This window comes from Chenopodium album, chromosome 17 (genome assembly GCF_948465745.1).
Source record: "Chenopodium album chromosome 17, dcCheAlbu1.1, whole genome shotgun sequence".
Taxonomy (NCBI): Eukaryota; Viridiplantae; Streptophyta; class Magnoliopsida; order Caryophyllales; family Amaranthaceae; genus Chenopodium; species Chenopodium album.
This window is the reverse complement of record NC_137850.1, coordinates 35,666,988-35,739,076: the sequence shown is the minus strand read 5'-3', so window position 1 is coordinate 35,739,076 and position 72,089 is coordinate 35,666,988. Positions and strand designations below refer to the sequence as shown.

At 34.3% G+C, this 72,089-nt stretch overlaps 2 protein-coding genes and 1 pseudogene across 2 annotated transcripts; 2 read left to right on the top strand and 1 right to left on the bottom strand.

The window, feature by feature from the left end:
• Window positions 1–15,105: 15,105 nt before the first annotated feature.
• LOC145588878 (uncharacterized) lies at window positions 15,106–15,732 on the bottom strand. The gene has a single exon (XM_081645472.1). The coding sequence runs from the start codon at window positions 15,730–15,732 to the stop codon at window positions 15,106–15,108; it is 627 nt and encodes a 208-aa protein (XP_081501598.1).
• Window positions 15,733–22,504: 6,772 nt separating this feature from the next.
• On the top strand, window positions 22,505–49,120 carry LOC145588877 (GABA transporter 1-like; annotated as a pseudogene).
• A 13,497-nt stretch (window positions 49,121–62,617) lies between these two features.
• Window positions 62,618–67,081, top strand: LOC145587857 (GABA transporter 1-like). The gene is made up of 7 exons (XM_081644530.1): window positions 62,618–62,796; window positions 63,863–64,093; window positions 64,711–64,808; window positions 64,900–65,086; window positions 65,702–65,832; window positions 65,944–66,177; window positions 66,398–67,081. The coding sequence occupies exons 1-7, from the start codon at window positions 62,673–62,675 to the stop codon at window positions 66,776–66,778; spliced, it is 1,386 nt and encodes a 461-aa protein (XP_081500656.1). The 5' UTR covers window positions 62,618–62,672; the 3' UTR covers window positions 66,779–67,081.
• The last annotated feature ends 5,008 nt before the right edge of the window (window positions 67,082–72,089 follow it).

Below are 72,089 nucleotides of genomic sequence, written 5' to 3'. Positions count from 1 at the left end.
AAGAATCTCATGATATATTGATATTTGTACATACAATGATACAAGTAATCTAATGAACAAAATTGAGTGAAAAAAAAATGAAGAGTACCTAGGAGATGAAAACCTAAAGAAATCAAAAGGACAAAAAAAAATTACCAGTAAACCAATGAAACAAAGAGTTCTAAGTTTGTGAGCAGAAAGTGATGAGAACTTGAACTCGTACATGTAATCTAGAGCTGAGGAGCATGGTTGTGACCTTTGAATGGGGCTGATCTTTGGCTCTTTGCTGACTGTTGCCTCTCAACTCTAATTGTGTTAAGTTAAATCTTTGATGTACCTCTGTCATCCTCTCTTTGATTATAAATGACACATCAAAGCAATCTAGAGGAGTCAATCCTAAACCTAAACTTAGAATCTTCTTATCATTATCCTATGACTCCTGTCACCACCCTCATCCCTCCATTTTCATTCACAGGTTCTAGATTATCCACACAACCAACAAATTACCATTATAATGAAGCAGTCAAAGATCAAAATTGAATATAAAATTTGAAAGATGAATTCAGAAGTTTAGGTAAACTAAATAGTCGTTCACATGATCCAAATACAATAACAAAAACGGATAGTCAACAGAAAAAACTTCCACAAAATGAGCAAATAATACACAACTGATTGTACTAAACTAAACATAGCAGGCATATCAATTTTCAAAATAATTGCTTCATTTTCAAACAACTCTACGTCTACTATATGCTTTTCTGTTCAAGGTATTGCTTTTTCTATTGTCTAATTAATTAACCAATCTTGAGCAAGAAAGCAAACAATTGAGTAAACCAGGAAATATAAAAACAAAATTCAACAATTACACAATCATGTCAAAAATACCAGCATAATTAAGCAAAGAAATATTGGCAATATGAAAAAGGTCACGAATTTAACAAGGGTCTAATTATTAAACCAGTGGTCTGTGTGGTCGGGTAATTGTTTCAGCAAAAAAGCAAAGCACAGAAGGAGGGTTTAGGGTCTGATTCAACCAGTGGTTTTGCGTAATTATTATTTGCTTTATAAGAAAACAAAAATAAAAAAAGTTAAAAACAATAATTAGATGTCAGCAGGATCTTGCTAAATTATTCAATTACCATATGTACACATAAACTCCAATATCGAGCAAGCCAACACCTCTTAAGAACCACCTCTTCCTATTCCAATGTTATGAACCATGTAAATACAATTGGAAACAATTATAATAAGAAATGAAAGAAGAGTGGAGCTCAAACCATCTCTTCCCGCGTCAATGTTAATCTATGAACTGTAGACCAAAGGGATCTTAATTCAAACTCGGACTCCTGGAGCTGATCAAGTGTAGAAATTGCCTCATCCCTAGCAATCTATTCAAAATAAAGTGTCATTTTATCTATTAACAAGCATGAAAAGAAAATCTAGCATCTGAAAGATAGGTAGCTAGAGAAGTAAAATTGGACACCTTTGCCTTTATCCTAAGTGCCACAACATCTCCAGTACTGCCACCATATTTTTGTGAAGCAACTCTGAGTGCAGCCTGCATGAAGAAAGAGGTGGATGATGGCTTTATTAAGAAAAAGTAATCCAACTACCCAAGGCAATTGTTTCAAAAACTATGGTGCGTATGCTATGTGATGTAAGTCATGTAACCCAAGGTAGTTGTTTCAAAACCCTGATGTAAATAAAAAAAATAAATAAAAAATTGAACAACAAAATACTTCATCAACGTGTAAAATAACCACTCAAAACTCTCACCAATTCACTAAAAGAACTTAAATTTCACAAAAAAAAGCTCCTAACTTCAACTGCTCTTGTTTCTCAATCAATTGAATTTAAATTCCATCAATTCCCAAAAAATGTCGACAACACACAAATCACAACACAGATCAGAAATTAATCATACAAATATCCTAACATCAGATATTGCACAAAAAATTTTTCTAGAAATTAAATAAAAAAAAACAGATCGAACATCCAATGATACCTGAGTTTTTAAACCTCAAACTCGAATCAACCAAACCTTGATTCGTCTTCTTCCTTCCGGCTTCCGCCTATTTTAGAGAAAAAAATAGAGAAACTGGAGGATAAGAAAAAAAAATAAAGGCTAAAAACAGGAAAAAAAAAGAGGAGAAATGAAAAAAAAAAACAGTCAACATTCATATAAAAGGTTAAATCTAATAGAAGAGGTGAAAATTGAACCAATTAGAACAAGAAAGAGAAAGAAGACAGATATGTATCCACATCACATCAATAATTCTATTAAACTGCAGGAATGTTCTCAAATATCCAAAATAAATCCAAATATTCCTATTAAAACAGAAATTTACTTTTTTCTCTTCAAACTTACCCTTTGGTCTTCCTCTTCTTCCCCTCGATTTGATTCTTCGTCATCGGTTTTCTTCGTGTTGTTTTGGCGTACCGTCTCCTCCATTGAAGTAAATTGATGGTTTTTCAGGATTGAATTTTCCTAGAGTTGATGATAGGATATCATCCACCATGTGAGCAATCGTTTTGAGCTGCGACATTGATTAAAATAGGAAAAATTAAAGGAAATCAAAACCATAATTCTGAATAGAAAATTGCAGAAATATGGGAAATTAGGCATTGGGCAATTCTTGGGAAAAGGGAACATTTGAAGAAGAAGAAGTGTAGGGAATATTTCAAGCATTACCCCAAACTTGAACCCCACTGTGATCATACACTTAAGCATGGTGGCATCCAAAGGGAAGGAAGCTAAAGTAAAAGAGTCGCCAACAAGTTTTAGGAACTTGTAAACCGTTCACAGGGTGAAGGTTACACCCCTTAACGATCCATGAGATCGTCAACTCCAATAGGTCTGGAAACAAGATTGGAAGTTCGGGGATGAAGGTACAAATCCAATCTAAAAGAGAAAGAACCTGCCCTATAAAATAGACCTCTACTTTATTCTTCTCGTATTCATGTGCGCTTTCTGACTAACATGCAATCAATAGGTTAATCCTAAACCTGTTTATCTATGTTGGTTGAATTTAATGCACAAATAAAACTATTATTGGCGATCACTTGAATTATAATCATATTAGCCCTAAACAAGATTATTAATTATCTTATTAAGCGTGATTACAAGTACAAATTCCCTTTAAACATGCATAAAAGGCGTGATCAAGCAATAAGAATAAATAATATATCAAGCAACATGATAATCATCATCATAATAACAACAATAATCATAATAACAATAATTATAACAATAATCATAACAATTATAAAAATAATCATGTTAAAGCATAATATTAATAGCAAGATGCTAGGCATGATACTAACAAGATTAATAACAAACCCTAGCATGTCACTAAACATTAAAGATCAAAGCTTTAACCCTAACATGATATTAGGAAAGAAAATAGGAAGCACCCTAGAAATTATAATTGATATAAGCAAATTACCCTAAATATCACAGTAAGGAAAGCATCCTAACATGATACTAGGAACCAAAATAACAATCTTATCATGATTTCTATATCATAAGATCAATGAAACAATTAAAGCACTTACTTGGATGCCTCGTACCTCTTTCTAATAACAAAATACACACGTTAGTAACTTCAAGGAAAATAATAAAAAAAAAATTAAATTAAATAATGGAAATAGAGATTTGGGACTGAACCCTCAGAAATATCAAACATTTCACGTTTAGGGTGAAGGCAACTTCGAATTGGGCTAGGTGTGTCTAGATCTTGTGAATGCGGAATTTTGTTTGTGAAAAGTTGGTTTAGAAAGAGAGAGAGAGTATCAAGAAATTCTTGATGAGAGTTGGTAATTAAAAACGAAGGTTTAAGGAGGCTATTTATATCGAGAATTAGCTGGAAAAGAATCAGAGTTTCCAGAAGAATAAAACACGACGCTGTCGCCACACAAGTTTCTGTCGCCGCGCGACAGAGCCTGTCGCCGAGCGACAAGCGTGTCGCCAGGTGACAGCCTGTGGTGCGGCGATGCAGGCAGTTTTTTCACACGTTTTCATATTTTTGATAAAATTAAGCGTAAGAGGGGTAAAACTGTAATTTCATTTAAAACACCTCTTTTATTCTAAATAAAACTCAATTATCAATGCTAATCACATTAGGATTCAAAAGAACCTTCTAAAAGATTCTAGAAGACTATAATCAATCCTAATTGCATTAGGAATGATAAATCATAGGCCCTCCTCTAGATCATTGGGCCGCATATAAAGGTCAAACCGGGCCCAATTTAGTAATTTGGCCATAACTTCCTCATTATTCATCGGAATTGGGCTTATAATATATCATTGGAAAGCTCTTTCCAAGCCCAATCCAACTACACTATTATTGGACCCTTTCCATGGACCAAACTAAACTGGATTGGCTATTTTCATAAAATAGGTTTTCGAAAACAGAGAGAAAGAAGAGAAATAAAAACTAACCGCAACACTAGACTTTCCACACTTTCACTTCATTCGATTATAATTCGACGTGAAAAGTATTCATCACCGGGTTTGGTTTTGGGGAGACACAAATGGGTGTCTACAAGAAGAAAATCCATCGTTTCTCTCTCCTTGTTTCTCAGCTTTTTTCTGAGTTGAGAAAAGAGAGCGCGAAGGAAGTAGGTGAGAAAGTCGGTGAGAAATATAAGGCAGAATTGGAAAACAGCTGTCAAACATAATGCAATTGGCAAAGAAAGGGCAATTTCCGAAATCCATTAAAGGTAAGGGGTGTCTTTGTAATAACACCACAAGTTATTATTCATAAGCTCTAGTAATTTGTTTTCATTTTTATAAAGGTTAAAGATTTTTTTTCCTTTCTTATTCCTTTTATTTTGGCTTCTTCTTTTTTCCCCTCTTTTCTTCAATACTCCATTAACGTTGTTGCTGCTGCTGCCATTAATACCTCCCATTTCCAATTTTTTTTTTTTTAAAATGTCAGGAAGAAAAGGATGCTCCACGGGTTCTTGGTCTTCTTCTAGCTCGTCGAGGAGGAACATACAACATCAAGTTAAATGAAATTGTAGAAATGATGCTATTATTAGGACCGTGAAGAATGGGTCCTAATGTTGGTTCCAAATTCTATGGGTGTCTTCTTTGGTCGGTTAGTCATGTTACTATTGTTTTAATCTGTTTATTTTTTTAAAAAATTAATTTAATTTACAAAAATTTAAGTAAATTAATTTGTGTATTTGTTTATTGTGGCAATGATGCTATTATTAGGACTTGATTGCAATCGTTGTAAATCCAAAACACAAGTTAATGCATCCAAAATAATAGTAGCTAACAAGCTTAGTACATATGATTCCTTGTCACAATCCAAAATACAATTCCTTCACTTTGAATTGAAATAGCTACTGAGTCGAATTGACGATTGTCGATGCTTGACTTGGCTATGAGGCATGTATTGGAATCGAATTACGCTTCTACATATTTGAAGATGCTAAAAAAATATAGTAAGCGTATATAACTAGAAATAAACATAAAAAATTGAGCAATATCATGAATTAACTTATAGGAATATATCAACTTCCATCTTCTGCTGTGAATACACCAACTCCAGCCGAGACCTTCGTTTTCCCCCTCCCTCTACTTCTTCCCCTGCCAACACCCCCACTGCCACATGATGCACCACTGCCACCTGCCTTGCCAACTCTCCCCAGCCTATAAACCCCCTACCAACTCCCCCCTGTCCAAAAACACCTCTGCCAGCTGCCCCCCTACCACCAAATCCCCTACCTACAACCCTTATCCCAACAGAACCCCTGCCATCTCCCCCTAAGCTACTTGAACCCTTGCCAGCTGCATCCCCCCTAACAGAACCCCTGCCAGCAGAACCCCGACTAAAAGAACCCCTTCTAATATACCCCCTCCCAGCAGAACCCCGACCAGTAGCTCTACTCCTAGCCCCTGTCCCACCTAAAATCATCCAATCTCCCCTACCTAATTGTGTTGGTTGAGCTGAAACTTGATGGTGTATCTGTGAAGGCTCATGATTGACTTCAGGTGCTTCTTTCCTTGGTCTACCCCTTGGTTTCTTTGCTGGTGGTTCAGAGGGCTCTAGAACACCCTTTTGGGGACATCCTCTTTTGTTATGACCTTTTGTGTTGCACAAAGTGCATGTCATTTCCATGACATGCCTGCTTAGTGTTCCTGGTTTCTCTTTATCCTCATGTGGGTCCTTAATTTTTCTTTTCCTAGGTCTACCAGGTCCCACTTTGATTGGTGGTGGATCTACTTTCATCTCAACCCTAGGTCAATGCCTCTCTCCCTCAATTGGTGGTATACATCCAGCATATGACTTCAAATACACCTTAATTTTGAAGAAATCATCCACATAACCCTCTACCTCTTGATTAAGGAAGAAATTGAATGCCAATGCATGGCAACATGGAATACCCATCATATCTCATTTCTTACAAGTACATGACTTTAATTCCAAATTAACTATTAGCTGATCCAAGTAATACCTGAGAGGCATATTCAATAGTTCCATATTCATTCCAAATTGTTTCTAGTATACATTCAAGAAATTTAGAACATTGGAAGATGCAAGAATGATACCTAACATTGAAAATTTGTTCTGTAGAAGGAAGTACATCACACATTGCAGCTTTCTCTTTCTCCTTTTCCAAAATGGATTAAATTCTAGGGCAAAGGACACTTGTCTGCTTCTCCATCACCTTTCTCTTATTCACTAACCTATGCATTAAAGCAACTCTAATATCTTCCATCATGTAAATCAGATGCTTAAACCTATAATGTATCCATTAAAAGTTTATGCCATATTGTTAGTTATGGCATCACTTTTAATAGATGTGTCCATGAATGCTCTACAAAGTTACTTCGGGTTATGTGCCTTGAAAGTTGCTGCCGCATCAACATTTAACTTTTCCAAAGCTTCTAAAGCCTCATTGTAATCTGCCTCATTATATGCCTTGGCTATTTTCCAGAATGCAAGCTTGAACTCATCACCTTTGAAATGTTTTTGCCAATGGGCATACACATGTCTAGCACAATGTCTGTGCTCAGCGTTAGGTAAAACCTTAGCCACACCATTCAAAATAGCCTACAACAAATAACTTACTTATCAAATAACTTACTAATCAAATGATAATTTATTACAGAAACTAACTAACTAAATGATAGTAATGAATTATTGATAGCATATTAGCAATGAATATGATATGCAAGTTTTGAATTAAGAGAAGAAACAATATAATAACCTGATGCTCATCAAATATAATGGAAACACCTTTGCCATCTCCAAGATGAAAGCAAGTTTAGAGGTGTTGAAAGAACCATTCCCATGACATGTTGTTCTCAGCTTCCACAACACCTTATGTAATAGGAAACATTTGCTCATTGTCAACGCAAATGAAAGTCTTTTTGCCACGTAAAAAAGTCTTCAAGAAAGAAGCATCAACGCATCAACGCAAATGACCCTTCTACAACCTTCTCTCCACCCTTTTTGCAAACCCTCAAAGCATGTAAACAGTCTTTGGAACACTAGGTGGCTTCCTTCAGTACTCTCAATAGTCAACAAGTCAACTATTGTGCCAGGACTAGAACATTTCAGTGCTGCCATATACCTACCTAACTTGAAGTATTGGTCTTGCATACTCCCATGAAACATCCTATGAGCACAATACTTGACAATATATGCATATGTCCTAGTCACTAACACCTTGTATGCCCTTTTAATAGTTTCAATGATGTCTTTTGCAGACCAATAAGGCCTAGCCTTGAACACATCTAACATCTCCCTTGTCACCCAAGTAGTCTTCATTTGTCTGTTCTTTTTCATGTTCCTATGGAATTGATGTTGACCTTCAACCCTTTTAACTATGAATGAAGCCTTCTTTGAATGCCATGAACCATAGACTTGGAATGGACAACCACTAACACAACTTACACCAACCTCCTTCCTTCTAGCCTTGTTGCTTACTGAAATGGTGACATCTCTTCCTTGTAAGATAGCATACTTGGCCACTGCACTCTTAAACTCATCTCTGTTTGTAAATCTTTGACCTACTTTCCATTTGAAGGTTGTGAAATCTGTGTTTGCACTCACCAACAACCCTCTCCTTGACCTCCTTCCACCCTCACACTCATCACCACCCCCGGAGGTGTCTCCAAATCATCTGCATTATCATAGTACTCACTTTCATAACCATCAACCTCTGTCACATTCCTAGGCTCTTGAGTTTGTTGTTTATCAAGCCTTCCCTCGGTAGCCTCTTTTTGCAGTTGTTCAACAATATGTGTCAATCTACTAGTGCAAGTCCTCACCCTTCTCCTAGCTTCAGCTAACTCTTCATCACTATTATCAAATTCACCAGCAACATCATCACCCAAAGCAAGCTTCTCACCATGAGTATAATCTAATTCAATTTCCTCCACATAAAACGCATCAAAAACCTCATCATCTAGCTCCTCATTATCACTACCTGTTCCAATTGAGAACAATCCTTCTGACCCTCGCGCTCATATAGAGGATCATCTTCATCCTCACTAGATTGGAATAATAATTCAGTAAATTTAATGCGACTCTGAATTCTGGGATCTATCCACTCATAATCCCTCAAAAAATAATTCTCAAATGTGTTACATGGCTGTGAGCAATTAGGGTCAATTGGTTGTAATGGATTAAGGTTGGATGTTGATGTGGTATCATGAACTGATGTTTTTCTACAATATTAATGTAAGTTTGCTTCTTCTTCTGAAATAGGAATAAGAATGGGTATTTGGGCTTAGCCAGTTTGTTTGAACCTTAGGCTACTCCTTTTAGGTATCTTACAGGTGGGCTTTTTTTTAGGGTCACATTTTTTTTCTTGGATTGACTTGATACATGGTTGTAAGCAAGTGGGTCATTGTTGTCATAGTTAACATAACAATCTATGGTCTTATACTCCATAGCTAGTTTCCCCAACTCCACCAAACTAGCATCTTTGTCTATTAGCCTCAACCCTTCAAGCAAACTCTGACCCCTAAGTAGGTAGTACACAAAATTAACATCCACATAATTTCCAGCCTTGCATGCTAATTCATGAATATCCCATTTACACAACTCATCTGGGTTCACCTCAAAGGTCTTACCTTGACCACCTAAATAAACCAACTACCCTGAGTCCACAAATTTAAACTTGCCACCATGCCAAAACCTCAATGTCACACTAACGTTTTTTTTCAAGGAAAAAATAACAAGCAATAATAAACCTTTAAGCCCAAAACCAAATCAAATTGCAATTATACAATCAATCACACACTATAAAAATAAAAATTCAATCTTTAAGCAAAGCAATTATACATGCATTACAGATTACACCAACGTAATAAACCTTAGAAAATTGATAATAACGATTTCTCACAAATTAAATATGAACTAAAAATTAAACCATTAAGCAAATACAAGAACAACACACAATTCTAAACGAAAGAATGAAAAAAAAATTTGGAAAATTAAGCAAACATCACAAAAACATAATTAATTCAACAAAGAGAAAATGAAAGAATTTGTACCTGTTGAAGCAATTACTCGTATTACACGCTTCAATTACAGAAAGAAATTTGTGAACTGGAGCATTCGTCTTCCACAATTGAGGCGTTGAACAATGATGCTTGAAACAAAGAAGTGAAAAGGAAGAATCGTGTATAGGTGAGAGAAAAAGTTTTTTTTTTGGGTTTAAAAATGTTTTTAATATTTTACTAATTGTTTTTAATGCAAAAGTCAATAGCTATTACCAATTCAATGAAAAGGTTTACAGGATAAACCAGTTAAAAGTAATAAAACTTGTTTAAAAAAAACTAAGGGTACAAGATTTACTTAGTCTAGGTTTTTCAAAAGGTTAACTTATTTATAGAATACGAGGCAAAGGTTGGATTATTACGGGGAATTTTTCCTAAAAATATATTAATAAATTTAAGATTAATGGGTTCTAGTTTTTTTTTTTTTTTTTTTTTTTTTTTTTTTTTTTTTAATAAAATAAGAACTTATGTAAACATTACGGAGCACTTTGTATAATAACTATAATTGTTTGATTAATATTGAATCTAGAAAATTAGCATCCAAGGAATCAACAGCTATCCGTGTGTGATTAATGTCTTGCAAATTTAATTGTAGATTATTGTGCAATTATTTAAGAGTTACATTCTATAAATTAAGTACAAAGGTTAAAAGAGTTTTAGGATAATGAATGATGATAAGTAAGGTGACACATAGTACCCACGTGACGCCAGGTCATATGTAAGGAATAATGATACATGTCGATAGCATGTTATCCCTTTGAGTTTTAATAATATTATAGATTTTTTTAGCAAAGGTGAAAAAATAGCATTAGTTTATATGCTGAAAATAGTATGCAAAAAATCCACAACAATCGAACAAGTAAAGCCCAAAAATTTGAAACCAAATCGAGAAAGAGAAACGAGATCGAACCTGATGAATGTGACGATCGAAAAATCGTCTTCCACAAACTCAGACTCGAAAAATCGAAACGTTGAGAAGAATCGAAGCACCATCGTCAAAAGGGATGATCGTTGGTCTTAAGTTGCTGAAATTTCTCTCTCCTTGTTTCCCCTAAATACTATGACCCTTTTTCCTTCTGAGATGAAAAGACAGAGGGGGAAGAAGGTGAGGAAGTCGGTGAGAGAGCAAGGGCCAAATAAGTCGGTGAGAGAGCAAGGTCCAAATAAGTCGGTGGGAGAGCAGAAAGCATCAACAAATAGAAATAAGGGGCAGAATTGGCAATTCATTAATGTTGGGGGCAAGGCTGTAATAGCACCAAAAAGAACTATTCACAAGCTACAATATTTTCATTTTGCATTTTTATATGGGTTATAGATTTACGAAAGGTTAATGCTATATATATGCAACCCTAAGCATTTAGTATGGATTGTATATAAGTATTTAATATACTTCTTTTTTTAGTGTTAAGTTGAGAATTTATCAACAATTTACGAGTAAATCGGTGTAATAAATGTTTATTTATTGTCTTTTCTTTCCATTTCTAGCTTCTTAATTATATGCAGCCCATAAGGCTGCATATAAATAATAAAATAGAATAAAAAAATAAAAGTGTTTGGAAAAATGTTTTAATAATATTGCAATAACACTTGCATAGTTGAACTAAAAAGTGTAGTTTGATAGGTGTATTTAGGAATATTTCAATAATAGACTTTAAATTCATTAAGTTGGAAAGAGAAGAATTAATTTAAGCAGCTATATGGATAAAGATGATGTTAGTGGCCATGATTGTCTAAATCAGGATCCCATGTTAGATCAATGCAAGGGGAGAGGGGGGAGCATCAAATCGGAAAAATTGGATCGTACAATCGTAAGATCCTTCAAAATTGTTAATACGAGTATTAAAAATGTTGCTACAAATCTCAATACCCATCTTTCAGGCAATATATGCTAATTTATAATTTAACTAGTTGGTTAGTCCTTTTGCAAGTTTAGAAAAAAGATTGGTTACTTTGAGCTTATTTTTTAAGTAAAAAGTAGCAAAGAGAATTGGACCGACAATGACGGCCGCCAATTTAGTTAGTCCTATCTATTTGAAACAAATTGATTTGTACATTTTGATGAAATAAATGAGCATATATGTACCTATCTATTTAATTAATTTGTACTTTTTGAAAGGAGCATATTTGTACCTTTAGTCCTATATATTTACAAAGAACTAGTCGTTGGAGCACGCGCGATGCGCGTGCTCCCCCGACGGCTCGATAAGGGAATTTGGTCACTTTGGAGAAATGTAGTCATATATATATGTGTATGTTTAAGTTGTCCAATTATAAGTGTTGCTTGTAAGCCATGATCGTTAGTATAGTTCATTGAGAAAAGGGGAGACAAAAAATAAAGGAAAAGAGGAAAAGAAAGACATAGCATATCAGGTGTTTTGTGTGTGTGCATGAACAAATGTACTAATTTAATAATAATGCAGATTTGTGGACCAAAGACTAATTTCAGGGAACCAATGATAGCAAGGGATGAAAAATGTGCATGTATTGTTTTATAGCAAGTTAAAGGAGATAGAATCAAAAAAAGGGTAATGTCATTGCTTCTGTCTTTTCAGAAAATCAGGTAGTGTACTTCTTGTGGTGAAGGGTCACGTGGTATATTTGCGATTAGGTCTTGTCTTTGGTATTATTTGTGTATAAAATAGGTTGCCTAGTATCAGAAAAGGCAGTTTGCATTGTTAGTAATGGTATGCTTTCTATATTTAGTAGTTATAGTTCGTTATGTGCTTGCTTTACATAGATAAGTATGCATTGCTAATTTTTTTTGTATTCTTTTATTAGGCAACCGAGAATGCTGTGATGAAATGGGTTATATGCATTGATGCAGAAAATCAAACCTGTGCAGTATGTAATGTTTTGTATTTTACATTGTTTTAGCAGCCTTTTTTTTTTTGGATTTTATGTGATTAACTATCTGTGTGTGTCTGTTCAGAAAATTCCTGATAGGTTTCATCATGTCGTGGCAAATGAGCGTGGAACATTGAAGGTTTTCCGTGGTGCAGAAGGTTTGTCCTGGAATATAAGTACTGAGAAGATAACAAATGAGAATGAAGTTTGTTGCGTGTATTTAAAAGGTGGCTGGGAGAATTTCCTTTCAGATAATGATATTGTACCTGCAGATGTTGTTATAATGTATTTCAAAGGCAATGGCATATTTCATACCAGGATATTTGGATGCCATGGTCAAGAAAAAACCCATCTGTATGAAGTGGTATCACGAGCTAACCTGCTTAGAAGAAGCCTTCCACTGACCACTTTAGAGCTCGAAGCTCATCTAGCTCTAATGCAGCAGCAATGTGCTGGTCCATCATTCAAGTGTACATTTCGCACTCCATATATTACTCAAGGAACTCTAGTATGTGTAATGTTAAATCTAGCTGCTTGTTATGTTCTCTTTTGTGTGTTCATTATGTTATGAATGCCTTATAATGACTACAATTTCCTAATTGTTTGGCATTGCAGATTATTCCGGTACCGTTTGCAATAGTTCATTTTACAAATATGCTACTGTTGTTTTGCTTCGCCATAGGCTTAAACAGTGGTGTGTTGAACTTCACCTAGCTCGAGAAGGGAATGTAATTATTGGTTTCTCATTAAGGAATGATGTCATTGTGTTTTATGAAGAACAATGTATTATTAGTGGTGTAGGTGCAGTAGTAGTTTATAGAGAAGGATATCCACTGCTGTTTGAAGTTATGCTTGCACCTAATTAAATGTATTAGATAAACATGTTCTGAAAGGAAAGATTAGCAGTGGACTTGATTGTAATAGCTTGTTTAGACTTTCGGTATCAGTCTTGTTTATCAAAGAATATTGGTGTATTTTATGTTATTATGCCTTGATTTATGCTATTGGTGTAGAGTGTTCTCTGTAACTCATGTTATAAGGCCATTTATGTTTGATATAGTGCCAAATTTTAGAGCACAGATAATATGTAGCAGCTGTATTCCTTTGTGGTAGAATAGTATAAAAGTAAATATGGATATCTTTAGTAATGACTTGTTGAAAATGGCCTAACTTATTAGCATTACTATATCTAACAGTTGCTTATTAAGCTAGGGTAAAGGCTTGTCGATGAATTAAGTTCAGTTTGGAATCTTGCAGAGGATAGCTGCAGATCATCATTGTAAAGTGACTACATATTGCTGCAAGTCTTGCAATGTAAGCTACAACAGTGCTAAGAAGGAATATCAATAATTAGTAAGTTGAATTTTGGTAAAAGAATCTTATATAATATAGATTCTTCACTGTAAGGCTAGCTATAAAAAGTAAGTATTAAAATATGGACCTTTTATCTGCTTAGGATACTAATTATTAAATAGCCTTGTATACTAATACCTAAAAGGCTCATGGGTTTATATATATTCTTGTTTTTTGTTAGTATGTGAGCTGTGTATTTTCTGTCGAAAGCCTTATTCTTGTGCTCCTTTCGTATTCAAAGAACCATGGACGACTTTACAATGTCATTTACTGTTCGTGTTGAAGTAGAAAACCGAGACAAACTGGTATGGCAAAATCTAGGGTTTGTTTAATGGCATATACTTTGTTTTAAAATTTTACAGTGCTATGCATTTTTTCCCCTTTTTGCAGAAATGTATTAGTTTTGTAACTTTTGAATTGTAGGGTTGATTTGTTATATTGGTTCAAAATCTGACAAAGTGTCAAACGATTAGGAGGTTGTGTTCTGTAGCTTTAGATTCATTTGAAGTAGAGGAAGGCTAAGAGAACCTGTAGTTCTGATATTCTATAGGTTTACATGTTAGTTTTGAGTTTTCTCACATTCAAGTGACAAGTATTCTGTATTTCTTATGTATTGGAATTCTTGTTTTTTTTTTGTCTCTGTATCTGTCTATAGTATGGCAAAATGCAAGTTTTTGTGCTTTTATTGAAATAGGTGTGCTGCTGTCTTCTTAACCAGCCTTTCATATGTAACAGCGTGTCCCTGATGCGTTGGAAGGGCTGCTGAAAGATGGGCTTGTCAATATCGAACTGGTGCTAGATGGCACTGATGATTCTTGGTTTGTGACTCTGGTACATGAGGAATCTGATAATGGCTGGAAAATGTATCTCGATATAGGGTGGTCTGATTTTATGGATGAGAATGCTCTTAATGCTGGGGATGTATTAATGTTTAAGTACATTCCGACAAACACTTTTGCGGTCAGAATTATTTACCGGCCTGGACCTCCGCAGAGCGGGCTGAGAGAACAAGTTTCTGACAGCAACACAAGTAAGAAGCGTGGTCGTAAGCCAGCTATCGAGAGGATGACAGACAAAATGTTGGAGGCAAATGCTTGGCTTGATCAGCTTGCAGACGTGTGTGGTGAAGCTTCTTTCAAGTTTTTGTTTACCAAAAAATATCATGACCAGAAGATCATTGTAAGTGTGCTCGTAGAGTAATAAGCATGATTTGCGTACTCTAAGTAGTCTGCTACATGTATCTAAATGTGCTTATGTTCTTGTATTATGTAATTGGCAGAATATTCCGCTACCATTTGCAAAAACACATTTCATGGGCCTTTCTGCATCAACTGATGTAATGCTGCAGTATTTTGATGAGCAATTCAAAGTTGAGCTGAAAATTGTGATGAAGAATAGTAAGATCATTCGGTGCTATCTGACAAGAAGAATAGTAAGGCATTTTCTGAATGTTGTAGTTCACCATTGCCTAAAGCAAGCAGAAAAGCAGAATACACTAGATCTTCCCTTGCTCTGATGGTTTCTGTCAGTCTAAATTTGATGAACTTGGGCCAAAGGTATGAAGTCACAATGCTTGCATCTACTGCTTCCTTCATAGATTTCCGAGGAACTACTGGCAAAACTTGTCTAAAATCTCCTCCAAAAACAACAACCTTGCCTCCGAACAACATCTTATTCCCACAAATATCCTGTAGTAATAAATCTAGAGATTCTAGATTTTGCTTTTTAGCCATTGATGCCTCATCCCATATTATTAACGAAGTTTCCTTTAGCAGCGCTGCCAAACTACCTTGCTTTGGAACATCACATGCTAAAGAACTGTCATCACTAATTGGAATCTTGAACCGCGAATGAGCAGTTCTGCCTGAAGGAATGTTTGCTGCGGCAATTCCTGATGTAGCAGTAGGTAGAACAATCTTGTTCATTTGCCGTATCTGTGCATATAAAGAATTGTAGAGAAAAGTTTTTCCGGTGCCTCCAGGTCCATCAATGAAGAAAGCCCCGCCCTTTTGCTGCACAACGTGTTCCATTATACTTTCAAACGCAGCATTTTGCGCAGCATTTAGCTTTGATCAACAGTGCAAACATTCCTCTGGTATTGGTGCTTCAAGGGCATCTAAAATGTCCTTTGTACGCCTGAACTCATCAGTAACCTGTGAGTTTAGTTGCTCTAGACCAAAAAAGGCAAGAGACTTTCCCATAGCCTCAAGGTGTTGCTCTACTGCTCTGACAGTCAACTGTTGTACTTTCAATTTCTGATTTGGAAATCTATGACAAAAATCTTCAGCAAGAAAAGAGTAATATGTATTCCATAAACCAACAGGATCACTTGGCTGGCAAAAAATTAAGACTGTAGCAAAAAGACGTCTTAAAGCAGTAGGCAAATGAGTCTCACATGCTTTAGACAACGTTGAATTAGCTGCATCATTGTCTTCTACAAGGCCAAGCTTTAGATCAGCTTCTTGAAAAGTCGGATACAAACAACCACTGACAGTACGCAAATCTTCAAACGATTTAGGACTCCTCACATTTAACAATAGCAATCTAAGAAAGAACCGTTCTCCTTCTACAGGGAAAACAAATGCTAACCTTCCAACTGATATTCTATTCTGCACTCTCTGTTTCCATCTCTTTTCACCCTGGTGCCACGTATAATGCTCACAAAACTCACTATACAGATAGCCTAAGCCATGTTCAGAAGCATCATTCATTGCGAAGAATTCAGTTAACTGAGTCCTGGATCGTTTAGAGTCTGCAGCAACAGAATGCAGCTTTTCGTGAGGACGTAGCTGAACAGTCTGCATATGAGGTAAATGAATCTGCAAAGGCACAACCGCAGGATACATCTCAAACAGATCAAAACTGAAAATTCTCCAAGCAGCCTCACAGGGAGATACCCATCTACCTGTTTGATATTGTTCAATTTCATCTACAGTATCGCTGGTAGAGGGCACAACATTGTACGAAATCCTATCATGGCCCTTGTACATGTACTTATACAAATACTTTACTGCCTTGATTGTAGAACATACTTCAACATTCACATGACAATCGAATAGCAACGAAAGATAAGGATTATAAGGAATAACCCATTGATTGTCTAGCTGTGCATTTCTTATGGTTACCTTTTCTCCAGTGTCTCTTCTACGGTACAGAGGATAAACATCTTTATTATTAGTTGTTTCATTGCAGAAGTGCTTGGGGTACTTATGCTTGCAGCCTTTCTTAAGGCCTTCCTTGCGCATACATGGGCACTCTGGATTCAATACACCACAAGGACCATGCATCATATGTGCTAGCACTATTCTCCTCAGCGCAGGATTCGTATCAGCAGGTATCTTAGCACAAACAAATTTATCATAGTCTTCAGGAGATTTCAGCTTGTACTGCGGTTTCAAAATGATCAAAAAGTGTGCATGTGGCAAACCTCTTTTCTGGAATTCAACAACGTAAACCAGTGCAGCAACTTCCCCAAAGATTTTGTTTTCCATTATTTCTTTTTTCAGTGCAAGTAATTTTGCCCTGAAAATTCTAGCAACTACATCAGGCATGTTCTGTGCTGTCTCACCAGGAGCTAACTCAGCTTTGATTTCAGGCCAATTAGCATTACAGGTAACTGTCACAAACAGATCTGGCTTACCAAACCTGTGCACCAAAGACATAGCATTTAGATAGCGTTTCTTCATATCCCGAGGCCCACCAATATATGTTGGAGGTAAAATAACTCTACGCCCAACATTAGCACCTAGAGTTTCCCCAGAATCCAATGAATCCAAAATGCCTTTATACAAATCAGCTCGTATTTTTTCCTGATTATTACGAAAATAATCAAGTCTTGTATTCTCAATCTTCACATACATATCGACTATGTATTGTTGGAAACAGCGTCCTGCTCGCAAGAGCATGTTATTAGGCCTAATCTGCAATCTATATGCATAATACTCTCGAGCAGAAATGAACTTGTCTGCCCTAGTATTTTGTCTCTTTGCACCTGCAATTAGAATGGACGTTAGCATTAAACACAAGCATGCCAAAGCCTATGGTAAAAGGCTGTAAGCAAATATGGAGAGTATAGAATGTGTACGTGTCTCCTCCTCGTGTAAGAGTTCTGCGGCAGTATGAACAGCACAAGACATTACAGGATCTGGGATCGAGTCTGTTGACCTTCTACTTGGATGTGAAATCTTTTTTAGACCCTGACTCCAGCCACATTCTCCCCGGGGAAACAATATAGGGTACTGAAGAGGATCATAGCAACCATAGTTATGGTAAATTCGATGAGATTCATCGGTTTTCCCAGTTACTAATATATGAGGCCCCAAACTCTGGCTCGACGAAGCATTATCTGGCCAGATTACAGCTACATCATCAACAGCAGGAGCATTATAAACACGCTGATCAAGCACTGGGTTTTTATTAAGAACAATTGTTGTGTCCGCATTAATAACTCTGTCTCCAAAGCATAGGGATTCTGCTGAGATACATGCATGAGAATGCTAATCACATCCTCTCTAACTGTAGGAAAACATTTAAGCCTATTGTCCGCTTCATGCTGACCATCATAAAAATATAACTGTAGATATTTAGGATTGTTATCATCAGCTACCAAATGTGGAACAAAATGATACATCTGGCCATGTAATTTGAATACATAAATCCCTTTATAAGTGCTTGCATAGTAGTGTCCTCCAAGAGAACTATATGCAAACAAATTATTGTATAATCTAGCATATTTTCTAAAATGTATAGCAATTTCGTCTTGTGAAGTGAATAGGTAAACAAGTTCAGAAGGATACCGATTTGCAGCCATTTCTATATCTCCGTTCCCGCAGCAAAAATGCAAGGAATCAAACATAAACTTCTTTGCACCACATTTATCACAGTATATAGGCACACTAAGGGTGAAAGGCTCTGCTGGTAATGGGCGACCTATAACAGCACCAAGGATATCTGAAACAGCAAAAGATACAGCAAAACAAACGTCTAAGCTAATTAACAAATATATCAGCAAGCAATACTGCAATGCATAGGACTGCTATACTTGTATACCTTCTGTAGAGCACTGCTTAGTAGTTTTTTTTGAAGGAGCAGGCGTTTTTGAGCTTCGTCTGCTGCACAAAGGACGCAACTGCATTATTTTCCTGGCAGCCAACTTCTAATCAGAACACTAAGCTTTTTTTTGACAGCTTTAAGGTTTCTTTTGCATTTTTTTTTCAACACTGTGTACCTAACTGGCTGCAATGCAGGCAGTTCCTGCATTTGCTTTTGCCTGTTTGATGTGCGACTATGTTGAGGTCGAATGTCATCACACTGGCTGGCTGGTAAAGGCGGGCTACGTTTAAAGGACTATCAAATTTGGTTCATAAACACTATGTTCGTAGTCTTAACAATTAAAGGTTGTTAGATATAGCAACCTTGCGAACACTGATTGTGATGACCTCTGTGCAGCCTTATTAAATCTACTACACCTTTTCCGGGATAACTGAGGTATGCCATATCGACAATCTAATACACAACAGATAAAAAAAAACACGCGGTAAGAAAAGCTGCAAAAGCTTCTATGCAGCAGCTACTAAACTGCATCCAACGCTAGGCAACACAATACCCATAGCTATAACCGGGTTTCAGTCTGTAATAGCTTAACTGCAGTCTAGCTTTCCAAATGCAACTGTAATATGAATCCGTCGAAACTGCAAAACCAGAAAATCCATAACCATAGGAAGCAATAAATAGAAACCCAAGGAAACATTTTTAAGTAAAAGCAAAACAAATAACAATCACATTCACTTTCAACAAGCCATAGATGGCAGTACATTCATAGCAGGACGTTCATTACATCACAAAACAATCTGGGTCCTTAATACCACATAATCATTCTACGTAGAACATTTGCATCTAACAGACTTTTTAAACGACTAATAAGCTTCCCACACTATAAACAAAACCCATGAAGTACATACATGCCATTTAAAGGCTACATCCCAAAAGGACCTACCCCCTACTATATAACTTTAAAACTGCCTAATCAACCCTAGCACACTTGTAAACAGTCTCTAAATCTGGAACAGCAGTAACAACACGATCAGAAGCCTGCACCTCCACACCGCTCGTAGATGGTTCCCTTAAAGCAATCCTCCACTTACTTGGCACCGTCGGTGGAAGGGCAAGAACTGGTATCTGGTTTTTTGCAACAGTGGGTGTCAGACAGGCATCAGTCACCAAGGAAGTGACAGACTCAGGCAGGCCAGCACTCCTTTCCAAACAGTCAATATGGCCCTTCAAAACCAAATACTTCTCCCTTATCAGAACGCATTCTTCACTCAGCTTTGTTGCAGAACCATAATTAGCATCAACAATCTCTAAGCCGAAGACAGAAGCTACAAAAAAAAATGCTTTCTTTGCAATTCTTTGCTCAGCAATGGCAATTTCAGAACAAGGATCACTGAAAATGCATTCCATCGCAATACTATTATGAGGGCAGGTAACCATTAACCAAGACATATAACCATGGCCTTCTAACTTAGTGGTTTCAATAGCAGTGACAGTAACGCCTGTTTTCCTGACTAAGACGCCTAAAAAGTGCACAAAATCAACAGATACATGAACATCATGGAGGGTCACAGGCTCCCTTGTGATGCACTGTTCACGTATGCGACTTAAGTCATCTCTGTCCTGGACTAACTCAGCACATCGGTTTTTATATAACTTGACACACAAACGGTACATCTTAACACGTTCGTATGTGAAATCAGCAACCTGAACATTAAACCGACACATTAATCTCTTCACAGCCTTGTGAGCCGCTCTTTCACGAGACTCTTCCACTGAACCGGCATCTCCACCGTAAAAAATGAACCTCGAACGGGTGTTTGGCCTATTAACCCGCACAAAGACATTGTTCTTAGATGCATCTATAAATCCATACACTGGCACTGAAAAGTGCAACCAAGCAACAACCTTCTCCAACAGAGGCTGGAAAGGAACAAAGACCTTGTTTGATCGCCTAGCCATAACCTGTAACGACAAAACCGATGTTCAGGACAAGAAATACGAACGACACAGGGCCTGCACATTTCCAGATAGCAAGGCACCATCATGAACGCACAAAGCCCAGTAAGAAGCAGCTAAATGTCATCATTTACTTTTATTCTTTTTGATGTTCAGAGAGCCACAAGGATAGGGTCAGAATCGATCCTGGATCATGTATCATCTACTATAAGGATTAGGGATGACTCGGCATCTCGTAAACACCTCAACACATCAATGTTAACATAGTTGACTTACATCTGATATAGATTTATACAATTCTAGCTTATTAGTCTTTTTATCATCTTAGAATAATTCCCTAGCTAATTGTATATATTATATTATAGCACTTCTTAAGGTCGAATTTGCTCTAAATGACGTCTTAAGTACTCCATAAATAATTAAAATTGACTGTATTCGCATGTATATACCTAATTAACAACGCAATCAGCGGACCTGTATCTGAAAGCAACACAATACTAACCTAACAGAATGACCTGTGCTCTGAAGTATAGTTCCTAGTTCTTCTTTTTTTCAGCTAAGCAACTTTTTTATCACAATCTAACCCCTGTAAGTGTGTGAAATCATATCCTAAGTTCATTAATATTTATTTAGGTATATACGCAACCCTGCCATTTGGAGCAATATTATCCGCTCACAACCTTAATACATGAATTCTCCTTAGTTCTTTTCTTAAATATTATTATCATTACAACAATTTATGATACAATGCACCAAATTTAAGAAATAATTTAATCTAGCAACTCTAAAAAAGCTAAGCTATAAAAAATCACTCTACCCTGCACGAGCTGCTAAATGCACCAAACAATAATAGTAAAAACACATATAGGAACACAATTCCAGATAGCTAAGCGACATCATGAACGCATAAAGCCCGGTAAGAAGTATATACCAAAAAAAGTACATGCCAGAAACAAAAGAGATACCTTAACAGATCTCCTAACCCCAACAGAACAAGCAACTCTGCAACAGCAGACCCACAAGCAATGCAATCAGCAAGCCTGTAACCCGGGAAAAGCACAAATTTAAACCGGGGACAAATAAACTCCAAAAGCAGTGGAAATAGAAGCTGTTCTCTTAAAATACAATTCGGCAAACCATACAGCTAATATGCAACAGATCAATTTAGAACAAATAATCAATAAGCTCTTGGAATCTATACGCCATAATCAAAGCAGAGGCAAAATAGCTATCACCCACACAAACAATCTAGATCAAATTACGGGTAAACTGTCTCAATTTATTAATAATAATTTCATAAATTCAAAGTCCTATTTGTCAGAGATTCAAAATTTACTGAATTGAAATTATTTTTACTGAATATTATTTTTTGGGTTTTTCTAAGCTATGCCCCTAAGGTAGTCGAGTTTCTAAGATGTACCCATGTTTTTTCAAATTTCTAAGTTGAGCCTCTCAACTATGAATGGTACTGTCCTTGGGATTTCCACGTCACCTAAAGTTAAATATAAATTTAATAAAAAGATGGTAAAAGCTAAGGAAATGATAGGAGAAAGAAATTTTAGCCACCGCAACCCTAATAACGAAAATCGAAGCCACGAAATCACACTCTCAATTAACTTTTGAACAACTAATAAGGGTACATTTTAGTATTGATAAGCAGTTGAAGGGCACGACTTAAAAACTTGAAAAAGCATGGGAACACCTTAGAAACTTGACTACCTTAGGAATATAGCTTAGAAAAACTCTTATTCTTTTAAGGTGAAGTGAACAGGGCCTAAAGGTGTTTAAATTATAATTGTGACAGGATCATGGTTACATTGTAGCTACCATCTAACAACATCAACAGTTGCACCTCCATTGTTGAGTATTCCATATGCATTTTCCTTTCTAGGCTGGAGTGGTGGTCTCTTCTGCCTTTCAACAGGAGCATTGGTCACCTTTTACTCCTACACGCTCTTGTCGTTGGTCCTTGAACACCATGCTCAATTAGGCTGTCGTCAGCTTCATTTTCGGGCTATGGCTCATGATATTCTAGGTATGTTTACAACTCTATACCAGAAACTAATCACGAATCAAGTGATTCTTATAAATACGTCCTAGTAACAATGGAGCAAAATGCTAGTTATAAAACCGGAACATAATATAAAACTATTATCTTTGTTCAATTTTAGTTGTTACAATCCTAATTTAAATTTCAATATAAAAAAATATTTAATTCTAACGCAAGACATGTGCAAGCCCATAATTTGAACTTGATCTTGTAGGCCCAAGTTGGGGAAAGTATTTTGTGGGTCCAATTCAACTTGCAGTGTGCTATGGTTCAGTTGTTGCTGCTTGTCTTCTAGGTGGGCAATGTATCAAGGTTTGTTAGTTTTTCCTTAAAGAAGTGGTAAAGAATTATAAGATTATGAGAAATTAAACAACCTAATAAAAATACAAGTATACTTTTAGTGCATGTTTGGGAACGATTTGCCCAATTGGTGTTAAAAAGTAAATAAATTACTAAAATAGTGTTCACTTAAAAATATTTCTCAAATTAGTGTCCATATAGGTTCGGAAATTACAAAGCTATGAATTAAAAATTAATGGCTAATACAATCCAAATATATGCGTATACCATCGAATTCTTTATTTTTAACGCTTACGGTATCTTGACTAGAGTATGGATTATGAATACAAAGTAAAATAAATGTTTAAAATTTTCTAGCATTTTTGTTTTGGATATAACCTTGTCAAAAAAACGTATATATAACATGATGCATTATTTAATTGGATTTAAATCATCAAGGCACTGAATCACCATTCTTGAGAATAACTGCTACTCCCTCCGTATTTAAATACTTGCTCCATTTCTATTTTTGCACTATTTTTTTGACCTGCTTTGACTAATGTTTGTAATTTATACATAAGAAAAAATATAGTCTTGTGGGTATTTGTTGGAATCGTTTCGATGAATAGATTATTAATTTTCAATTGTTAGAATTTATACTTATTAATAATTAAAAATATTATTAATCTAGCATTGGCATGCGTGCCCAAGAAAAATGGAGCAAGTTAAGTATTTAAAAACAGAGGGAGTAGTTCTACAATGCAATATCAATTTGGAGATAGTATTACTTTATTACAAAATAACTCAAAACATGTCATACTAGCTAAATAAAAAAACACAATATAGTATCATTTTTTATCACCCTCAATTCCTCATTAGAATAATATATATCATTTTTTATCACACAATATATTCAATTGCAAAGTCTAATTCACCTACCTTAAGTCGAATAATTTTTCATAATTAGGTTAAATTTAACCAATTTACATTATTCCGTTAAACTTTAATCTACTTTTTATGTAAGCTCACATAAATTTCAGTTGAATTTTAATTAGAAAAGAAGAAAAACACACCTAATTATAGTGATGTCAAAGATTGACTATGCTTCCTTCCCGATAGCATCTACCATCAACGTCTATAACAATAGTAAATTTTAACCTAAGAGAACTAGTTTTGCCCGTCAAAGAAAAAAAGAGAACTAGTTTAGAGACTCTAATTTTTAATTATATTTAGACTTTTAAAACGAAGCAATATTAACTCCTAACTTTGTAATTTCCAAACCTACATGAACACTAGTTTGAGAAATATTTTTAAGTGAACACTATTTTAATAATTTATTTATTTATTAACACCAATTTGGCAAATCGTTCCATGTTTGGTATGAATATTAAAAAGGAAACAGAATGGAAACTAAGGCTAGATTTATGCCTAGTTGAGTGGATTTTTGAACAAGACTCTAGCAATAATTTGAACAAAGAGTAGTTGTTTGGTATGCACATGAATTGGAATCGCATATATTATTGAATTTAAGATATTGTTACTAATTTTATTTTTTGTTAAGTTGAAGAGAATTTACCCTTAACTTGAAAGAACATAAGTAAAATAAGTTTTAATTAGCAAAAATATTAGGTTGAACACAAATGATCTATTTTAATGAAAATAATAATTTTGTTTCAGTAAAATTATTTAAATTCAGTAAATATCAAGTGAATTAGACATGACCTAAATTTAAAACTATGGGTCTTTCTTTTTTTTTTTGTGAGTTTGCCCCATTTGGTTCACCGAGCTTAGCTCCGACTACATCTAGATCTGATCCGTGTTGCACACCTGACTTATGGTGGATGAGTTTCCCAACAAGAGTTTTTAGCATTTGGTGAGGCTCGAACTCGAGATCTCCCTTAAGGCTTAAGTAACATCAAGCTGCTTACTACGTGAGTCAACTCTTGTTGGTTAAAACTATAGATCACTTGTTAGGAATGATGAATAAAAGGAGGAGAGAAAAGCCCACTAGTATGGCCCAAGTGATGTTCGACCCTAAAATAATTGGTAGTTATAAGAGCATTAGCCCAGTTTAGCTTTAAATAACTTATAAAAGGTAAATTTAGTTGTTACATTTCTACTTCAAATTTACATTAGGAATAATATAATTCTTATCTGAATAAAGACCGTATTAATTATCTTACTTAACATATTTGATAATGTAGGCTATCTACTTATTAACAAATCCAGATGGAGAGATGAAGCTCAGAGATTTTGTTATAGTATTTGGCGGACTAATGCTAATTTTAGCTCAAATGCCGTCATTTCACTCACTAAGGCATATCAACTTAACTTCACTCATCTTGTGCCTTGCATATAGTGCTTGTACTACTGCTGCTTCCATTTACGTAGGTAAATGACTTACGGTAATACTATATGCAATTCTTAAGGTTGTATGTTCGTATACTTTGTAATACATAAGTACTAAACACAGTTTTACTTTAGTATTAAATAATTTAAAAATTTATGACAAATTCCTGTGCTGATCAATGTTAAAAATATTTGATTTGTACTTGTTAGAGCAAAAATAGAAACACGTCAACAAAACCGTACCCCGTGAAGGATAAGAGTACCTTAGGTGTATGCCAATAAAGATTAATGATCTGAGGAATGAGGAGATGGAAGGGTGGTGAATCCCTCCATCTCCCCCCCATGTGATGGGGGTTCGATTCCTCATAGCCCCCTTTCCTGTGATAGGAAGGGGGCCCCCTCCCCGTAGTTTACCGTGCAAAAAAAAAAAAAAAAAAAAAAGATTATTGATCTTTGAATTAGTGGTCTTGCTAGTCTATGAATAATTTAAGACTATCAAAGCAATATAGATTAAGGGCCTGTTCACTTCACTTTAATTTCAGTTTAGTTTAGTTCAGTTCAACTCCAATCAGTTCAATGCAGCTCCATATTTCCTTCTCTTATAAAATATTAATTTCAGCTCATTTCACTTCAATTCGGTAAATGTGAACAAACTTTAAAAGACGGAGATATTTGATCCATTTAAATTAGAATACAAATACAAGTAGGAAGTTTTGGAGAAACAAACGACCATTGAATTAGATCCAAGAAGGAAAAGTTATCTCCATGATTAAAAAAAAAAAAAAAAAAAAAAAAAAAAAAAAAAAAATGATAACTCCGAGAGATTAAAGCATACTAATGATATTGCCATCGCACACTAATCTAGGCTGCTACACCTACAATGCTAAGTTCTACTGTAAGAACTGAGAAAGGCTAAAGTATATGTAAAATGCAAGTTTGATTGCTTGTTTGATCAGATGTTCCAAATTCTTTTACTTCATTATGCTTTATAGAAGTCTTGGATTGGATGACTGTTATATGTAATGACTGTTATTTGAAAATTTTGCTTTTAATCCAATTGGCAGACTTCTTTCTTTCTTTGGGCTGTTCAACTTTATAACTGGGCGTCGTTTACTCTATGGATTATGGTCTATTCCCTATTGTTTATTTGGGTTGTATGGTCTTAATATTTGGCTTTATTGACACCAATGTCCATGGAATGGGCCTGGAGCCCTGGACCCTTTAAGTCATCAACTAAAAATTATGAGTCTAATAGTACGCAGTATTAAATATCTAACGGTGCTTTTTCTGTGTGGCTAGGATTTCGATCAAGGGTTACTTATTTTACGGTTATTTAGTCGGTTAGTGCGTTTCGCCGGGTTTACTTATTCAAGAATTATTTATTTAGAGGTTACTCAATCGGTCAAGGATAACTTATTCAGGGATTATTGAGTCGGTTAGCACGTTTTCTATGTGAGAGTAACCCCTGACCGACCGAGTAATCCCTGAATAAGTAATCCCTGGCCAGGTAACCCCTGCTTGACCAAGTAACCCTAGAATAAGTAATTCAGGTTACACGTTGTGACCAGCCACATATAAAATTGGTGAATCTCTAATGTCACATACTAGACATTTTTTTTTTTTTTGTAAATTTTTATTTTATTTATTTATTTTTTGCATTTTCCGTAAAATTAAGTGACCAATATTTGGAAATTGGAATTTAATCAATCATCAATATTTATAGCCATGATTGAAGTTCTTAAAGCTTCTAAGTTTTGTTTCTAGAACTTTGATGCTAAATGTTTGTTATTTCATGTAGGAATAAATAATAATGCATCCGAAGAATCAAAAACTGTTAGATTTCGGGAAAACTCCTCAATCTGGAGTGTGTACCATTGATCATAATATATAGAGTTACAATCCTAGTCCTAATCTCGTTAGGAATCTAGTAAGATAAGTATACAAAATATATCAAAAATATATACAAAATATCCTAGCTCTGCGACAAATATTATCGTAAACTATAATATCTATCACACCCCCGCAGTCGTAGCGGGAGGAGGTCGTACGCTAAGACTGGACCTAAATTCCAGAAATAATTCTCGTGGTAGGCCTTTAGTGAAAATGTCCGCAAACTGATATCTAGTAGGAACATGTAAAACCCGTACTTCCCCCAAAGCAACCTTTTCTCGAACAAAATGAATATCCATCTCCACATGTTTGGTGCGTTGGTGTTGTACCGGGTTTCCAGAAAGGTAGATAGCACTGACATTATCACAATAAACTATAGTAGCCTGCCGTAGAGGACAATGTAACTCAAGTAATAAATTACGAAGCCAACACGCCTCAGAGACAACATTTGCGACGCCTCGATATTCTGCTTCTGCACTCGATTTAGACAAAGTATGTTGACGCTTAGATGACCAGGACACGAGGTTGTCCCCAAGGAAACAACAATAGCCCGAAGTAGAACGCCGGGTATCGGGACAACCTCCCCAGTCAGCGTCAGTGTAAGTAATCAATCGATGAGAAACAGTAGGATATAGATGTAAGCCGTGATCAATGGTACCCTGAACATAACGCAGAATGTGTTTCAATGCCTCATAATGAGGTTCCCGTGGATCATGCATAAATAGACACACATGTTGTACCGCATAAGAAATATCTGGCCTGGTAAATGTGAGATACTGAAGAGCACCTGCTAAACTGCGATACAAAGTAGGATCCCGAAAAGGCGGTCCTTCATCTGCACTAAGTTTGGACTTAGTGTCAACTGGAGTAGCTGCAGGCTTACAAGAGGCCATACCTGCCCGCTCTAAAATCTCCTGTGCATACTTTCCCTGTGAAAGTAACATATAAGAGGGTTTGCGGGTCACAGCAATCCCCAAAAAATAACTCAAAGAACCCAAGTCAGTCATAGGGAACTCAGTTTGCAACTGAGAAATAATTCCTGTACGCAACCTGTCAGATGAGGTAGCTAAAATAATATCATCAACATATAAGAGCAAATATGCCATATCATCACCCTGCCGGAAAGTAAAAAGAGAGTTGTCACTTTTGGAAATGACAAAACCCAATTTAACGAGAAAGTTTGCAAAGCGTTGGTACCAAGCTCTGGGAGCTTGTTTCAAACCATAGAGAGCCCTGCGGAGCCGACAAACATGAGTAGGAGCCCTCCGATCAACAAAACCCGGAGGTTGATGCATGTAAACAGTTTCCTGCAAATCACCATGTAAAAAGGCATTTTTGACATCTAGTTGATGTATCGACCACTTTTTAGCCAAAGCTAAACTGAGAACAGTGCGAATAGTGGCCGGTTTTACTACCGGACTGAAAGTCTCATCACAATCCACACCAATTTCCTGTGACCTGCCATCACATACAAGACGAGCTTTGTGCCTCTCAAGCTCACCATTAGATTTGTATTTATGCTTAAAAAGCCACATACAATTAACAACATTCACCCCCGTAGGCCTAGGTACCAACTCCCATGTCCCTGTTTTAATTAAAGCACTATATTCATCATTCATCGTCGCTTTCCAATTATGGTCATTTAAAGCTTGCTTATAGGACTTTGGAAGAGGTGATTTTTGATGTGGGGGTCCCGAATTGTGAATGGTGAGGTTACAATATTTCGGGTTGGGTTTATAGATGCCCCGTTGACTACGGGTGACACGGGGTGAGGGAGGTGGTGGCCGGGTTGGTTGTAGCGGGGGAACACCACGCAAAGGTGGCGGTGAGTAGGGAGGTGGAGGTGCGACTGGGCTGCTGGCCGTGTGGGGTGATGGCAGTGGGGTCCGCGGTGTGTGTGCAGCATGGGCAGGGGTGGCGCAGCCATGCTGCGGTGTGAGTTGTGAGGGAGTACGGGTAGGTGTAGCAGTAGGGGAGTTGGGTGGATGAGTGACACTAACTGGGCTTGCTGCTGGGCCTTGTTGAGAATGGGCTTGGGGTGAATAATGGCGCAAGTAAAAGTGTGTCAGTATGGGTGAATTCTCATCAAATCCCAAGAACTCATAATCTTTTAGTGTATATTGCTCCAAGTTTTTAAAGGGGAAGGTCGACTCATCAAAAGTAACGTGGCGAGAAATGATGATTTTGCGGGTTGCAAGGTCAAGACATTTATAACCACGGTGATTAGTAGGGTATCCCAAAAAAACACAAGGAGTGGATCTAGGGGCAAGTTTATGAGGAGCTGTAGTAGATAGATTAGGGAAACATAGACAACCGAAAACCCGTAAGTGGTCATAAGAGGGGTTTTTATGAAACAAAGCCTGAGCCGGGGTCATTTGCTTAAGAGATTTAGTGGGTAAAATATTTGCAAGATAAGTGGCCGTCTCTAGAGCATGTGACCAATAGGAAGGGGGCAATGAGGCATGAAATAAGAGTGTGCGTTTGATATTATTTATGGTCCGAATCATACGTTCGGCTTTCCCGTTTTGAGAGGACGTGTGGGGACAAGAGAATCTAAAAACCATACCATTGTCAAGGCAAAATTTTTTGAATGGGTCATTATCAAATTCGCGACCGTGATCGCTTTGGAATGATTTAACAGGACGTTCAAATTGAGTTTGCACATATTGTCTAAAGTGAAGAAAAGATTGGTAGGCTTGAGATTTATAAGCTAGGGGTATGGCCCACACAAAATGAGTAAAATCATCAAGAAGCACTAAATAGTATTTATGACCATTAATACTTTTAATAGGAGATGTCCATAAATCAGCATGAATAATATCAAAAGCAGAAAAAGTATTATTATTTGAATCATAAAATGGAAGTCTAACATGTTTCCCTATCTGACATGAATTGCAAAAAGTGGAGTCATGCTCCTTATTACAAGTAATGAAATTATTGCTCCTAAGAAAATTTAAAGAAGAAGCCCCGGGGTGTCCTAAACGATCATGCCATGGGGTGACTGCAGTGAGAGTGGTGGCTAGGCAAGTGCTTGGTGAGCTTGAGGTGACTGGATAGAGCTCTCCGGTGCTATTGCATCTCGTTATTACCCTCCCCGTGAGAAGATCCTTCACAGTAAAACCATTAGGGTCAAATTCTATGGACACCTTATTATCAAAAGTAAATTTACGGACAGAAATTAAATTCTTAATAATTTGAGGTGCAAGAAGAACATTTTTAAGGTTAAGGGAATTATTATTAGGGAGGGTGGTATGACCATAACCGGTAATTGGAATGCGGTGACCATTGCCTGCTAAAATATGATTATTAGCGCTTAAATTAAAAAGGGGTAGAAGTGTACCTGCATTATTTGTCATATGAGACGTAGCTCCGGAGTCCATGTACCATCCGTTGTCCGGATTTTGGAGATACATGGAAGAGTAAGCACTATTGAACTCCGTGGGAGTCATTGGTGGACCATATTGGGGCTGACCGATGGTGAAGGCCTGCTGAGAGTATAAGCCACGTGGTGGAGCTGAATTGGGCCGACCCTGATAGACCCCATTGGTTGGGAATGGAGCAGGTGGTATAGCCCAACCTTGAGGCTGCCAAGAGTATTGATGAGGATTGGGCCAAGGGGGCTGCTGGGCCCATGATTGCCCATTAAAAGAAGCCCCATTATTTGGCAATTGATTCTGCTGTTGTTGTTGGGAATTATTAGAGGACTTGGTGTTGTTGCTATTCCCACGACCCTTTCCTCGTCCCTTTCCTCCGCCGCCTTTTCCACCACTTGTGCGACCCCCACGACCACTGCCGCCTCTGCCACTAGAGCCACGGCCAGGCTGAGATGAAGTCTGTGATTGTGATGGGTCCGAGTCTTGTTGTGCGACAAAGGATGATTGCTGCGATTGACCTTGGTCATTGGCTCGACGCGATTCTTCGAGAAGAAGACGAGACCTGGCAGTATTGAAGGAGGGTAATGGGTCGGTTTGCTGAATCATAGTCGCCACCGTATCAAAATCGGTGTTTGTGAGGCCGGAAACTAGACGAATAACCATCTTTTGCTCCGAAACGGGTTGATCAATATTTGCTAATTGATCGGATAAGCTTTTAAGCTGTTGACAATAAGCAGTAATATTGGAGAAATTGCTAAGATGAAGAATATTAAATTGATTCTCAAGATAAACGGCCCTCGTATTTTTATTATCCTGAAAAATCTCTTTAATACGATTCCAAATTTCTTGAGCTGTCGATTTGCGAGACAAAATCGTTACAAGAAGGTCGGATGAGATTGTGCCATAAATCCACTGCTTTACAATTGCATCAAGACGCGTCCACAAAGAGTCCGAAACATCCGACGGACGAGACACACTAGAATCAATGCGATCTAACACATTGTAAGCACATGCATGGTTCTCAAATAACTCCACCCAATTGGAGTATTGGACTTTCTCAAAGTCAAGAACAAGAGGAATTGCGTTTTTAATGTTGTTCACTGCCAAGGCGGGGTGAAACTCCGAAAATGGTGGCGGAGGTGGTGGAGGAGTGGGTTGATCGTCCTTGGCCATGACACTTCAATAAAGAACAGAAAACTCACCAGCAAACAATAAAGAACAAGAAAAGTTAATTACTAATTACTATGTAGCCGAAATCTGGGAAACAAAGTAGAAAATTAAAGAAATTGCGGAAGAAAAACGTGATGAAGGCAGGTCCCAAATAAACCAAAAACCAATAATAATTGGAAAAAAAAAAAATTGAGATCTAAAACCTAAGCTGTGATACCAGGTTAGATTTCGGGAAAACTCCTCAATCTGGAGTGTGTACCATTGATCATAATATATAGAGTTACAATCCTAGTCCTAATGTCGTTAGGAATCTAGTAAGATAAGTATACAAAATATATCAAAAATATATACAAAATATTCTAGCTCTGCGACAAATATTATCGTAAACTATAATATCTATCAAAAACAGATTACTCACTAGTTGGAAACACAAAGAATCGCATATATGGTGTTTTTTTAGTGCTATTGCAATCATCACAACAACCTTTGGAAATGGAATGATTCCTGAAATTCAGGTTTTACATATTCTTATTAATTTATTTAACTCTTGTTTGCACGCAAACTCACTCTATTTCTTTCTTAAGAATCATGGAGGATGTGTCATGAATATATGATATATGACATATGACATATATCAATCAATTATTAATGTTCGTTTTTATAATAACAAAAACACTACACATGATTTTTCTTATTTTTAGCAATGTTATGACTTAATCTTTATATGTTGCTTCTAACTTTAAACTATCAATCAACAATCAATATGAAATAAAGGATATAATGCCTGAGTACTCATTATATAATTTTATTGGAAATTGGTTTGTGTAGCTTTTAAGACTCTGCAATTAAAAAAGCTAAAACTAGATAGATGGAATTTTAATAGTATAATAGAAAATTTGTCAATTGCAGTCATTAAAGTTTGTATTTTGCAAATCCCAACCATTTAAAAAAAAAAAAAAAATTGCAAATTGCATCTCAAAAGTTCTTAGTTATAAAAACGAGGAACTTACAATAATTTTTTTGTCAATTCTGAGCTCAATTTGGACCTTAAGAACTAAAATGGCCGCTAAAACCTTAACAGAACATTTTTCTACACACAAATCAATGAAAAAAATTGAATTAGGTTGCAATTACAATTTATAACAACTTTTGGGTTGCAATTTGCAATTTTTTTTTATTTTTAAATGGCTGCAATTTGAAAAATACTAACTTTAAATAGATGCAATTTACAAATTTTCCTAATATAAAATAACACATTATTTCTTTTTCTTTTCCTTTTTTTTTTTTTTTTTTTTTTTAGGAAAAATAACACGTTATTACTTCATCCCACATAAATGAATACTAAAATAAAAATAAAAGAGGAAAACAGTGAAACTTTTATTAATTTGTGTATGATTCTTCAAATTTAATGCTTGTACTATGCGTCATATATAAGTACTTACTTAGTTTAACATAACTAATTATGTTTTTTAAACTCACTAATTGATTGTTGTTTTAAATAATTTTAGGCAACAATAATACCACCGGTGAAGGAGAAGATGTTCAAAGGACTAATTCTTTGTTACACCATAGTATGAGAAACCATATTCTGTGTAGCCGTGTCCGGTTATTGGGCATTTGGGAACAAATCTCACGGCCAAATTTTGAGCAACTTTGTCGTGAATGGTAACCCTTTGTTACCTAGGTGGTTCGTTATCATGACAATTACTTACGTGTCAACTAGCCGTTTTTGGAGTGGTAAGAACTCCTCTCAACTCCAATCCAATCCACTAATTTATATATACAAAATATCTAATACAACCGTTGTAAATCAGGATGATCAAATTACATAATAGTATTCAAATTATAAATAAAATACAAATATGTTGTTGTAGGTATACATGCAACCCACAAATGAAGTGCTAGAGAACCTATTGAGTGATCCAAAAAGCCACCCGTTCTCTCAACGGAATGTGATCCCTAGGGTTGTATCAAGGTTCATATTTGTCGCCTCAGCAACCTTTCTAGCAGCAGTATTACCATTTTTTGGAGATATAATGGGAATTATAGGAGCTTTCGGGTTTCTTCCACTCGACTTTGCTTTGCCTGTTATATTCTATAACATCACATTTAGGCCTTCAATGCGTTCCTTCATCTTTTGGGCAAACTTAGCCGTAATGAGTCTTTTATTCGTCTTGGTTGTGGTTGGATACGCGGCTGCTATTAGGGAATGTAAATTTTTTTAGATTATTTCCTCATTTATGATCGAATTTTGGCCTTATAACATGCAATGGATGACCAATTAGATTACAAAAGTACATATTTATAATTAAGACTTTAACTATTGGCTTTTTTTCTCATGTGATACATGTTAGAATGTAAGGACATGATACCATTAGAATATTTGAGCATGGAGGTTTCCGCTCAACATATGATGTAAATAATATAGCAAATTAATATAATCTTTTGAGTTCCTTGATTTTGAATTATATATTAGAAGTTTGTTTAAATTTGGGAAAATTTGCAAATTGCAGTCATTTAAAAAATTAAATTTGTAATTTGCAGCTTAAAAGTTGTTATAAATTTTAAATTGCAACCTTTTTTCATCTATTTGCGTGTTGAAAATATTTGGTAAAGGTTTTAGAAACCATATTAGCTCTTAAGGGACCAAATTGAGCTCGGAATTGACAAAAATTAACGTAAGTGCCTCGTTTTTACAGCAAAAAATAGTTGCGCATAAATCGATACATTTTTGTTACGCAAACCGAGACACTTATGTTATTGTTTTGCTAATTACGAGCTTAATTCGAACCCTTAAAGGCTAATATGGCCCCTAAAACCTTAATTGAATATTTTTCGACACAATTTAGTTGATATAAGCAAGTGCATAGACATAATTTAGTTCATGTGACCTATACCAGGTGCTTTAGTTTTGGAATAATTGATCTATGTGATTTGTGTAGAATTTTTATTGTAAATATTTTTGATTAGCAAATAATTGTATTTCTTAATATTGGTTAATTTAATTCAATTAAAAAAATCAGATTAAAAATAAGCATTGTGATGATTGCTCTGATACCATGCTAAAAATAGGTAGCCAAACATTATTCTAGTCATTCTTTTTATACATGTATATACACTAGTATATAGAGTAGAAAACTATTCCCCTGTCCCAAGAAATGGTCACTCATTTTTTATAAGCCCATCATACTTTAATCATCACGCTTCCTTATATTACAAAATCAAACTCACTAATTATGTACACATTCATCTTCCTTATTGGTACATCTATTGACATTTTTACAATAAGTATATTGTATTGTAAATATATTATTTTAAAATAGTTTTTGAAAATAAATACTCCGTCCATCCCAATTAATTGTATATCTTTTTTTTGACACATATATGATTTTGGTGATAATTTATACTCCCTCCGTCCCTTTTTCACATTCCTATTTGTAAAATTACATGGGAATTAAGAAATTTGGAATAAAATAAAGAACCATAAAACAAAGTACAATGGGAATTACAAGACATTAATTAATGTCTTTGAATAAAACAAAGATAGAATAATATTTAATGCTGCACATGACATCAATCCTTTGAAAAGAAAAAGGACCAATAACATTTTTTGGTGGAAAAAATAAGGACCAATCATATTCGTCTAAATTGGTGCACATGGATTCTGAAAATAAGAGTGAGAAAATAATAGTGAGAATTAGAAAATAAGAGTGGGAAAATAGAGAAAGCATTAATTACAAAATAGAAAAATAGGGATAATTTGGGATATTTGGTAAAAATTTACTTACTAAAAAAGGAAAGTAGGAATGTAATTTTGAAATACCCAAAAAGGAAATCAGGAATGTAAAAAAGGGACGGAGGGAATAATGTAGTTATTAATAAATAATACTACCTCCGTTAACAGTTATTTGCAACAAAAGGAGTATGTGCGGACTCCTAGGCAAAACTTCTTAAACATGATTATTGAAAGTTATGGACATGTATTTAACTACTAATCAATTATAAAAAAATTAAAATTAAAATTAAAATTAAAAAAAAAAAAGCAATTACAATTAAACTATGGCTGCCCAGAACCACCACCACACGCCAGCTAGAACCACCACCCATGCCAACCAAAACCCACAAACCACCACCCACGCCATCCACAAATCACCGAAACTACCCACAAACCACCAAAATCCACCTTTGAACCACGAGAACCACCCAAAAACCACTAGATCTAAAACCCAAAAATCAAACCCACCCACGAATTAGCCACCGGAAAAACAATAACACCCACGAAATAACCACCCATGAACCACCAACACCCACGAAATAACCACTAACACCCACGAAATAACCACCCACGAACCACCAACACCCACAAACGACCAACACCCACGAAAAAATTCCAAATCTACCGAACCCACTTACAAACCACCCTCACAAACCACCAACAACCACCCATGAACCAAAAGAGAGATGAGAAAGATAATCTAAAGTAGAAATAATGGATGAGAAATGAAGGAGGTGAGAAATGAAGATGGAGGATAGAGATTGTGGGGAGATGGATGAATCAGATATTTTTTGGGGAAAAAATTTAGATAATTACATTAGATTAGAGTTATAATAATTTGTAATTATGTGTAGTATTATGGGTTAATAATTTTTAAATGAGGGTATTTTGGTCATTTTATTAGAAAAAAGTTACTACATTAGGAAAGTAATAATTTTTTTGCAAATAATAAGTAGCATCCCTTTTTGGTAAATGTTGCAAATAACTGTTAACCGAGGTAGTATGTAATTTTGATAAATTCACTACTACATTTTAGGACTACAGTGTCCAAATTCATTGCAACAGAGCACTAACTCTGTCACAATAGACCTAATGTAATGGCTCTAGATCACTGCTTCACTAGCTTTATATCTAATGCAACAACAATGTGATAGTTGGATGTAGCATTAGAACGAATTACAATGAATAATCAATGAAGGTCGCACATGATTATTTTCAGTATTCGTTAGTGGAGATGGTTGGATCTTAACGGTACCGCTTGGTGACCCGCAAGCTAAGGGAGCAAACATGAACTTTCCTCGGGGTTAGCTGGAAGAAATTAAACCACTCCTGGATGCTTAAGAAGATATTTTGAGATTTATAAGGAGAAAAGTGGAAAGTAGATTTTTTTTTTTTTTTTTTTTTTTGTTTTTTTAAAGTTTGACAACAAAAGTGGAATATTATAGGATTCAACTTTCGTAATTGTTGAAGAATAGAACTTTGAAGTATCAGTTTGTATCACCACATGTAAGTGTCCCACATTGGTTAAAAAAGAGAGAGTTAATCACTTTATAAGACTAAGAGGCTACTCCTGCTATTATCATATATGGTTTTGGGATGAAACCTTCTTGGACTTGCTTTTGAAGTAGACTTACTCTCTCTAGGTTGTGGGTGCAGCCCAGACCCGTATTTAACATGGTATCAGAGTCAGGTTCACGATATGGGACCATAAATGGTTAAAGTTCACTGGATCAAGAGTAGGTTCATGTGAGGTGGAGTGAAGAAGCACTCTAACCAAGCTTAAAATTCTTTAATACTTTAAATAATCACATGAAACAAAGTTAAAAAGGGATCTTACATGTTAAAAAGGGATCTTACATGTAACTGGCAGTGTTGCTCAAGAGATATTTAACATTAAGAGAGGTTATTTGCTTATTTAATCAACAAATGAGCAAATAATATTTTTACTCATTTGTTGGTTTAATGAGTAAATAACCCTGGGTGTACCGTATACCCGGGTGTACATAATAGGCTCTCGATATAAGGGGACTTATGGAGAAATTGGGTGAAAAAAGGAGAAAAAATGATTAAAAATGGGTCATTTAATGTCTCTTATTCAATGCAATAATTCGACAAGAGGTAGTTTTTTACAACATTAGTTGTTTTATAAGGTAATTTCTTATAACATCTATACTTTAAAGGGTAATTTCTTACAATAATTTTTTATAAGATATTTTTTCACAAAAATTGACTAGTATAAGGTATTTATTCACAAAAGGTCCTAATAATTTAATCTATATATATATATATATATATATATATATATATATATATAAAGGAGAGTTTTTTCTCGAGTTTTTAGAGAGCCAAGTAGGATTTAATTTTCTTAGTGCGCCATGTAGGAGTTTAAATTTTAGTACTAGCCAAAATTAAATAAGAGATTATTAAAATCTTTTATAATTAAATAATTCAAACGCAACATAAGCAAAATTGGCGAATGAGATTTTTAAATTTAAATTAATTAAATATAAAATATTATCTTTTGATATTAGGAATTTTATCTAAATATATAACCAATTTTAACACATAAATTAAAATATATATATATATATATATTTTTAAAAATTCAAACAAACTATACATTACACGGGTTCATCCAATAATAATAATAATAAAGACACTAAATCTTACCGAGATAGTGGAGTACACAATAAGCTTTTACTCTATGCGTGTTGTTCCTAGACCCTAATTCGCTGACCAAACAATAAGACATTTATAAAAATCATCTAAGGGGCTAATTCATTCAAAGCTAATTGATTTATGACACTTTTTTTTTTTTTTTTAACCTATTTATGACATATCTATCTATATCTATATTTATACTTAGTATTTAAAAACTATAACAAAGAAACTAAAAAAGACACATGTCCCCATCCATTCTATTACACTTCTCTAACCATAGTGTCACATGTCATCTTACACTATTAATTTTATATTACACCATTTTTTTGTAATTCTTTTTATTAAACTTATACTTCATCTTTCATACACACTTCATCTCTTCATCTTCATCTCTCCCCTTTAATTCAACATTTTCTTATTCTCTCCTTAATTTTAGCCCTTCCACCTTTTATATAAGCCTCTTTTTCGATTAAAGTTCCAAAATTTTAATTTCTTTAATCATGTTTCCGATTACATATTATATCCTATAATGACTTACTGATATTTCCTCATTTATCTCTCAATACAATTTTATATGAATAACCCGTATATTGCACGGACCAGAAGGCTAGAAGGCACTGATATTTTAATGTAAGGAGAATTACGTTGCACACATGTCAACAAAGTCAGTAGACTTTGAAATCCATTATAACAACTTTAAAAAGATGAATTTTAGTACATTTATTGAGAAAATTCAACCCAAAGAGGGCGTATTAGTTACGTACTTTGACTTGGCAAAAAAAAAAAAAAAAAGCCTCCTACAAACAATACTGCAGGTCTAAATATATAATACCTCAGCATTTGAATATCAAATGTCACAAAATTGAGTTTTAGTGACATAAGTCACATAAGTAGTAGAAAAGAACAAGTTTTATACTTCCTCCGTTTTTTAATAGTTGCAACACACACTTTTTTCACGGTATTTAAGAAATGTGGGGTTTACATGATATAATACACTTTAAAATAAGATGAGTGGTTGTTAGTAGTGTAATTTAGTGGGCCATGTGCTTTAAATAAGGGAAATAATATAGTTTTTTCCCTAAAATAACTTTTCATTTATACTGTGTTGCAAGTATTGTGATATTTCCATTTTAAGGAAGTTTTGCAAGTATTAAAAAAATGGAGGAAGTATTAATTACTTAACATTCAACAACATTACATTATCGTCATCGATTGGGATGCAACAATTTTTTTTGATCTTTTACTTATTACTACTCCCTCCGCCCCCAAAACTTCGACTCTTTTGGTTTGATTTTGCGGTTATTAAGAAACTTAAATAAAAAGAAATAAAAACATAAAGGAAAGATAAATTTACATGGAGTTTGTAAAAAAAGTAGAGTAAAAAAGTATTAAAAATACATGAAAAAGCAAAATTTTATATGGGGAAACTAATTTTGCACAAATATTGTTGTAAATTGGTGAGTATTTTAATACAAATGGATCGATCATTTTGAGACTAAAATTAGGTCAAAAGGGTCGAAGTTTTGGGGACGGAGGGAGTATATATAAACCAAAATATCCTCACGTAAAACCATTATAAAATTCTTAGCTTATCTAGGTTATCGTGTTGTCACATACTCTTCGAACTCTAATAATAATAATAATAATAATACCACCTCCGTTACATATTATTTGCAATGATTTGATATAAAGTAGAGAGGAAAAATGTCTAATCATTGCAAATAATATGTAATGGAGGTAGTAATAATAATAAATTTAGTTTAGGGCGTTTTACTATATATTAGTTTAATTCAGTTCTAAAGAATAGGGTTTGTACAGCATAGAAGGATCAATGGATTATATAGCTACAGGCAAAGAGTTCAGGTCATTTTATTTTGAATAGTTGATAAGGCTAGGTCAAGCCAGGGTCAACCTTTTGGATTCAACAATATATTAAAAAAAAAAAAAACGTATTATCTCTATTTTGTAATAATTGCAACACTTTGAGTTTTGCACTATTTATATGTTTGCTTTGACTTTATTTTTTTTTATCAATTTATAATTATATATTGCCACGTAATACTCCCCCCGTGCCCATTTGATTGTCACTTCTGTCATTTTAGGCGCCCCATAATGTTTGTCACATTTTTACAATTTCAGGTGCCACCCAACAACCCCATATGACATTAATGCCTCATTTTTTTTGTCTCTATTACCTGTGCTTCTCGAATTGCCCTTATATATATTTGCTTATGTACTTGTGCCTAATTTGATTAATGGTCTCCCTTAAAGTTTGCTACTCTGACTTATTTTTGCAACGTTCCTTTCTCTCTCTTCATTTTTGGATTTACAATTCACTCATTTTCTACACTCTTCCGCTGAAGAACCCTATTTTCTTCCTCCTCTCTCTTCAATTTGGCATTTTTGGGGCTAAAAATCGCAAGAAAAATTATGGATCGGTGCTCTACCGGTTCAAACCACTACTAAAATTCAGCTAAATTGCGACCGTTTTTTTACGACCGTCACAAAAACGGTCGCAAATTATGAAATATGCGACCGATTTTTTTGTTGTCACAATTTTGCGATCGTTTTAAAGGCCGTCGCAATTTTACGACCGTTTTTGACCAATTACACCGTTGCAAAGGTATTTGAATAATTTTTTTTAAAAAAAACATATGAAAAATAATTCAAAAAAATAAAATAAAATAATTACGACCGTCAAAAGCAGTCGCAGATTCGTTATTTGCGATCGTTTTTGGCGGTCGTAATTATTATTATTATTTTTTTATTAAAACCGGGTATAAAAGAGGTTCTCAACTCACCCTAACCCTAATTTTTCCTAAACAGCCGCTATCTCTTCTTTTCCCTTCTATCTCCTCTTCCTTTCTCTCTCTCTTCTCAAGTCACTCTTCCTCCATCTTTCCTGAAGTCCTCTTTTTCCTTCTCTTCTTTCTCACGCCCCTCCTCTCTTAGCTTCCACCTTCTTTCTCCTCCATCTTTTCTTATCTCCTAATTCTCAAACTTTCATTTTCGAAAAAATAGACAAAGTACAAAGCAACACACGAAGTTTGGTGTTTACGGTCAAGTTCGACCATAAAAACCCAAAGAGGAAGATATATTGGGAAAGGTATGTTGATTTTTCTGAAAATTTTGTTTGTTTTTGTTTATTTTCGATTTTTGTGGTTTTATTTTGTTTGTTGTTCGAATTTTCAATTTTGTTTGATTTTTTTTTATTGAATTTTGTTTGAAATTTGTTCGAATTTCTTAGATGTTGGTTGTATTTTGAGTTTTTGTTGATTTTGTTCGAATTTGTTCATTTTTTGTTCGAATTTTGTAGATTTTTGTCTGATTATGAGCTCTCGTTTATGTTCTTTGAATTTCTGTGAACTTTATGGGTTTTTTGTGGTCTAATTACTGTGAATTGTGTGGCTTTTCCATGAATTGTGTGGGTTTTTTTGAGAACCTTGTGGGCTTTTTGGATCTAATTTTTCTGGGTTTTTTACATGAATTTTGTTGTTGGTTTTTGAGTTTGATTGTGGGTTTTTTATTTTATTTTTTTGAATAATGATTGTGGGTTATTTTTAGAGTGTAATTTTTTGGATAAATTGAAAAGTTTTTTTTTGGTTTAGGGGTTGTTTTGGGTGTGCGGTGTGGTGGGTAGAGGTTTTTAAGGGTGTAGGCAGTGGTGGTTAGAAGTTGCGGTGGGTGGAGAAGTTTGGGAAGTGGTTGTGGGCGAAGTTGGGTGGTAAATGGTGGTGGTGGGGCTGGCTTGTGAAGTTCGGGGAGCACTGCAGCACTAGGTGCGTTTTTGTTTTCTTTTTTTTTTAAAAAAAATTTTTAGTGACCGCTTTAGGCCATCGGTATTTTACGGATTTGTGATCGTTTTCATTAACGGTCGCAATTAATATTATTTACGACCGTTTAACTTGCGGTCGTTGAAATTAATAAAAACGGTCGCAATTAATTCACTAGCCATTTGATTTAGGGTGTTAATGTTCACTTGATTTAGGGTTCCTTGTTCATTTGATTTAGGGTGTTTAGGGAATATTTCAAGCATCCCATATTTGAGCCCCACTGTGATCATACACTTAAGTATGGTGGCGCTCAAAGGGAAGAAAGTTAGAGCAAAAGAGTCACCAACAACTTTTATGTCTTCTATCTTGCAAGAGAGGGCGTGATCAAGCAATAACAATAATATCAAGCAACAATAACAATAATTGATACAACAAATCATCATCATTATAATAACAATCTCATCAAAGCATAATACTATTAGCAAGATCCTAGGCATGATACTAACATGATTAATAACAAATCCTAGCATCTTACTAAACAATAAAAATCAAAACTTTAACCTTAACATGATACTAACATTATAGAAGAAATAGAAAGCAACCTAAACACGATACTAGGAATCTAAATAATCTAAGCAAGCTTTCTAAAGGAGTAGAGCAATAAAACAACTTACTTTGTTGCCTCGTACCTCTTTCTATCAAAACAATATACACGTTAGTAGCTTCAAGGAAATTATTAAATCAAACAATTAAATAATTAAAATAGGGATTTGGGACCAAACCCTCAGAAGTTATCAACCTTTCACGTCTAGGGCGAAGGCAACTTCGAACTTGGTTAGGTTTGTCTAGAACTCTTGAATGCGGAATTGTGTTAGTAAAAAAGCTAGGCTAGAAAGAGGGAGAAAGAATAAGCTATTGCTCAAGAGAGAGAAGAGAATTAGAAAGATGATTGTTGATGATTAAAAACGAGGAAATACGACCCTATTTTTAGAGAAAATAGTCTCGAAATGATCAGAAAAAGATCGAATTCGATAAACTGCTTCCATCGCGGCGCGATAGGGTCCATCGTGGCGCGATGGGTCCTGTTGTTTCGCGATGGAGAACGTGTTATCTAAAATCTTTACGGAATCCTTAATTAAATTAAATTAGATTAATTAAAGTCCGTACTTATCTTTTAAAATGAGATTTAATCTTTTAAAAATACTTGTTTTATTCCAAATAAAATTCTTTATTTTTCTAAAGGATATAATTATTAATTCTAGTCCCATTAGAATTTAAGATAACCTTCTAGATTATTTTAGAGAATTAAAATTAATCCTAATTGTAGGGAATATTACAAGCATCCCACACTTGATCCCCACTGTGATCATACACTTAAGTATAGTGGCGTCCAAAGGGAAGGAAGCTAGAGCAAAAGATTTGCCAACAAGTTTTAGGAACTTGTAAACCGTTTACAAGGTGAAGGTTACACCCCTTCACGATCCACGAGATCGCTAACTTCATAGTGGTTCTGAACCATGACTGGATATTCGGGGATGAAGGTACAAATCTAACCTAAAAGAGATTGAACTTGCCCTAAAAATAGGCCTCTACTTTATTCTTCTCATATTCATGTGCGCTTTCTGACTAACATACAATCAATATATTAACCCTAAACTTGTTTATCTATGTTGGTTGAATATTAACGCACAAACAAAACTATTATTGGCGATCACTTGAATTAAAATCATATTAGCCTAAACAAGATTATTAATTATCTTATTAAGCGTGATTACAAGTATAAATTCCCTTTAATCCTGCAAGAGAGGGCGTGATCAAGCAATAACAATAATACATCAAGCAACATAATAACAACAATCATCATCACAATAATATTCTCATCTCATGAAAGCATAATAATAATAGCAAGATCCTAGGCATGATACTAACAAGATTAATAACAAATCTTAGCATGTCACTAAACATTAAAGATCAAAGCTTTATCCCTAACATGATAGAAGACATAGGGAGCAACCTAAACATGATATTAGAAAGCAACAAAAGCAATAAAGGAATCCTAACATGATACTAGGAATTAATATAATCTAAGCATGATTTTTATATAGTAAATAATCGAATAACAATAATATCAAGCAATAAGAACAATAATTGATATAACAAATCATCATCATCATAATAACAATCTCATCAAAGCATAATATTATTAGCAAGATCCTAGGCATGATACTAACATGATTAATAACAAATCCTAGCATGTCACTAAACAATAAAGATCAAAGCTTTAACCCTAACATGATACTAACAGTATAGAAGAAATAGAAAGCAACCTAAACACGATACTAGGAATCTAAATAATCTAAGCAAGCGTTCTAAAGGAGTAGAGCAATAAAACAACTTACTTTGTTGCCTCGTACCTCTTTCTATCAAAACAATACACACGTTAGTAGCTTCAAGGAAAGTATTAAATCAAACAATTAAATAATTGAAATAGGGATTTGGGACCAAACCCTTAGAAATTATCAACCTTTCACGTCTAGGGCGAAGGCAACTTCGAACTTGGCTAGGTGTGTCTAGAACTCTTGAATGCGGTATTGTGTTAGTAAAAAAGCTAGGCTAGAAATAGGGAGAAAGGATAAGCTATTGCTCAAGAGAGAGAAGAGAATTAGAAAGATGATTGTTGATGATTGAAAATGAGGAAATATGACCCTATTTATAGAGAAAATAGTCTTGAAACGATCAGAAAAAGATCGAATTCGATTCGGAGTAAAACTGCTTCCATCGCGGCGCAACAGGGTCCATCGTGACGCGATGGATCCAATCCTTAATCTAATTAAACTAGATTAATTTAAGTCCGTACTTATCTTTTAAAATGAGATTTAATCTTTTAAAAACACTTGTTTTGCTCCAAATAAAATTCTTTATTTACTAAAGGATATAATTATTAATCCTAATCTCACTAGAATTTAAGATAACCTTCTAGATTATTTTAGTGAATTAAAATCAATCCTAATAACTTTAGAAATAATAATTAATGGGCCCTCCACTTGATCATTGGGCCGTATATAAAACTCATTTCAGATCCAATTTAGTATTTTGGCCATAACTTTCTCATTATTCATCGGAATTGGGCTTATAATATATCGTTGGAAAGCTCTTTTAAGCCCAATCCAACCACACTATTATTGGACCTTTATCATGGACCAAACTAAACTGGACTGGACATTTCCCATAAATAAAGTAAGAAAAGAAATATTTTTGAAAACAGAAAGAAGTATTTTTTATTAAAACGACCACATCATAAGACTTTTCACATTTCAGCTTGTTCGATAATCAAATGACGTGAGAGATATTCATCACTGGGTTTGGTTTTTGGGGAGACACAATTAGGTGTCTACAATTATTCACTTGATTTAGGGTTCATTGTTAATTTGATTTAGGGTGTTACTGTTCACTTGATTTAGGGTTCACTTTTCATTTGATTTAATGTTCACTGTTCATTTGATTTAGGGTTTCAGTTATGATATGACCTAGGGGTTCACTATATTTATTGTCAAGCTTATAAAATGATTTTTCTTGTTTGAATGTTTCATGGATGAAATAGAAATAAAGGATCCATGTATTTACTTGTCAAAAGTGATTGTTTGTCATTGTGAATAGTCATGTGAATGTGAATGGCTGCTTGGTTTTTTATCTTTTCCTATCCAGTGTTCCAATGTAAATTAGGATTTTCAGTGTTTGTTTAAATGTTTTTTTTTCAGGCTGCCTGTGATAATGAGTGAGTCCCCTAGTTCAGAAGAATCACACTCTTATCACACCCACAGCTGTGAAATGAATAGAAATCAGAAGGCTGGTAGGGATGAGGTTGATAAACCATCCAAATCTCCAGCCAAACTTCCAGTGATGAATCATATTTATATAAAGTTCTTATGCACATTTATGTTAGTTTTTATACCTTTATCTTAATCTTTTGGGTCGATTTTTGGGTCGTAATAGCATAAGTCATCATATGTTGCTCTATTACACTTCGTTTGTATTTTTCTTAATGTTTCAGGTGATTTCATAGTTATTTGGACACTTTCGAAGGATATTTAGAGTTGATTCGGATGATAGTTGAACGGAAGCCAACGGATTATGTTATTGATTGAAGATTCTATGCGTTGGGTTTCGGTAAGTCTAACTCACTGCGGGACAAAACCTGACCCCCAAGACTCGCTCACAATTAATATAACTAAATGACATAAATAATAAGAAAGAGAGAAAAGACGATCTTACCCTTGTCGCGTGCTTCGCTCACACCCGAAGCTCTTACTTCAAATCCAAGTCTTGCAAGTGCAGAGACCTCCTACGATATCCACCCGTAACTCGACCCGATCGGTCTCTTACTCGGAGTTTAGCCGAGTCAGACCAAAACATTACTCGAGTATTATATGAACTTAAAGGTTTTCTCTCAAGTAGAGATGCCTTTTTGAGTTCCTACTCAAGTGAACAATCCCAAGGTATGCCTTGGCTATTTATAAGAAGTGCTTCCTTGTGAATTCATCTCATCTTTCAATGTGGGACTTTTTCTAAAAAAGATCCCACATGGAAAGAATGTTGAATTCAATTCCTAGTTAAATAAACCAAGGAATCACTAAGTAACAAGTGTCACATGGTTAGGTGAGGACAACTTCCTCACTTGCACCCCAAAGCAACTCACATCCATTGTGAGCTAACCATGTGGCACCCAACCTTGAGCCCTAAGATGGGTTCGGTTAGGCCGCCATCCTTCCGCCTGCGTCCATGACCCGTCACCCGAGTCCACGGCCCATTGCCACATGGCACTGCTAACGTGGCGCGCTGGCACGCTGCCACATGGCGTGCTGCCACACGAGCTGCCACGTGGCGCGCTTCTATTTGGCGTGCTTCCTTAGCCTTTCGCATGGCTAGGGTTTTTACTTGTTACTTGAAGCCTTTTCCCGTCTTGCCAATTCCTAAATTTTAGCTCGACTTTTGAGATTCGGTTCCGATACTCAAAGCTCGGAATCCGGGGTCTTTGTTCATAATACTCGAGTGACTCATTAATTCCTTTCGGATTAATTTGTCGTGTTGGATCGTTAGTTGCTTGGGTGTGACTCGTAGGGTTCTGTCAAGATTAAGCTATAATATTAATTATACATTAATATTACTGATCGGAAGCGGCCTCCAACTAGGCCTTTCGATCACTTGACCTCAATGAATAATTAGTTTTCTAATAATTTCGAACCCTCTATCGGAATAATACACTTGTTCGAAGGACATCAGTCCTATCACTATGCTCGTAGACGTTGATTTTTATTGGTGTGTAAATGGACATAACATCCTCAAGAAGTCACTATGTGCCAATCTAGATTGAATTTAAGTGAAACGAAGCAAAACACTAATGAACGATGAGGTGAAAAAGGACCCTTGTGCACTGTTTCAGCCATAACGTGAGTTTTACAGATTGGATTGAGGTGATTCAAGTAGGGATGGAAACTAGACTTAAATAGCTTTCCAATGATAGGTCGCATGCCTTCATACAATTCCTAGATCGTAAGTTACAGCCACTCGAAATCAGTCTTGCAAATCTGCCAATCAAGCGCCCACCCATCGGGCGATGAAACTACCGCACACACGAGCCCATGAAGCTGCTTGGCCCGCTGGAAATCCATCGGGTGATGGTAGAACACCAACTTCGTCGCAAACCTTGATCACTAGAACATCGGCCACCCATCAGGCGTTGGGTTTGGCGTGCAGAACATCGTGCAAATTACCTCCATCGGTTTTGATTCTCCAAGCGACCAATCAAAGGTTTGTTATTTTTATTTCCTTATTTCTTTTATTTATTTTATTTTATGTAGGATTAGGCTTAATATAAATACTTGAGAGGATTTTATTTTTTTTCCTCTAATGCTTTATTTTCTAGATTAAACGCTTCTTTAGTTTTTTTTTTCTCTCCATTATTGTTGAACCCTAGTTTGTTATTCTCCATTAATTCAATCATTGAGGTATTTGATTTATTCTTTCGTTCTTTATTTTATTAATTATGAATTTAAGTTTATTTATCTCTTTTGTTTTGTTTATTTCAATTATGAGTGAGTAGTCGTTTTCTAGGGCTAAGTGAGGGAAGCCATGTTTATACCTTGATTATTTGTGCTTAATTATTTATAATTTATGGATTAGGGTTTGAATAATTCCAATTGATTTGTTCTTTATTGTTTGATTCATGTAATTGGCCAATATCATGAGTTGATTATTTAGCTAATAAAAATTAGAATTGAAAGATAATATTTTTAGAGGCTTAAATACAATTGGCGAATTTGATTATGTTAGCGACCGAACTACATATGTTAATTCGTAAGAGTTAATTCCTGACTGTAGGATTAATAAGTGCTTTAATTATTTGACCTAGTTTTTTATTAATGAATTGTCTGCATTTCTTGGATTGGTATAAGCATGGTGGAACGAATGTATGCCCTAAAACAACCTTATTCTAATTATTGTCATACTTTAGTTAATTGATCATCAAATCACTCTTCGTTTATTAAAATAGTTTATATAATTGGGCAAAAACTAATAAAAACTATCTCCCCGTGGGATTCGACCCATATTTTCTAAGTCTTCGCTAACAACAAACACCGTGCACTTGCGGTATAACTTTTCATTCATTATCCAGCCAAAACTCCTGCCTTGTCTCCTGTCAGAATTCCCTTGGAGCAACAAACTAGTTCACTGAATACCAGGCTGTTTGCTTCTGATTCCAGATCAAACTATACATCTGAGACATACCAGTGCACTGATCGTGATTGTGAATTAGGCAGTGGTTGTAATGAGGAGCACAATTACAGAAATGAAACTAAGAGAATCAGATTTGACATTGTCCCTGAAGGAATGCCACCTGCAAACTCTGACTATTGGCCTCATAATTGGTACAGAAGGCAAGCTAGGAAGAAGGGTCTGCTAAGATCCTATGACAATGTTGATTCTGATTTCTTATACTCCAATGATGATGATGATGATGATGGTGGTTGCTCTTCTTCTAAGATGCCTGTGTCCCTTAAAAAAGATTCTGACAATGAATCACACAGCTAAGTTTCAGTATGTCTTGCCTTTTTTTTTTTAAGTTTGGACAGATTTGAACATGGTGAATAGTTGTACTTTGAACATGATAACCTGTTTTGCATTTGGGTTTAAGTTCTGATTTATGTTGCCTTTGGTTGCCTATTCTTTTTCTTGTTGATGATGATGAACAGTTGGGTTGTTGTTGCCTATGATTCATGATTGGTTGGATTCTGTTGCCTATTATTTTTCTTGTTGCCAAAAAATCAACATTGGGGTTTCAACAAACCACAAAAATTAAATAAAACACCAATCAAAAACCAACCGTAACACTAATACAAAAAGAGTGTTTTATCAACATTGGGCCCTCGACACTAGGGAAGGAGCGTCAGCTAAAACTTATACTATGCGTATTTTATCGATGCTTTTTAGAGTCGAAATTATTTTTCGACAGACAAAAGCGTCGAGAAACTGTAGCACGTGCCCCACACGTGAATGCAAAACCCACTATTACAAAATTTATGGAAATCCAAATACAAACTCCTTACTACTCAGTTATGAACCCTAACTTTTCTTCTGCCCTTCATTCGTAATCCTTCAAACTCACATCTTTGTCCCTCTTTGAGGCGATTTTAAATTACATATATGGATTATGATTTCATATTTTTGCCCCTCTTTACATATATGAATTATGATTTCAAATTTTCGCCCCTCTTTGAATTGATTTCGAAGAGTATTTCATCAGTTTCAAACTTAGATCGTCGCCCTCTCTGATTCTATTTCGAAATGAGGTAAATCAATTTGAAATTAAGGTTCAAATTCAAATCTTTGTCTAATTGTAATCGATTTCGTCCATCATCTCTGTGCCGATAATATGTACATTTTCTTTTTCGACTTTTGTTTGTCCTTTTTTTTTTTAATTTGGAATTGGGTTTGTGGTTTATTTTTAAAGTTTTTTTTTTCAATAATGCTAGAAAATTATGGTCAGACTGTGGGTTCAATTGATGAACAATAGAGATTTCAAGGTTTCGTTATGTATATAAATTATTTGGTTTAATTTTGTGCTACAAAGTTCAGTGCGATTGGGGTCACGCTGTTCACGAAAATGAGAGAGAGATTCTTTAAATCAAACTCTCTTCTATGTTCTCTTTAGTTTGGATTTCAGGACTCAATTAAAAAATGGTGAACCAAGTAGAGATTAACTGATTAAGTATGAATTATACTATACTATTGGCTTGAGGTTAATCTTCTCTGTACCTCTTTTTTTTTTAACATGTCAATTCCATCATTTTGATAGTAATTAGACAAACTAACTCTAATTTTCCCCCCAAAAATTAAGTTAAACAGAGTAAAGCTATGAGGTTGCAACAACAAATATCGTGATTCCAGTTAAGGGTTTGGTCTATTGCCAACTACTTATGCTTCTGATGGTTAGTTATATGTATCTTTCATAGTTTAAACCGATTTTTGTCTGGGCAATTATATACTTCTTGATTAAAATGTGACAGCTTGATGATTAATTAGTTTTGGTTTATATGATATAATATGATTGCCTACTTTATATTGTTCTTGGTTTTCTTGGAAATATGTCATCAGGGGTTTTGTTGGTTGTGCCACTTGATTTGGTACTAATCTATGAGAGTTTTGTTGGTTGTTCTTTCTTGGTTTTGTACTAATGAGTTGATTTTTGGATGGAAATAATACAAAATGTTAGGTGCTTGAGTTTACAAGTTTATAAAATTGCCAAAAGCTAAAACCTGAATGAGGAATTAGATACACCCTCCATAGATGTAAAAACTCAGATCAAATTGTAGTTTAATATTTTGAGTGCTAAACACCAATTTCAGTACATATTGTTTCTATTGGGTGTGATAATGAGTTTCACTTCTGATTATATAGCAATTAACTACTACATATTGGTATCTAGTTTATCTTCCTAATGAAATTTTATCTCCTGACAATTTTTTATGTATATTGCTAAATTTGCCATTAGTATCATACTGATATATATCGTGCTTTCTTAGTGGAAATTTATAGTTGTCTCACAAAAGGATCTTAGATGAGTGTGGTCTGGTTTAATCTAATTTAAGATCTTAGCTTTTATAACTACTACGTTGATTAGTTAGTGTGCTCAGATTCAATATTGGCACGTTCTTACATCGAGTTTGCTTACTTTCTGCTTTTGCTACACTTGGTGGCAAGTTCTTAGCTGTCTGCCAATTCTGCTATTTCATTTCCTAGCTAACTGAAATAGGATTATTAATAGCAGGTTTCCACTGGTATGATCACTTACCCGAGAGTCAAGACAAGACTTAAAATTTTTTTCCTACTTCCTAACCAGGTATCACTACATATATTTACTTGGTTTCGTTAGTAGTATATATTTCTAAATTCATATTCACATAAAGTAAGGATGATGTTGTAATACCCCGTATTTTTGAAACTTATTTCTAATTAATTAATTAATTAATTAATTAGTATTCTCTTAAAAAGGGTATTTTAGTAATTTATTTTACTATTTGAATTTTGGAGCCAAAATGATATTTGAATTTTGGTGCCAACGTATTTTAAAAACTCAATTATTATTTTTGGATTTTGGATAAGATTTATTATCCATTTATTTTATTTCAAAAACCGGATTATTTATATATATTTCGGATATTTTAACTAATCAAAATTATATTTTAATTATTTAATTAGGAGGTTCGAATTTCCTAAATAATAAGCTATAATTTTCGGATTTTCTAAGTGTAGAAAATATGATTTTCTTAGTGAATTTATTTAGTGAATAATTGGTATTTTCTGAATTAATTATTTTATACAATATATTTTATTTACACAATTATTTTTAATTCCTTAAAACTAGCAAATTATTTCCCTAAATATCTAAAGGGAGGTCTGAAAATATGAGCTTAGAAAAGCTCAAATTTTCGGCCAACGTGATGGATTTTTGGGTGATTTATTTTGGTAAATTGTATTTTTAATTATCTCCTTAAAATCTCTTATTTTCCTTAATTTCTATTTTCCATCTCACAAAGATTTGATCATCTTATTTTCCTACCTTATTTCATCTTTGATTATCCCCCAAGTAATCTCTTTTGCCATATTATTTTCATGACAAACACACTTTCCTAAATTCTATTATTCTTAATCACCTTAATATCAAAAGTTTCTATATTTCCTTATTCACTTCTTCAAGTAATTCCTTAATTCTTTTTACCATAATTCTTCCTACATTCTCCTACCATAATTCTCTCATTCATGAGCCAATAAATACCCCTTCATACATCTCATATTCTTCACACCAAAAACTTAGTTCTCTTCTTCTATCTTATTCTTCTTTTCCTTAGACCTTTTCATACTTTTCTTCTCCTCTTTTTACACAAATCATCCCGTTTATCTTTGAAGCCAGTTTTTGGGCACTTCTAGTCAGTTTTTGGGGTATTTCCTTAAGAAAGATTATTCCTCTCAAAAACTCCTTGAGGTTAGGCTCAAGAATCACCCAATTCAGAGTTATATTGAAGGGGTTATGGCCTCTACAAGTTCTGCCTATTCTTTTCGACGAAAATTCAATTCTCTTTAATCCTATTCCTTTATCTTCTTCATGGTTAGTTTTCTAAAATACAAATACCTATTTCAAAGCTATAATTTTGTATGAAAGTATTATTTTAAAAGAGTTTTATAGTCCATGCACATTAGATTTGAGTTTATGTTGTGATAACCTTATGGTTATGTTATTTGCGAGGTGTATTCGTGATTGAACTTTGAAAGTGCGAAGTATTGATCAAGGTTCTTGAGGTTCTTTTTGTGTGGTTTTTCTAGCAAGGATCAAGGTACGTTTAGATGGCTAGATACCTTTGAAAGTGATTGGTTTGAATAACATGTTTTATATCATTTGATTGGTGATTGAATTAAATTGATTTCGAAATAAATTATTTTTGGAATTTGTTTTAACAAAGGTATTTTGAATGATTGATTTTTAAATCATGTTTTGAATGGTTTGAATTACTTATCATGTTTAAATGAAGGATTTGATTTTAAAGGGTTTGTTGAATTAAATAAAAGGTTTTTCGAGGAAGAGTTATTGATTTTGAAAAGTTATTAATATGAGATTTTATTCTCAAGTATTTATTTACAAGGTTTGATTTTAAAAGCATGTGGAATTAATTAAAAAGGATTTTGAATTATATTGGAACTATTGGATATTAAAAGGATTTATTGAACCATTGAATTATTATTATTAATGCTTTATAAGCATGTTGGTAATCCCACTATGCGGATTTGGTTTATTGATAAGGCCTTGGACTTTGTATGACCGAGTCTTCCCTCAAGAATAGCCTTGTAATATAAGGAGACTAGCTTGGGGGGTGTGCACACTTGGGTGAGGAATTGGATTAAAAGAAATTGGTTCTTAATAAAGGAATTGGTTTTATTAACTATTATTTTGAATATTGAATCATTGGAATCGGTTTTTGAATAATGAGTTTGAAATTATTGGATTAATTATTAGAATTGATTTTAAAAGCATGTTTGCAAATAAATTGAGTTTACATTATCTTGCACTTATCGTACTTAGCATATTTTGCTAATTCGTATTTCCTATTTGTTTTGGTTCGCCCTATTTACCGTAATGGTAAGCAGTGTTGACATTTTCAGGTGGAGTCATGAATGAGCATATGGGAGTCCTGGGATTTACTTCACCTAGTTTAGGAATGCTGGTCTTATTTTTATTTTGAGTACTCGTAACAATGTTACTATTTTTATAAGTATTAATAAAAGAAAGTTGAGTTTCCGTTGCAAGTTTTGTTATTGAGTTAAGTATTCTGAGTAGCCTTGCGTAATCACGCGGCGGTAATACACCCAAGCCTATCTCTACGGTATAATTATATGTATTATACTGGTATTTTCGTAGAGGGAGATTGGGGGTGTTACAGATGCGTACTACTTAAACAGTAAGGAGCTACAATGAGTCAACGAATGCCCTGATATAAAAGTCACAATGTGACGCTTGCCTATTATAGTCACAATATATAAAAGAAAAAGTTCAGCTCTTTATTACTTGTATGTGTTTCACGTTCCCGATTCTGTTCCTGGTGAATTCCGGCGACACAGAGTTATAGTCTACAGAGAATGTACTTGGAGATTGAATTTACTTATTTATTTTTTTATAGCTTTCTCATACTTAAAACTTGAGAAAGTTTATAAGTCTTGATACGTATAAGCCAAGATCAATGCAAAATTATCTATGGATCTTACTAAATCAATAAGGTGTATTTGTTTTGCCTATATCTTAGATTCAAGTAAGTCTTCTAGAATCTAAAGCAATGGTAAATCTTTAGAAATAATTTGTGTACATGTCAATTCAATCTCTTTTAAGGTGGTACATGATAATCTGATTGAGAAGGTTGTTACAATGTTACTTTCTAGGAATTTCCACTTTGATTTGTTCTTAAAGTAGTCCATTTGGAGAAGACAAAAAAGTTGTTAGGTTTATTAATTAGAGATTGAAAATCCATGAGCTGTTGAAGGGACTTAGTTTTACTTTCAAGTTCACCCCCCTCCCCCCAAACACGCAACACACACACACATACACCACAACCACCAAAATGCTCTTGGTGAGAAGAGTATTAATAGCTATTATGGAAATTCTCTTGGTGAGAAGAGTATTAATAGCTATTACGGAAGAAATTTACTGGTGACCATGGGTATCAAGTCTTGGATGATTACTAGTTCAAGTACAATTAAATGACATCTGCTCAGCTGCCTTATGTTTGATAATTACATTTTATGGAGTAAGAAGATTTGTAGCTTAAATAGGTCTATTTTTAAGACATTATTAATAGGTATTTTTTTCTTTAGAGTACCATGAGATTCCCCATGAAATTTTTTGCCTAGACTCGTGAAGTAAATCTCCAGTGAACTTTTGGCAGTTAGAGTCTGGTTTCTAATGCTAGTACTCACATTTGGAAAGCAAGTGATGCCAATGTTGCTAGCAGGTTGTGTACCCTTGCTATTGCTGGTTTAAACTTTGGATGAAAGTAAATTGAAGTTGTAACCATTGATTTCATACCTTTTCCAATGTTTTGAGTTGTGTTTGTTAATTGAGGGTCAAAGAGAGACATAAGATGCTAGAGGTTTATGGTATATATATTATAAAATTTTTAGATTTTTTTATTCTTAGTTGTTGGTAACATTTTGTTTTAGGGTGTAATTTAATAGCTTGCAATAAATATAGTTCTTGTTATTAAAGGAAACGTAACAAATTCTCGACGCTTTTCTGAGTAGAGATTTTTGTGCCAATTGAAAATTTGATGAAGAAAATCTCGACGCTAAAAAGCTTCAAGGGATGACTTTAAAAAGTGTTGAAATTTTTTCAATTGTAGACATGAAAAAGCATCGAAAATTTTGAGAAATTGTGCGTATCAATCCTCATCTGGACGCTTTGTATAAAAATTAGGACATAAAAAAGCGTCGAGGGTCACAACGCTTTTTAGTGTCTAGCAAAATTCTCAACTCACGTTTTTTCGACGCTTTTTTGAAGCGTCGAGAGAAAAATTCTTGACGCTTTTATGTGTCCAAAATCTGCATAAAAAGCATCGCAAAAACAAGGAAATTCTAGTAGTGTAAATCAAATCAACCCAAAAAACAAACATCAAATCATACCCAAAAAAAGACCAACAAACCACAAAAATTAACCAAAATCAACCAAAATGAAATGAAACTCAACCAAACTCAAAACCCAAATTTAACCAAAAACAAGAAAACATACCTCAAACCTTGAATTGACTTCGAACTTCACCTCGAATTTGGTTTAATGAGGCCAAATTCGACCATGAAAAATCTAGATCTAGAGTTTTCATGGTCGAATTTGACTTGAAAAACCATGAACTAGTTAACACCACTAGATAAGCATCGAACCAAGAGATATATGGATCATGAGGGAGAAGTTTCCGAACTCAACAACACAGGCCACCGACGCTGTCGGAGAAGAGGAAAGAAACTGAACTCGTTCCGCAACAGATTAGGAAATGAAGAAGAAAAGGAGAATGAAAATGGAGGGGAGTGAGATGCGGAGAAAATGGAGGGGCGTGAGATGTGAACAAATATGGAGACGCGAAAATTGGAACGAAAATAGAGAACGAAAGATTTGAAAATGGAGAGGAAGGAGAAATGAAAGAGATTAAGGAAGAGGAAAGAGAAAAGCGTGAGAAAGGAAAAAGAAGAAAAAGAAAGAAAGAGGAGGAAAGAGAAAAGAAAGAGAAGGGAGAGCGGCGTAATAAGTGAGATGAAACTTAGGGTTTGGAGAATGGGAATCATTTTATAACGTATTTTTTTAAAAATTAAAATCCCCTTTTTACGACCGTTTTTGACGGTCGCAAAAGAGTTATTTTAATTTAGAATTATTTTTAATTGTTCAAACATACTTGCGACCGTTTAAAAGGCTTAAAACGGTCGCAAATCTGCGACTGTTTTCAAAACAGTCGTAATATTGCGAACGTGAATAAATTGGTCACAAATTTCATATTTTGCGACCGTATTCTTGACGGTTGTAGAAAAAGGTTGCAATTTAACCGAATTCTAGTAGTGAATCAAGGTACGTTTAGGTGGCTATGTACTTTTGAAAGTGATTGTTTGAATAGCATGTTTTATATGATTTATTGGTGATTGAATTAAATTGATATGAATTATAATTTATGAAATAAAATATGTGTAGAGGTATTGATTTTATTATTTGTTTTAATAAATGTACTTTTGAAGGATTTATTTTCATATCATGTTTTGAATGGTTTGAACTACTTATTATGTTTGAATAAAGAAATTGATTTGAAAATTTTGATGAATTAAATAAAAGGTTTTTCAAAGGAAGAGTTATTGATTTTGAAAAATTATTTATATGAAATTTAAAATTCTCAATTATTTATTAAAAGGTTGACTTTAAAGTGTAGGCGTCGTTCGAAGCGCGCTTACGTTAAGCATGTTGTGAATATGCTTGACACTCATAGGAAGTGGGAATTAACATAATACGATTAGGGACAAGGAAAGTAGGGAGCCGCCAACAAGTTTTTAAGGAACTTGTAAACCGTTCACGGATCATTTAAGGCAACCACGATTAAGGGACAACGATAGGAAACAACGATTGACCCGTGAAGGTTACACCCCATTCATAATCCATGAGATTACTAACTTCATATGGTTCGGAAACACGAAAGGAGGATCGGGGATGATGGTACGAAGTGAGTCATGGAGTCACATTCGCCCGTATTGGCCTCTACTCGATTCTTATTGTAAAAATCAAAAAGTATTCATGCGATCTCAAAGGCATGCAAACAAAGATTCAATTTGCTCTAAACTATTATTAAGATAAATTGGTTGAATATTAATGCAACATATAATTCTAAAATATCGTGATCACTTAATTAAACAACAAGATTAAAAAGGTTCCTAAGCCGGTCGTCCAAATTATCTTATTAGGCGTGATTTTCAATTATAATATTCCCTTTAAACATGCAATATGATGATCAATAAATATATAATAGAATAAACATTAATATTGGAAGCAATTTAACAATAAATTGTTAGTCAAATCAAATATAAATTAATCTAATCATGATACTAGAAATATAAAAATAAAATAAGTAATTAAAATAATTAATTACTCACATTACGCGCGTTCCTTAAAATTGCTACATCATGAATAAATTGTTAGTAACTTCAATAAAATATAAATTAAATTGAATTAAATTTAATTAAATTAAAAGTAGAGTTGATTTGATCAAACCCTCAGTTAATTATACCTTTCACGCCTTGGTTTAAGGACAGAATCTCGGGTTAAGTATGGACTCCTTGGAGTGCTTAAGGAAGGAATGATGTAGATAGGAATATAAGTTTAAGGCTTAGAGTATGAGAGAGAGAGAAGAGAATGATTTTTTTGGTGTAGAAGAGAGGAAGAGAGAATGATTTGGTGCCCCGAAACTGCAGAAATGAGGGGGGTATTTATATAGGAAATGAGCAGAGGGAACACACGGAACCCTAAAAAGATAAAACCCTAATTTGGGGCACTGTAACACGGCATCTGTTTGCCGCGACACGGCAAAAAGTGCCATGACACGGTATAGATTACCGCGTTACGGTGCAATAGCTGCCCTAAAATGATAAAACGCGTGCAGGTTTTACGCGGATAAAACACAGAAAATTCCCGTGACGCGGCATGGGTACCGTGACATGGCAGAAGTTTCCGTGGCGCGGCACGTGGCGCCGTGTCACGGTGCACTGCTTTTCTTGAAATGCGTCCAAATTCATAAACGTGTGAGAAAATACATGAAAAAAGCACCGCGACACGGTGTACAGTACCGTGTCACGACAATATGCACCGTGCCACGTCATCTTTTGCCGCGACGCGGCATTTTAGCTGCTGCGCGGTAATTCCAGTTTTTTACGCGTTTTTAAAACTATGATAACTATTGATTCGTATCTCGGAATAAGGCATATAATATATAATTGGAAAGCTTATAAAGTCTAATTTCCAACAATTTGAATCAGGTCAAAATCATTTGTTAAGATATAACCGTTTTAGTGAAAGGGTGTCGGTTTTTGGCCGAGTTTAGTACTTTGCTCATATCTTCTTCGTTTTAAATCGGAATTGGGCTTATGATATATCATTGGAAAGATTATTGAAAGGACTATCCAACCAAATAATAATTGGATCAAAATTATAGGGCCACAAAATCAGTTTCTCTCGGTTTTGTAATGTGAACACGAAAAGTGAAAAATAAGTTATGGTTTAGGGAAATGAGCTAGGAATTGGATTTGTTTATGAAATGTATTGAATGGAAACATGGATTTAAGCACTTCAAATATTAAATACTCAACCCGACCAATAATGGCGGTGAAAGGTTGTTCATCATTGGGTTTGGTTTTGGGGAGACATTTTTTACAGAAAGCATGTTGAATTTAATAACAGGGAGTTTTGAGTTAACCTATTATAAAGGTTGATTTTATTCAAAGAGGAATATTATGAGGATTTATTGATTTATTTATTTAAAAATCTTTACAAGCATGTTTATTATATTAATCCCACTATGCGGATTCATTGAAGACTATGGACTTTGTATGACCTATTCTTCCTCCAAAAATAGCCTTGAAATAGTAGGAGACTAGCTTGGGGGGTGTGCACACTTAGAGAGGAGATTGAGTTTTTGAAAATAATTGATCTTATTAATCATTAGTATTGAGTTATTGGAATCGTTTAGAGAGTATTCGAGAATTAGTTTTGAATCATGAGTTTGGAATTTATTGGATTAATTATTGGAATTGGTTTTAAAAGCATGTTTGCAAATAAATTGAGTTTACTTATCTTGCACTTATCGTACTTAGCATATTTTTCTAATCCGTATTTCTTATTTGTTTTGGTTCGCCCTGTTTACCGTAATGGTCGATAAGCAATGTTGACTATTTTCAGGTGGAGATATGAATGAACATATGGGAGTCCCGGGATTTACTTCACCTAGTTTAGAAATGTTGGTTTTGTTTTTATTTTGAGTACTCATAACAATGTTACTATTTTTATAAGCATTATTGAAAGAAATTTGAGTTTTCCGCTGCAAGTTTTGTTATTGAGTTAAATATTTTGAGTAGGCTTGCGTAATCACGCAGCGGTAACACCCCTAAGTCTATCTCTACGGTTTAATTATATGTATTATACTAGTATTTCCGTAGAGGGAGATTTGGGGGTGTTACATCCTATGCTGACGATGACCTTCAGAATGTTGTTGGTTGAATGCCGTATGCTCATTGTTGTTGTTGTGCTGACCTTGTTGTTGATCCCCTGTTGCTTGCTGAGTGTTGTTGATGTCTAATGTCTCATGTTGGTTGCCTGTTGGTTGAGCTTCCTCTGTTGCACCAGGGGAAGGATTTTGATTTAGGTCAAACCCAAGGTTGTTATGGATATTTTCTGATTCATATCCATCTTCATATGGATCGTAAGTAGAGTTGAGATCATACTAAAAAATGTTAAGCGTTTCAGCATCATAAGCAGCAACATCTTCATCCATTTCTTGATTCAAATCGAATTTGAAGTCTGAAGCCATTTGTGTTTGGAGGCAATGACATTTTTAGGGGGTTTAATTTTTTTTTTTTAAAGTTGCATCTAATAATTTTTGTCTGTAATTCCCTCTCAAATGATTTTTAATTTTGAGGATGAATGGATTTTATAACTCTAGTACATGAAATGTTGGAGTTATTTGGATTTGCTTAGTCATCAATCTGTGTACTTTAATTCTATTGGATGGCATAATTATTTCTACCGATGTGATTGGTTTAAAACAAATCATATGGATTAGTAATGTACTCCTTTATTTTCATTGGTTGTGTAATAAAGCCAAAAAAAACCCAAATGTTTTCTTCTTGTAATCCGCCTATTATTAATACCGTTCAATTTCTCTCTCTCTCTCTGTTTTTTTTTTTTTTTTTTTTTTTTTTTTTTTTTTTTTGGGCAAATGATTGGGTTTTAGTTCCCATGTAGTTTCTTTAATTCTCCTTAATTTCCGTGATTTCTACCAAAGTGACAATCAAATGGGGATGGAGGGAGTGTATTTTTATAGGATCAAGTTTTTATACTTCTTAATAATATATAATTACAAATATTCATGGTCAAGGTTGTGCATCGGTATATATAGGTCAAACTTTTATAACTTTGACCATGAATTCTCATTAATCTATAAGTGATAATATATTTATGTAACATCTTGTTAGAATCGTCTCATAGTATATTTTATTAATATCAAGTTTCTATAATTTTTACGTGTCTTGAAGACCAAAAAAAGTCAAATGGGACAAAAAATAAGGGACAGAGGGAGTAGTCGTTATTAAAAAAAGTATAATACAGTACATATTTTGACAGAGAGGAACTATAATTTAAAATATATATATCTTGAACAAGCGAGGAGTGCGTTTAATTTGCGGCTAAGGCCAATTGACCAGATTGGTAAATAAAAAGACCCCTAGCGATAATTCGGTAAAAAAATAACCTCGGCGATAATTTGGTAAAAAAAATTAATCAAAGGTTACATTTAGACCAAAATATCTATTTTTTTCAACAAAGTCTTCAAATTTCCTAATTCAATTCGTTATTGTATTTTTTAAAAATTATTTTTCCCGTTTTAAAATTTAAATTAATATGTCATCTCCTTTTATTTTGCTAAATTCTAATATCAAATTTATTTCCAACCCCTTTCTTAAAAAAATCGATAATAAGAGGTAGGAAAAATACGTGAAAAATAATATTTAATCAATATTTTTTTTTCAAATTGTTAATTCCGAAAAAGGGGTTGGAAAATTAGGTAAGAAAACCATGATAAACGAACTAAATTATGCATTTGCGAGTAGTTTGTCGGAAATTTTTGTATATTTAAGGTTGTCGCCTGAGATGATTTTTTTTACCAAATTGTCGCTTAGGGTTAGTTTTTTTTTTTCTTTTTTACTAAATTGTTGCCAGAGCTATTTTATTTACCAAATTTTCGCTAGGGGTTTTTTTTTTATTTACTAATTTGGTCAGTTGGCCTTGTGGCTAATGACACTATGTAACTACTTGTAAAATAACAAAGTAACCCCTATAATACTGACCAAGTAACTCTATAACATTAACGAAGTAACCTTATATTATTGAACAAGTAATCCTTAAATTATAACACTAACAAAGTAACCCAACCAGCCAAATATAAAAGTAGGTAAGCTTGAGTGACCATCTTCTCGGTTCAATTGGCTCTATTCATGGTAGATTATCAGTCGATTTCTCACCTTTGATTTCTACCAACTCCATCCAATACCTAAGTACCCTCAACAAGTCAAAAGTCATGATAATATCAGTGCCAATTGCAATCGAGAGTGCGTGTGGCTAACATAAAAAAGCAACTTGATTGTGATTCTTTTTGGAAAAGAAAAAAATAAAGGAGTGTGAAAAAAAAGGAAATATTGTAAGAAATTCATACCATCGATCGTCTTGGAAAGTGGGTAGATGGTAGGCGAGGTGCTCGTGTCCTATTCATAGAAAATAGAATTGTATAATAGAAACATACAAATATCTATGGAAGGAAAATCAAATGGAACCTAGTATATCATTAAAATAAAAAAATTCAAATTTATAACCTCAATAAATTTGAAATGCAAATTTAATGCAAACTTCAAATTAAATTACTCAACGTATTACTATTTACATATAAATTCACGTTTAAGTTATCGATTTTATTCAAGTAATATTCTAATAAATCTATTCCGTATTATGTACTTTACATGTTTTGTTATCAAAGAGTTAAATTGGATCTTATTCGAGATCATCACCTTATCTCAACTGCTGACTATCATTTTAAAGTTATTTTTGGTAACGTTTCTCATACAGACAATTATACTAAGCATATGTTTTGTTTTATTACGTCAAAGTCCAAATTAGTAGGCTGGACTACAATTTAACTTATTCATATAAAGAATGGTATATATACTGTATACAAGTCTACCTTCGCCTATCTTATACTTGTACATTATTTGATCAAAAAGAAAAAGTAGAGAGAGAGAAGGAGAGAGAGAGAGAGAAATGGGAACATATATTGTTGAAACACAAGTAGTTCCAGAAGAGAACACAATTGTTAACCAAGAATCTAATCATGAGAGAAAGGAGGAGCTTGATGCTGGTGCACTTTTTGTTCTCCAATCTAAAGGTATGTACAATTTCGGTCTTCTTTATCGATCAACTCTATCAAGTGGCGGATCTTGAAGATTTCTTCTCATAGGAACGTTTGTTATTGCATCAACCATTTACCAGGTTGCACCTATTTAAGACATGATCAACTAATAATGTAGTTTTGAGTATCAAAATCGTCGTAAAACACTAATTTATATATCATATGTATATGTAGTGCATTCTTGCAAACAAATTGTCTATCTTGGGAAAATTTTGTTGTTCCAGTAAGGTTTGCAAATACTAATCGTAAGTATATATAATAACAATAATAATGTATGTGATTATTATCACGTAGCTAGCTAGGATGATGATATTATGTGGCAGTAGTTTGAAGGTGCTACCAAATTCATTATATTTGGTACATAATTTTGTTTTTCTTTGTTGTCAAAAAAAAAAAAAAAAAAAAAAAAAAAAAAAAAAATTGTTTTCCTATAGTAATTTTGGTTGGAAGGAAAAGGAGGAACAAACTACCACCGTTATATTTTTTTAAGTTTTGGTAAAACTACCATAATAGCATACCTCTAATTATATTGAAATTTACATATGGTACACCCTGCTCTAAACGCAGGATTTTACATCAAATTAATATTTAATTTGCCAGCTTTACAAATTAAAAATAAATAAATAAATAATTCAACTCCACAATTAATGGGATCATGCGTGATCATCTCCATTTTGCTGAACTTCCGTATTAATTATTACTTATATCGTTAATGAGTAATAATTATACAAGAATATAGGCGGTAAGTTAATAGGACTTATTTATTGAACACATTGAATTGAAAGTAGGCAAGTAAGCTATTTAAAAGACAAGGTAGCAAAACTACGCAAGGAATTTCAAAAACTTGCTAAATTTATATAAAAAAAGTTAATTAAAGAAAGACGATTATTGAATCTATTACTTTATCATACAAAGTACTCTGTATTATATAGAATACACTCGTATATATATTCTGTATTTGGTTTTAAAAAAAAAAAAAAAATCTGTATTTTATAAAATACAGTCGTTGTATGTGTAATGAGTGATTAAATTGTGACGACAGGGTCATGGGTGCACTGTGGGTACCATCTAACAACATCGATAGTGGCACCGGCACTTTTGAGTTTACCGTATGCTTTTAAATTTCTGGGATGGGCTGGAGGAATTATATGCCTCATTGCAGGAGCAATGGTCACATTTTATTCCTATAATTTGCTATCTTTGGTACTTGAACACCATGCTCAATTAGGTCGCCGCCATCTCCGATTCCGAGACATGGCACATGATATATTAGGTATGTTCTTATTTATCGTATACAAGTGCTCAATATTTATTACGCAGTATTAGACGAACACATTAGTTTATTAGTTAGAGTTATAGAATTAGTTATATAGATTAATGTTTGTGTAAGTATAATAGTCAATAAAGTAATGATCAAGTACATCATCATGTTGACTTGTTGCTAGAGCAAGGTTTTTATTTTTTATTTTTTATTTTTTTTATTTTTTTTTATTTTTAATGTTAATCATAATTAAAGAAAACAACTAATGGCGTGAATGACTTGACCACGTTGAATCTCTTGTTACTTTAATAATATCGTATCAAACTTGAAAGACGAAAAACACTTAAACTAATCATTTTCTTAACTTCAAAAGATTAAATGATGTTGTAATTATTTGCTTTCATGTACACCAATTACTGCCTTTTTATCATAGAAAACACATTCTACGTCAGTACGTATTATTATATTTTAGTACTTGTTTTGTTAGCGTATGATAAAGACATTATTGGATTTTATCATGACTTACAAAATATTCATGACTTACAAAATATTCAATTCAACTTATTTAGGTATGATAAATTTGGCATGAAGGGATTATAACTAAATAAATTTTTTTACATTATTGGCAGGTCCAAGATGGGGGCGATATGTTGTGGGTCCAGTTCAATTTGCAGTCTGCTACGGTGCAGTTGTTGGCGCTTGTCTTATAGGTGGTCAGTGTATAAAGGTTATTTTTTCTTATTTCATACAAAATTATATTACACAATGATATAGTCATGCATACTAATAACTTAGTGATGATGCAACTTATTTCTCAGGCTATCTACTTGTTGTTCAATCCGAATGGTACAATGAAGCTCTATGAATTCATAATCATATTCGGAGGAATAATGCTAATCCTAGCTCAGATGCCCTCATTTCACTCTCTACGCCATATTAATTTGATTTCTCTACTCCTATGCCTTGGCTATAGTGCCGCTGCTACTGTTGGCTCCGTCTATATTGGTAATCCAAGGCTTTTCTTCTTGATGAAAATAAGTAAACTCATGATGATTTTTGCACTTCCGCACTTCATATAAACCTTGCTTGGTTTAACTTTTTGCATTATTTATGTCGCATATTTTCACTGATATGTATATCGTACTTGTATTATGGATGTAAATTCCAATTGTTCTTAATGTATTTATTTGAAAAAGGTCAAATTTTTGTTGATAAATAATTAAAGAGATTAATGGTCAAATTTATATTTTAGGAAACTTGTCCTATTAAAACTTTATATAAGGTATTATAGTGGCAATGAGTGTATATGTCTTTCAAATCACATGTCCACGACGACCAAAAAAAATGTTCAAGAATTTATGTCAATGACCAAACTACATAAATGCACAAATTTTATCTTAAACTTGGATGTATAAAAAAAAAAAAAAAAGTTACACATTAATGCATCATATAGTTGTAAAAGTAACATGATCCTGCCTCACGAACCACAACCTCAAGCATATGATCTGATATTACACAAGAAACAAGTGAATCATTTACTACCTTTAAATCATATTGCATTTGAAAAGTATCCTAAAGTTGTCAATGGAAATGAATTATGTGTTGCATTGTGTCATGCAGGGCATACATCAAAAGGACCAGAGAAAGACTACTCATTAGTTGGCAACTCTGAGGATCGGTTATTTGGTGTTTTTAATGCAATAGCGATTATTGCAACAACTTTTGGGAATGGAATTATTCCTGAAATTCAGGTTATTTAGATGTCATATCTTCTTAATATCTTAAATTTTTGGATACCCCTTAATTCAATTATATAATTATGTTGCTAATTGCTTATGAAATTTATGACACAATATTGTTAGGCAACACTAGCACCGCCAGTAAAAGGGAAGATGTTCAAGGGACTATCCGTGTGTTACAGTGTAGTTTCAATGACATTCTTTAGTGTCGCGGTGTCAGGTTACTGGGCATTTGGGAACCAAGCTGAAGGCCAGATATTAAGCAACTTTGTCGTAAATGGAAATCCTTTGCTACCTAAATGGTTCATTTTTATGACCAATGCCTTCGTTATCCTTCAAATTTCCGCTGTTGGTGTGGTACGTAACAACTTTACTCTTTCTCGCCTCGCACATTGATTGTCACACAGAAAGTTATGCCCTTAAGAAACCACTTCATAACAGGTTAAATAACTAACACTAAATTGCCTTGATCTTTGGTCTCACAATATAGAGGTTATAGCTTATCAATCGTGAGATCATAATAGTTTAATGATTATGTAGCCCATAATATGTTACACAATTCTATTTTTTGGTGCAGATATACTTGCAACCCACAAATGAAGTATTAGAGGGAGTATTGGCAGATCCGAAAAGTGGTCAATTCTCTCTAAGAAATGTGATCCCAAGGGTGATATCGCGGTCTCTCTCAGTTGCCATAGCAACAATAATATCAGCAATGCTCCCATTTTTCGGAGACATAAATGGAGTTATTGGAGCATTTGGCTTCCTTCCTCTAGACTTTGTTCTACCTGTCATTTTATTCAACCTTACATTCAAGCCTTCGAAACGTACCTTCATATTTTGGTTGAATCTAAGCATTGCTGTTGTTTTCTCCATATTAGGGGTCATTGGATCAGTGGCCGCCGTAAGGCAAATCATTCTTGATGCCAAATCTTATAAATTGTTTGCCAATGTATGAAATTTTCACTGAATTGGTGAAGCTTGAGTTCATGTTTTGGGCTTGTTTGGATTTGGAAGAGGATGTCGTTTTTCCTTAGATTTAGAATATGTAAAATGTAAATTGTTTACATAATTATTTTTTGGGGGAGTAATTATTAAGGTTTAGGTGAAAAAAAGTGTTAATATATGTAGTTGCAAATTGCAATGTTGCAGGACTTGCAGCATTGTAACCAATGCAAATCAAGAAGCAAAACAAAATCACAAAATTCCATTTTCCACAAGGACTTAATGAGTACATTTTTATTATTTATTTCTTTATTAACAGTAAATCCGTACATTCCTAAGGAAAAATTTACTACAATAATCCCACCTTTTGTAAGTTTTCTCAAAATAGTCTCATCTTTCAAATATCTCGAATTAATCCCACCTTTTAGAGCTACCTTCTCAAAATGTTCCAAGTGACCTACAACCTAAAAAACTTTTTTTTTTTTTTTTGTACACTAAATTATAAAAATAAAAAATAATAACAATTAGGGCATGCTTGGATTGAGGGAGATGTATTACTAGGGTAATATAAGTCAAATTAAACAAAATGAAAGTGAATATAGAGAAGGCGGAGATAGTGATGGTGTGATTTTAAGGAAAATTATGTAGTGATGGTGTGGTATGAGATGAAGAAAAATGAACTAATATCCTCATTTTGGGGTTAATAGTTACACTAGGGGGAGGGTGGGTAACTATTACCCTCATTATGAGGATAATAATTCCTCCATCTCTCTTTTCCTCATGGCACAATTACCTTATTTCATTTGAAAGCACCTTGTCTCCTACAACAACACCTCTAATTACTTATATTAAGTTTGACTTTTATTACCCCCTTAACATATTAACCCCAATTAGTGGCGGATCCAGGAATTTTAAGTAAGGGTAACATTTAGCCATTAAACAATAAGAGAAAAAAAAAGGGTAAAACGAGTTATTATATTTATTAGCGCTAATTAGCCTTTAAATTTTTAAGATTTGTTTTGTTTGATAAATTTTCATTTTACAAATATGGAATTATTTATATTCTAGTTATCAATATAATACAATGATCAAATTAAAAAGTAATTTATATGCTCAATAGATTATCTTTCTATGTTTTTCGTTGTCTCCGTATATCATAAGTTTAAAAACTGCTTTGTATATGTATGGTAAATTATACTACGATATACTATAAATTTTCTTAATTGCTTTACTCATATAAAATTCTATTCGGTAGTAAATAAATTACTACTAAATATGTGTATTGAAATAAAAGTGCAATAAATTGGGAAGAATTTCGTCAAATGAAGGAGTTTCAAAGAATTATAAGCTACTCATTTAAAAAAAAAAATTATGATTGGTATCATATACAATTATCCAATGAATAAAAAATAATTAAAGTATGAGTATATATATATTTTATAATTTAAAAATGATAAATTCTAGTACTTGATTTTTCATAACTTAAAAGAAAGACATCAAAATAAAATTAGTTGAACACATAATTAGTTATGCAAACATATAAAGTAGAAGCGAAAGCAAAAAAAAAAAAAAAAAAAAAAAAAAAAGCCACAACAGGTTATACTATAAAAAAATCACAAATTTTTAAAAAAAGCCGGTGTTCAGTAAATTAGTGAATGGCGGAAGTTGGGACAACCAACAACTGCCAAACCACCACTCCTGTCGCCACTCCCTTAGCTTCTCCTAAGAATCCGGCGTCCCCCTCCGATTTCGACCTTGCTAACCATCCCAATCCCCTGATTCCTGCGCTTCTGACCTCCCCCCATCCCCCGATTTGTCGAGTTTGAAGTCCGGAATTACAACAACTCCGAATACCTCGACCCCAATTGCATATATACCTTATTGTGGGTTTTTATCATTTCGCCTCATCTACTTTGATGGTGGCAAACATGGCAGCGGCGGAGGTGGTGATGACTATGGCGGCAGAGGTGACGATGACGACAACTATGAAGGGAAAAATATGAGGGCTTGCAGTTGGTAACGGAGAGGGAGAAGGGGGTTGAGGTTTTGATGGAGGAGAGAGAATTTGAAGGTTTGTTAATGGTGGAAATGTTTAGTTTTGAGGAGAGATAAAGATACGGGATGAAAGTAGAGCCATTGGGGTAACCTTTGTATTTTGTGTTTATTTTTTTTATTTTAATACTCTGTTTTTGTGAAAAAAAGGGTCACTTTTGTGAAGAAAAAGGGTCACTTTTGTGGAAAAAAAGGGTCATTTTTGTAAAAAAGGGGTAACTTTTGTGAAAATATGAATCACTTTTATAATAAAAAGGGTCACTTTTGTAAAGAAAAAGGGTCACTTTTATAAAGAAAAAGGGTCACTTTTTCGTAAAAATGTTCGATGTACAATAAAATTACTGTAAACCGGGGGCATGCAAAAGGAGTTGTAAAAAAATATAAAAGAAAAAAAGAACCTAAGATACCTGTTGTTATACACAACAGGTCTCTTTACTTTAAAGCTAGAATCAACAGAAATTGGTGCGGAGATACGGAGTAGTGGAATACGCTGAATTTGTTATGGCTGAATCAAAGAGACCAGCTGTCCAAATAACAGGTCTCTTTGATCAACAGTTTTTTTTTTTTTTTTTTTTTTTTTTTTTTTTGCAGGGGTAGCATGTGCTGCTACCCCTTGTGCCTTCTTAGATCCGTCATTGACCCCAATCCAAGCATGCCCTTAAACTATATTATAAATAAAAACAAAAACCATGCCACTACCAGCCAGCCCTCCCTTGCCAGGCCAGCAGCCCCCTCCCCCTATCTAACCCACCTCCCGGAGCCTCCAATCCTCGGCGTCCAAGCCTCCCATCCCCGGGCTCCTTTTCCCCTTACCCCCGCCGGCACCCACCCTTCTCAAAACCCTAACCTCGACATAATCTTCCCCTTCCTTCCCCTACCTGAAACAACCCCCATTATTCATAAATCCTTCACTATTATTTTCTAATTTTTATCAAACAAATTAAATCACACTTGTTACCGTAGCATTATCATCTTTGCATTCTACAATACTTCATAACTATTGACGTCATTAAATTCATAATTTCAAAACTTATAAGTTGTGGAAGGAGTGGTTGGTTCTCTTTTTTTTTTTTTTTTTTTAATAATTATTTCTCAATTAAGTTTTAATTATTTTATTTTATGATTTAATTTTAATTTTTTTTTAAATGTGAAACCAATTAGAATAGGATAGTACACGTGTCAAGTTTACCTACAACATACCTTCAAACAAGTTAAGGACCGTTTTGAGAAGATAGCCTTAAAAGGTGGATTATTTTGAGACTTTTAAAAGGTAAGACTATTTTGAAAAGACTTGCAAAAGGTGGGATTATTGTTGTAAATTTTTCCTAAGGAAAAATGGAAAACAATAATCCTACATTTAACAATTCTACTCGTAACAATTCCACTTTTAAATAATCTCGTAACAATCCCACCTTTATACCGCATCTGCTCAAAACAGTCCCTTGACCGATTTGTAAAATTGGTAACCAGTTGAAAAGGGTGACATGCCACATTTCAATTGGTCCTTTTTTTAATTAGTTTAAAAAAACAAAATTAAAAACAATTTTTTTTTTCACAAAAAAGAAAAGCATTCCCCTTCTGATTCCGATCCCCACCTGAACATCAACCTCCCTCCTCTATCGGTTGCCGGAGCATCCCTTCCCCCCTCCATTCCCCGATGAACATCAAATGCTTTTTCTTTCCCCGCAATAGAGATGGATGGTTGTTAAATTTGGGAGTTTAAGGTGGAAGAAATGAGAAGAGAGAAAGAGCAACCATTAATGGACCTTGAACAGAGGAAGAGAAGAAGAGGGAAAGAGAGAGAAAGTGAGTATTTTTTATTATGTAAAATGAATAGAATTGTACTGAACACTATTACATGTATTATATATACTACATACTAAACTTATACTAGTATACTAATACTAATAATACAAGTATATTCCAACACACCCCCCCCCCCCCCCCCCCCCCCCATCAAACTGAAAATGGGTAAACATTTTTAGTTTGAACATTACAGCATCATACTATATTTTCCATTTTCTATACAAACAGCAGCAATGTGCACACAGCACACCTATAAAAGCAATTGTAGTATATGTTGTAGCTTATTCAAGAAGAGCAACCAGTAGAAGGCTTTAAAATTGTTGTATCATCACTTTAGATGCTCCAATCATTGTCAAACTTGGCAGAAACTAAACCAACCTTCAAAGAAATCCATGCACATCATATCCTTGTACCAAAATATCACCATCAATCATTGTTGCCCCAACTGAGACAATATACCACCGACTATCCTCCAAAAACACCATTATAACCATCTACCAATCACACTATATACACCCAAACTCCAATTAGAACCAAGAGCACAAAGAAGTAAGCTGGACCAACTGAGCTTGCACAAAAACTATGTCTTTGAAAACTTACTGTTGTCTACTTGAATACCATTTTCAAGTACAGAGAATGTGCCTCCTTCCATTTCTAGCACCCCCAACTTTCATATTACAACCACCAAACCAAATCCATCAACCTTAGAATCCTCAATACCGTATTCCCCCCTTCAAGCTTAGAAGGGTAGAAAATTCAAAGCTTGATGATGCATAGACAACCAAACCACCAATATACGCCTTAACTCCAAATTCAACAATCAAACCAATCTCCAACGATATAACAAAAGGAGAATGAATGTGGAAGATAATGTGTTTAGAAGCTAAAAAAAAGAATAAAATGATCACAAAGGATCTAAAGAATTGACCTCTTTGGGTCTGAAATTGACCACTTGGGTCTTTGAAGAAATGAGCCTCAATGGGTCTCACCAAAACTGATCAAAAAGGATCATTAAAGAAAGGTCTCTTTGGGCACAACAAAATGACCAACTATGGGTCTCAAAATTCAAAGCCTCTATGGGCAAAATGACCAACTATGGGTCTGAATATCAAAGCCTCTATGGGCAAAACAACAAGCCACTTATGGGCAAATGACCAGCTATGGGTCTTGAGAAAAAGGACCACTATGGGTCAAAATAAATCACTAAGGATCATCAGAGAAAGCCTCAAAAGAAGGCAAGAAAAGAAGTGATATCAATCAAACTCTCTGAAAATTTAACCTCGGCAATTTGATTAATAATCCAAGAAGAACAAACTTTACAATTTGAGGAAGAAGAGGAAAAAGAAAGAGAAGAAAGAATGTGTTTGGGAAGGAAACAACCAGAAACTCTCAACATCACCCATCAACTATCAGCACAATTTCAACATCACAAAATATATCAATCACCAATACAACCCAAACTTCAA

What these genes read in the sequence shown, in the direction of transcription:
- LOC145588878 (XM_081645472.1), bottom strand. Translation starts at nt 15,732, where the DNA reads ATGGAACACGTTGTGCAGCAAAAGGGCGGGGCTTTCTTCATTGATGGA.
- LOC145587857 (XM_081644530.1), top strand. Translation starts at nt 62,673, where the DNA reads ATGGGAACATATATTGTTGAAACACAAGTAGTTCCAGAAGAGAACACA. An exon ending in TAGGTGGTCAGTGTATAAAG is followed by an intron (nt 64,809 to 64,899) that starts GTTATTTTTTCT and finishes CTTATTTCTCAG; the next exon opens with GCTATCTACTTGTTGTTCAA. An exon ending in GAATTATTCCTGAAATTCAG is followed by an intron (nt 65,833 to 65,943) that starts GTTATTTAGATG and finishes CAATATTGTTAG; the next exon opens with GCAACACTAGCACCGCCAGT.